This window comes from Pyrus communis, chromosome 4 (assembly GCF_963583255.1).
Source record: "Pyrus communis chromosome 4, drPyrComm1.1, whole genome shotgun sequence".
Taxonomy (NCBI): Eukaryota; Viridiplantae; Streptophyta; class Magnoliopsida; order Rosales; family Rosaceae; genus Pyrus; species Pyrus communis.
This window is the reverse complement of record NC_084806.1, coordinates 17,971,283-18,042,872: the sequence shown is the minus strand read 5'-3', so window position 1 is coordinate 18,042,872 and position 71,590 is coordinate 17,971,283. Positions and strand designations below refer to the sequence as shown.

General features: G+C 36.9%; 5 protein-coding genes and 1 long non-coding RNA gene across 8 annotated transcripts; 2 read left to right on the top strand and 4 right to left on the bottom strand.

Annotated features, from left to right (window-relative positions):
• Positions 1-5,777: 5,777 nt before the first annotated feature.
• On the top strand, positions 5,778-10,786 carry LOC137731080 (ethanolamine-phosphate cytidylyltransferase-like). Its single transcript, XM_068470154.1, has 10 exons — positions 5,778-5,958; positions 6,449-6,871; positions 7,274-7,509; positions 7,720-7,871; positions 8,363-8,434; positions 9,038-9,105; positions 9,212-9,329; positions 9,895-9,960; positions 10,059-10,181; positions 10,433-10,786. Exons 2-10 carry the CDS (start codon positions 6,519-6,521, stop codon positions 10,502-10,504), a joined length of 1,260 nt encoding a protein of 419 aa, XP_068326255.1. The 5' UTR covers positions 5,778-5,958; positions 6,449-6,518; the 3' UTR covers positions 10,505-10,786.
• Positions 10,787-11,419: 633 nt separating this feature from the next.
• On the bottom strand, positions 11,420-12,768 carry LOC137732496 (uncharacterized). The gene is made up of 3 exons (XM_068471813.1): positions 12,398-12,768; positions 12,086-12,278; positions 11,420-11,999 (listed from the first exon to the last, which is right to left on the bottom strand). The coding sequence occupies exons 1-3, from the start codon at positions 12,536-12,538 to the stop codon at positions 11,638-11,640; spliced, it is 696 nt and encodes a 231-aa protein (XP_068327914.1). The 5' UTR covers positions 12,539-12,768; the 3' UTR covers positions 11,420-11,637.
• Positions 12,769-26,887: 14,119 nt separating this feature from the next.
• Positions 26,888-32,085, bottom strand: LOC137731905 (isoamylase 1, chloroplastic-like). 3 transcript variants are annotated; one of them, XM_068471161.1, is made up of 9 exons: positions 32,008-32,085; positions 31,051-31,143; positions 30,723-30,878; positions 29,910-30,006; positions 29,039-29,098; positions 28,882-28,962; positions 28,704-28,786; positions 28,502-28,619; positions 26,888-27,387 (listed from the first exon to the last, which is right to left on the bottom strand). In XM_068471161.1, the coding sequence occupies exons 6-9, from the start codon at positions 28,951-28,953 to the stop codon at positions 27,124-27,126; spliced, it is 537 nt and encodes a 178-aa protein (XP_068327262.1). In that variant the 5' UTR covers positions 28,954-28,962; positions 29,039-29,098; positions 29,910-30,006; positions 30,723-30,878; positions 31,051-31,143; positions 32,008-32,085; the 3' UTR covers positions 26,888-27,123. The 3 variants fall into 3 exon arrangements, with proteins under 3 accessions (XP_068327262.1, XP_068327261.1, XP_068327260.1); XM_068471160.1 differs by having other exon boundaries at positions 28,882-29,098; XM_068471159.1 differs by lacking the exon at positions 29,039-29,098.
• Positions 32,086-32,871: 786 nt separating this feature from the next.
• On the bottom strand, positions 32,872-34,828 carry LOC137730700 (uncharacterized). Its single transcript, XR_011068205.1, has 3 exons — positions 33,861-34,828; positions 33,072-33,143; positions 32,872-32,986 (listed from the first exon to the last, which is right to left on the bottom strand). It is a non-coding gene; the product is annotated as an uncharacterized lncRNA (long non-coding RNA).
• Positions 34,829-55,597: 20,769 nt separating this feature from the next.
• Positions 55,598-56,570, bottom strand: LOC137730543 (protein SMALL AUXIN UP-REGULATED RNA 51-like). The gene has a single exon (XM_068469529.1). The coding sequence runs from the start codon at positions 56,488-56,490 to the stop codon at positions 55,996-55,998; it is 495 nt and encodes a 164-aa protein (XP_068325630.1). The 5' UTR covers positions 56,491-56,570; the 3' UTR covers positions 55,598-55,995.
• A 1,294-nt stretch (positions 56,571-57,864) lies between these two features.
• Positions 57,865-65,522, top strand: LOC137732410 (galacturonokinase-like). The gene is made up of 14 exons (XM_068471718.1): positions 57,865-58,085; positions 58,721-58,834; positions 59,103-59,174; positions 59,909-59,952; positions 60,686-60,815; positions 62,457-62,522; positions 62,609-62,688; positions 62,858-62,957; positions 63,750-63,925; positions 64,176-64,216; positions 64,311-64,339; positions 64,606-64,675; positions 64,797-64,886; positions 65,135-65,522. The coding sequence occupies exons 1-14, from the start codon at positions 58,053-58,055 to the stop codon at positions 65,377-65,379; spliced, it is 1,290 nt and encodes a 429-aa protein (XP_068327819.1). The 5' UTR covers positions 57,865-58,052; the 3' UTR covers positions 65,380-65,522.
• Positions 65,523-71,590: the final 6,068 nt, after the last annotated feature.

The following is a 71,590-nucleotide window of genomic DNA, read 5'->3' as shown; positions in this document are numbered from 1 at the left end:
ATGAGGAAGAGTTAGATATTTTTCAGTTCTGCCTGACCATGGAGGACAGAGGTTGACATATATATGGATTTCCCAATAGCAGGTAGTAGTGTTGTACCTTTACTCTTGTCAGCAACTGTGGTGTAATTAGAACAGTAAGATTCACGCATTTTCAACTTTATCAGAGATCTTTGACAAAGTTGCACGTGATATCCAAGAGCTGAGATTGCGTCTGAGAAATGTTGACAGATGTCATGTAGGGAAATCCGGCTTTTGAAATTCGAAAATCGATGTCTCTTCGATTTTTGAATAAGTGGTCTTGTTGCCCCTCCTTTTATAGAGATATCAATTTTGTTCAGAAACACTTAGAAAATTGTTGCCTGCAGAAATTTTCCTTTCTTACACTTCTGAGATTTTATCTGAATTCCTTCATCATTTCTGAAAATGGCTTGCCCATCTAACATTTGCTTAGATTTGAGTCTCAAGATTGATACAGACGAGCAGCGTCAGGATAACATATGGCGCCCGTCCTTTTCATCTTCTAATGGTCCTCTTACGGTTGGGGACTCTGTGATGAAGAATAACATAACTGCTACAGTGGTAGCTAGGAATCTTCTCAATCCAAAGGATAACAGAATCCTTTCAAACCGGTCTGATGAGGCAGCCGTTCAAGACTCATTGGCTTTCAGTGTTCAATGTGCGGGCTTTGTATCCAATATGGGCCAGCGCCTACTTGCTCAAACTCACCAAGTTGAATCATTAATGGCTGAGGTTGCAGGTCTTAAACAAGAGATTAGAGGGCTCAAGCATGAGAATAGAGTGTTACACATGCTTGCAAATAATTACTCTACGAGCATGAAAAGAAAGCTCGACCAGCTACTAGAATCCGAAGGTCGGACTCAAAATGACAATCGGGGGTTCGAGTGTTTATTTCAAAGACATCCATTGTCTTAGCTGTCTAGAGTTCCACCAAGTATTGAGACTCCAAATAATCAACTTCTGGTGTCTTCCCCTTCTGGGATACTTCCGAGTACTGAGGCTTCACATGAGCAACCTTTGTGAAGGTTCCCTCCTATTTGTTTGTTTTAACTCATGTGTATGTAATTTCTCGGAGATATTAATATATAAGCTTTATTTTATTCAGTGTATTGTGTTAAATACAATAAAGCATATATTTCACTAAGATGTGGTACTTCTGGACCAAATATCAATTTATCTTTACCCTCGCGAAGATAAATGATCATTCTTAGTGTCTAAATCATTTGAGTATTCAACTCATGATCTTCAATCCATATGATTCTTTAATATCATAAACATCATGGATAAGATTCGTGTTCGCATATTGTTCGATTCTGCAGTTCGAGACAATATTTCTCTCAACATTTTATAATCTTTCTTGACTCTTCAGGAGTCCCAATTTAATACCATCAACTCTTGCAAAAGATTTTATTATGTTGCAACAATACCATAATGAAAGTACTTACTAAGGCAATTTATATCATCCATTGGTATTGAGTACATATTTTATGCTTTACCCTTCCGGGGCTTTCTTCAAGCAATTTGAATCCTTCAGGGATTTTCTACATTTCATGACACATTTTCCTTTAGAATTTATACAGAGCAATTCACTTCCATGTATATTTGAGGGATTTACTTATGGAGATACGATGTGGGCGACTCATAACCCTTCGTATATAATTCTCCATTCATATAAACTCCTTTACAACCTTGTGTCATATTATGTGAGTGTATTTCACGGTATTACAAATGCCAATATGTAACCTTCTAGGTTCAACATCTTTTGGCTATTTGTATTGTATTCAAGTATATATTTTTCCACGTTCTTACAAAATTGTAATGGATTTGCCTTTATCCATTTTGGCCCATAATTTTGTTGATGGAAAAAGAACGGGACTCAATATCACCACAGCTCATTGATGAATTTAGTAGCTACTTGTAAAAACCAAAATTACCATTGGTTATCATCAATCTTTGATCCTATATTCTCATGTGCATGCGCATGCATAAAAGCTTTTCATTTCTTTTGGGATATCCATTGCCTCTTCAAGGGCATTACACTATCTCTTCTAGGATAGTCGTAATTTAGAGAATACGGATCATAACCTCCTTTTGAGCGTTAAGAGCTTGGATTTTAATCTCCACTTCGGGAGTTGAGTCATTGGAACCTATACATTTATCATGCTTCATGCATGAGACATCAATATTCCCATGTCCGCGGATTGACCTTTTCGGGACAAGTATCCTTACGGCAATTGCGGCAATTGTCATGCGTCTGGCATGCGACAGTTATGCAATAGTTCAGTAGTGCTATATTTTCATTTCTTTTGGGATATCCATTGCCTCTTCAAGGGCATTACACTATCTCTTACAGGATAGTCGTAATTTAGAGAATGCGGATCATAACCTCCTTTTGAGCGTTATAGAGCTTGGATTTTAATCTCCACTTCGGGAGTTGAGTCATTGGAACCTATACATTTATCATGCTTCATGCATGAGACATCAATATTCCCATGGCCGCGGATTGACCTTTTCGGGACAAGTATCCTTACGGCAATTGCGGCAATTGTCATGCGTCTGGCATGCGACAGTTATGCAATAGTTCAGTAGTGCTATATTCTTCTTCTTTCGAAGGACTAAACCTTTTGAGTTTGAGGGTCTGCCACGCTTCAGGCGTGTAACAGATAAATCATTTGCTGCTATATTATTTTGTCCAACAGGGACATTAATTCTTATAGGCACATTTGCAGCAAGTATATGTGATTTCATCACTTTCGTTGCATCATTAAATGCATCTGGCATTTGATTGGCAGATCGTTGCATCATTCAATTATTCCCACTTCGTTTGTATATTGATTGCTTCATGAATCAAAATAAGACAAATTCTATTCGTTCTTCTGGAACGGTTTTTTGTTTTTTTTTTTCTCATCATTATTCTGGAATGATATTTCCTCATCGTTCTTCTGGAACGAAATTATTTTCTCCCCCTAACGGCGGGAAAATTGTCTTATCAAAATGACAGTCCGCAAACCACGCGATAAATATATCCCCAGTCAAGGGTTTTAAATATTGAATGATAGATGATGTTCAATATCAATGCCTAATCCGCAATGATGCTTCATTTCAGTATGTTGTGGCAGTGCAATAGGCACATAGATAACACAACAAAAAACTCGTAAATGTATAATGTTTGGCTGGTTCCCAAACACGAGTTGTACTGAGAAGTATTGATGGTTATCAACAGGTCTCAACCAAATCAATAATGCATCATGTAAAATGACATGCCCCATGTAGAAAATTTGGCAATTTCATTTTCATCATCAGAACGCGGGTAATCAATTTCATCCGCTTAATAAATGCTTCTGCTAAATCATTTTTTAGTATGGACATAAGGAACTTTTGGTCCTTATTTAATAGTCTGCAGACTGAGACTTTTATGGCTTTTATTGCAATTAAGTTGAGGCACTACGGCACTTCAAACTTAAGGTACTTATCAAGGAACTTCATGTCCTGATCTTGAGGATCAAGGGACTTCATGCCCGATCTTTTTGTTTGATGGAACTTCAGGTTCAATCATTTTTATATGATGAGGATCAAGAAACTGTAGGTTCTGATCTGATCAAGGAACTTCGAGTCCAATATGTACTAATCGTAACAAAAGAACTATAATAAATAAATTAAAGCAATAGGCGGTAATTCCAGCCATAATGAATAAATTGCATTTAAGTAAATATAGCTTGTGACAAGGGCTTTAATTCAGCACCATTCACATAAATCAAAACTTAAAGCAGTAGGCGGTAAAACCGTCCATGATAAATAAATTGCTTTAAAATAAATAGAACTTGTGAAAGGGTTTTAAACCAACACCAATTCACATAAATAACAAGAAGTATCATACCTCCTTTTATTTATTATTTTTCTTTCTTTTGTCAGCACTTATTCAAACCTGATTATTATTACTTTTCTTATTCCTGCAGCATGGTGCCATGCACCAACAGAAACCATTTATATTATGTTGACCAAATGGTGTCATGTACCATTCAAATCCTTTTTATATATTTTTCTTAGGTTGCAGTCAACATCCTTTTTTTTTTTCTTCTTTACATGCCTTACCATTCCATCAATCCCCCTTTTCTATTATTTTTTTTCTTCTTCTCTGTCTCTGCCAGTCTCGAAACACAAGGCCAACTGGGTAGTTATGGAGGTTGCCCAAACTCAATTCAGAGACTGGAGTTGTTCTTGCATGACCCAGGGAACATGGCATCGTTAAGCAAGAACCTCCTTACAGAGACATAGATGACAGTGGGGTTGACGGAGGCACAAGAGAGGGAGGCCTGTGTGGATTCATTCTTGCCATCACCATCTCAAACAACCAAGTATTCATGGGAGTTCTCAAGATCCGTCGAAAACAACGTGATCTGGGTTTCCAAGTCTGATGAGATTCTTCTGGATCTCTGGAAACCAGTTGTCAAGTACGAGTTTTCTCATCTCGTGACGACTTCAGGTCGTAAATTTCAATTCTCACCGGAATTCGGTGGGGCGCTTCTGGCGCAGTGGGAGAGACGAAAAATGGACATACCTTTTATTCTGTGAGATTTTAGATGACGGAGGTGAGAGGTGAATAGTGCTTCATCGGATTTATGGCGTTGTGCTTTCCACTGACATGAGAGCTTTTCGTGCTGATAACGTGTTGTAAAATCGACGGTGTGTTGCAGTGGAATAAATAAAATAAGATACAAAATTTACGAGGTTCCTCTACAGTCAGTGTAATTGGAGTACGTCCTCGGGCAGCAGTGATGCTTTCATTATAATTTGGAATAATAGGAGTACAAAGATAACTCTATGTATTCTCTCCTCTCTTCTTCCTCTCTTTCTTTTTCTGCTCTCTCTTGAAAGCATACGGAGTGCTCTATTTATAGAGCAACTCCAAGCACACATCTTTGACAATATAACTTCATTCACCTCCTAAGTCAAGATTAATTTTATGGGCATTGAAAAACTACCTACTGTCTTCAGTTTCTATGTGGGCATTCAATACCCACTAGACTTTTCAACAACCTCGGTATTTGGTTGGTCAAATAAATTACCCATGGTTTAGTTGGTGAGAGAATGAATGAAAAGCTAGATTCAAATTTGAGCACAAATGAGTATTTTGATATGATATTTATTTTTGTTTAGATACGTACCAAGTTATTAATACGTTTTTATATTATCATAATTTTATTATGTAAAAAGCTAACGGGCAAGTTATTTGTAACTCTAAAATTATTTTGTACGTTTCAAGTCAATATGGGTACATTTCAATTTAGTAAGCACACATTGTAGTTTGGTATAAATACGTTTTAATTTAGCGTAGGTACGTTTCAATTTGAAAATAACTTGTGTAAGTACATGTCAATGTTTATTTTTAAAGAAGGACGGTACATTTCAATTCAATCATACTTGAATTTTTAGAAACAAAAATAAAGAATGAAAAATAAGCATTAACGACAATAACTACAGTAATGAAGAACAAAGCATGACACGACCCGTTAATTTTAATTTTCTCTTTAATTAAAGGGCCTTAACAGGTTTGGTTATTTTACTTGTTAATTTTAATGGGCAAAGTGACATGATTGATTAAAAACCCGTTAAGATAATGAGTAGGATACCACATCACCTCACCTATTAAGATAACAAATAATGGACCCGTCCCACAAGGTAGGCATTTCATTTGATTCGTTCAGTAATAGAAAAAGTGGGAACTTTGACCAAATAAAATGAAAAAGACGGAGAGAGAACCTTGTCGTCAGATAAAAAAAAAAAAAAAAAAAGAAAAAACTTGTGGGAAGGGGAAGGGGAAGGCTTGCTTGTCTTGTTTTCTTTGTTTCTTTCCCATTGCAATTTCTTCAAATCACCAAAAAAACCAGGAGGGAGAGAAAGCAAAAGAGGAGAGGAGACACAAAGCTCGATCACAAAAAGGTAAAAACTTTTCCAATTTTCTGGGTAAACAACCAGTTTTCTAGATCTGGGTCACCATGATTAATGCTCATTTCTTGAATTTTATCACTTTTTTTTTCTTCTGGAATTTTCAGTTCCATGCTTTTCTTCCCATTTTCTCTCTATCCGTTAATGCACAGCTATTTTTAACTTTTTGTATTCTTGGTGAATTTCAGGTGGGTTTCTGGTTTAGGTTCAGAAATAAATTTCGTAATTTGAATTTGCTCAATAATTCTATCGAATATTTGGCATCATTTTGCATCCCTACACAATTGACCTTTATTCCAGTTCCAAAAGTCTCTTTTAACATCTGAATTTTTTCTTACATTTTCGTGCAATTTGGTATTTTCAAGCTCTAGATTTGTTTAGTATTTTCATCCTTTTTTCTTTAGTTTTCGTGGTGTTTAAATCTAATTTAAGGTAATAAAAGCTATGTTGATTTCTGATTAGCTTTTTGCTATTGTGGCTTCAGGTTTTGTGTCTCCTCCTGCTAAGCAAAGAGATCAAAGGAGATTATAAGGCAAGAAGAAAAGGGTGCCACCATGGAATATGAAACTAACAACTGGATTTGGGATGGAATGTACAACCACCCACATGTATTTGGCGGTCTAATGCTCACGGCCGCCTTGCTCGGCTTGTCCACGAGCTATTTTGGTGGAATTACGGTGCCCCAGTTGCCGTATTTATGGTCTGATTCAGGGATCTTTCATAAGAAGAAATGTGATAGGAAGCACATTCGGGTTTACATGGATGGTTGCTTTGATCTCATGCATTATGGCCATGCCAACGCCTTGAGGCAAGCCAAGGCTTTGGGAGATGAGTTGGTGGTGGGCGTTGTTAGCGATGAGGAGATTATTGCCAATAAAGGTCCACCTGTTTTATCCATGGAAGAGAGGTTAGTGTTTATGAACATAATTAGTCATGTTAACATACTCATTTCTCAAGAACACGCTTTTATGTTTGAATGCCAAAACATTCTTATCTGAGTTCGAGTTGCATCTTTGTTACTTACATACCAACTTAAGTTATAGAATATGTTGTTATATCTTATACATGCATATAAAGTACGTTATTTGCATAGTTTGCAGAGTTAGCTTCCCTAATAGTGTTATTGGCAGTCCTTAGAATTAGAATGCACTGTTTGGTCCACTTGTACCTTTTATTGTTCCAATAGAATCTCTTGCAAACGTTGTATAATCTCCTGGTGCATACTTTATGTGGCCTTTGTTAAAATTTGATAAGATCAATGTATATTATGTACCTACTTATTTCTATCTAATTTGAAGTTTCTTTCTAGATTGGCTCTCGTGAGTGGTTTGAAGTGGGTGGATCAAGTCATAACGAATGCTCCTTATGAAATTACTGAGCAATTCATGGGCAAGCTCTTTAGTGAGCATAAGATTGACTATATCATACATGGTGATGATCCTTGCCTGCTGCCAGATGGAACTGATGCTTATGCCTTGGCGAAAAAAGCTGGCCGCTACAAGCAGATTAAACGCACTGAAGGTGTCTCCAGCACAGATATTGTAGGTACTATGATTCTCTTCATCTCCCTCAGAGGTTCCTCCTTTTGTTTAAAATGACTCGGTACTTATTATGCAATTCCACTTCGTGACTTTTTTTGTGGTCAAGCTTGCTAGAAGTGAAGAGATTTGATCAATGAGCTGCCTAGATAGTTAAAATGTTGTATACTGAAATTGTCTTCTTGTTTTCAATTGGTCTAATAATAATCATGTGTAGGGAGGATACTTTCTTCTTTAAAGGATACAAATGATGGTGAAAATCAAACTGAGACATCCTTGCATAAAACCCCAGAAAGTCAACCCAAGAGTGCCAGTTTATCTCAATTTCTACCAACATCCCGGCGTATTGTGCAATTCTCTAATGGAAAGGTGTGCCTCACTTGCTATATTGGCACTTTTAAATTTTACTTTTTGTATTTTTGTTCTTGTAAGTCATAAGTATTTCTTACATTCGACTAAACTCCTTTCTGGGATCTTGGCTCAAGTGCATCTAGTTACATGTGAGAATAAATATCTTTGGAAGTGAACAAATGGACCTGTTTTATGGTACATGTAAAGATCAAGAAGTCACAATGTGAAATAGTTATGACTCTGTTGAAATGACAAGAACGGAAAAAACAAAAGTAATCCGCATTTAGTGGATAACACAGTCCTTCATTGATTCTTTACTAATTTACATAAAGACCAAAGCATCGGCCAATCCGTGCGAGTGTGTGAGTAACTCAGTATTGAAGTTTCATTTATTTCATATCTATTTTAATGTGCAGCGACAACATATGGAGGTGGTGGAAATTTTGTTTTTTGTTTCTTTTTTATGCATATTGTTTTTTTATCCTCCATAACACGTTTCATATTCTCAGGGACCTGGACCAAATGCTCGTGTTGTTTACATTGATGGGGCATTTGATCTCTTTCATGCAGGACATGTTGAGGTATAATTATTATCGTTGAATTACTTCTGTAAACGTCTTAATTTTTATGATGGTTTAAGTTGGATCTTTGTTGTGCATTTACCTATTTTGTTTTACAAAGTTTGAGGTGCATCTAGAAATGGCAGTATTCTACATCTTCCTAGATGTTTTCTATCTTCAATATAAACTTGGAGTAATTTCTAAATAGCCTTCCATATAGCCCTTTATCATAATGCATTCCAGCATGACTCATTCGTATATTTAGTCTGGTATACTCACCACGAATCATGCGTTAGTTCCATCACTTTAAGAGTGAAATGGATCCTACCATTGCATTAATTTATGAAATGAAGTTGTGAATTGTGACAGTTCTCTGCTAACCATTAGTTGTTAGGCTATCTATGAAGCCTTGGGTTAAGGTTTGACCTTCTGGCAACACTTGAACAGTATGCTTATATGTAAACAACTGAATGTTGCCATGTTATGTTCACACCCCTCCCTTTTGGCAATTCTATGCTGTGGAGATTCAATGCAGCATCCCCCTTTCTGTATGAACAGTTATCAAATTTTTTCTCATCATTTTATCATATGAAAGCTGTTTCTCTTTTTTGGTTGCTTGCTCAGATTCTGAAGAATGCTAGGCAGCTCGGAGACTTTCTACTAGTGGGCATCCACAATGATGAGACTGTCAGGTAATTCCGTTTTCTTGATTTGAGATCAATTCATTCGTTGTTAGTCAACAAAAGTAAACTTGTAAACAGACCAAAAACTAAAATAATAAAATTTGGTTAAATGCAGTGAACACAGAGGGAAGTATCCAATTATGCATTTGCACGAACGTAGTCTTAGTGTGTTGGGTTGCCGTTATGTTGATGAAGTCATCATTGGTGCTCCCTGGGAAGTTACCGTGGACATGGTGAGTAAATGCATATATCTTTCTTTTGCTTTTTACACCAAATCATTGTATTTGTATGTACGAGCGACTGTTTTCATTCTTCAGAGGCCGCGTCTTCTCTTGGTTTTATGTACAGTTTCTTCAGTCAACATGTTCATGATGTTTCTTCCTGGCCTTGAATGGAATTATAATATGTAAATGTCATCATATTAGTTATGTTTCTACCTTGAACAATAAATTTTCCGACTTTATTGATGCTTGGGAATGTGCATAGATTCATGACATGCTTGCCACTTGTATTCATTAATTTAGATTAGCATACCGTACATGTGTGGTGGAGGCCATGGATCCAATACATGCTGGCATGTGTGTGATATATCAATAAGTTTTATCATACATACGTAAGTTAAGCAATTGGAAGAATGCCTGTTCCCAGATTAAAATGATTCAGACAGTAAATTGGACATTTTCTCATACACATCCTTGACTAACTTGAATTTGTTAAGAATAATGTAATCCTTCTGATGCAGTCTGAAATTAGATGTGTTGATCACTGTATCTGAGATCTATATTCTTGCATTGACAGATAACAACTTTCAACATTTCATCGGTTGTGCATGGGACAGTTTCCGAGTACAACTTCTCGTTAACTGTAAGTTGATGGATTTTTCTTCAAATTTGATCACTGTAAACTTTTGTCTATGCAAGCTGAGAATTGACTTATTGAATGGGATGATTTATACCGTGCAGGGCGAAAGCGATCCTTATTCTGTTCCCAAGAGCATGGGGATTTTCAAATTGCTTGAAAGCCCTAAAAGTATAACAACAACATCAGTATCCCAGAGGATAATTGCAAATCATGATGCTTACTTGGTAATTTTAAAATCCTTGTCTGCCTTTTGGCTTATGTGACTACCTTTTGGCTTATGTGCACTACCATTGTCAAGAGATTTGAAACCATATTTGATAACTCTTGTACAAGCATCCTTCGTTGAGCGATTCTTCCACATATTGCAACCATAATTTTCACATTGGATGTTCGTAAAACTAAATGAAGATATTGTAGCAAAATTTCTGCTGTTTAGAGTGCTGATAAAGTCATTCCTCTGTTGTCTTTGATGCAGAAACGCAATGCCAAAAAGAACGAGAGCGAAAAGAAATACTATGCACAGAAGACATATGTCTCGGGAGACTAGCCCTTATGGAATATATAGTAAAGTTGACCGGTGCTCATTGAAGAGCTGCGCGTTGTTGAGGCTATAGAAAAACGCCATTTTGCTAGGACAAGAAGAGAATTGAAGGGAAGGACATGGAAGGATACCCTCAACAGACTTGTGTAGAGCATTTCCTTTTCTTCTTTCTTTTTTTCCCATTTCAGTGTATCTCTGTTAGAATAGAGATGAGAATCTGAGTAATATTTTAACCTCGTCAAATCCCCTTGTGCATATTTATGATCAAAATTTATTTGGGTGTTTACACTTGCCCCCATTTATGCCCTTCTCATTGTTTTGATTCATTAGGTTATGCTGCATTACCTTTCTTCTTTACTACAACGCCCGTCCAACAAGTGAAAGACTGATTGTCGCTAGACCAAATACTCATTGACTTTTGTATCTTCCCTCTTGGTTTATTAATCCATCTTTCAGCTGGTTTAGTTGCCTAATTACAAAACCGTAAGCTGAATTGAACTGTTACTAAAGGAGATTGTTGTTAATGCTTTCGCTTAGGGTCCCGCGTTAGAATTCACTCTAATCCCAATAAGGAAGCGTCTACGCCTTCACCCAACCTCAACTCAATGAGCTCCTATGTTCGAATTCACCTTATCCCAACCACCCAGTAAGGTAGGTTTACGCCTTCACCCAAGGCCCCGTGCTCGAACTCACCCCACCCCAACAAGGGAGAATTTTCGCCCAAGGGCTTGTGTCCTCTCCGAACCGCAGGAGATGTTGCCCATCATACGGCTCACCAACTTGACTTGTCTCTATGAGAGGCTCAATCCGGGCGGATTCGGATCACTTACAATGCACGGCTCTCCGGTTAGGAACGTTTTCACTTGTATCAAATTGCGTTGATAGTGTCTTTAAGATTCTGAAGTGAAACGAAACTCCAAATCAAAATAATAACCTCTAGGAGTTGGATATCATTAAAATCATAATTAACATACAAATCATTCTTCGACAAATTCCCACACTGCTCTGCTGCTATTAACATTAACACGACTTTTTGCTTCTGCTCTTTCCAAATATATGATGCAACACAGTCGAAATGCTGAAAAAAGAACGAGGCACCACTCGATTTCCAACCCGAAAAACCCTACCGCCTTTTGGTCTCATCGGAACCAAGTGATGGGCATGGTGGTGTTTTGTGGAGGTTGTGGAATCATACAATGCTGCTGCTGCCACTGAGGAAACCCTTCATTACTCGTCCACATTCCTCCGCCGCACCCGTTAGCCATCCCTTGTCCTTCTCTGCTCTCTTCTTCAATCTCCATTGTTGCTGTTCCCATCTCCTCAGCCTCCATCAGCTCCTCCGGGGCCTCAGATTGCGAAACCTCCATCGATGGCCTAGGCCGAAGCTTACTATAAACCCATGGAACAACAGCTTTACATTGATTTTCGCTGTTTTGCACCGCCTCATCATCTCCCGCGGCTGATTGTCTCGGACCATAATGCCCGGAGCGCGGAAATTGGTCTGCAGAAAACCAATAAACCATCAAATTACAGAAATTTCGAGACGGAAATCGTCAGGAAATCCAAATGGGTAGTCGAAATGCGTACCCTTGAAGCCGCAGATCAATTCGGAAGGTAAAGAGAAAAAAGGAGGGGAAATGATGGGCTTGAAGAGCACAATGGCCTTCTCATTGTTTTCTGACGGCAATTCCTCAATAATTGGAGCAGTCGACTCCACCTGATTCGGAGCCGCCGCAAAATCAGCCTCCTCCTCCTCCATGATGGGCGGCAAATGCGCATCCTAAATTACCAAATTTTCACACATACCAACGCATTGAATCAGAAAATTTGAAAACTCAACAGATTTGGGTCGAAATTTAAAGAGAAGAAAGCGAAGAAAAAGATGGGGTTTTAGAATACCAGACGGCGAATCTTTCTGGCGGGAGAAGAGAGAGAGAAGTCGGAGAAGTATTCGTTGACTTGGTCAAGCTCCTCAACCTCCTTCCTCTTCTTCTTCATCGTTTTCATCAGCATTCCGTCTGAGACGAAGTAGTCCTCCATGTGAGAGATTTCTGCAACTCTGTTTTCAGATTCTGAGGAAACGGAGATTTGGGTTTTTGTTAAATTGTGCGATTGTTGAGGTTTTGATTGGATTTTTTTTATTTGATTTGCAAAGACAACCTGAAAGTCTGGAACTTCAAAGAGTCTCTGTAAAGGACAAGGATCGTCCTTGTCCCTCTGTAAAAAGAGGGGGGAGAGAGAGAGAGAGAGAGAGAGGTTTGTTACTTTCTGCAGTTGTCCAGATTTCTCCAGAAGACAAAATTGACAAGTGATCCATGTGCCTGTTAAAGTCCATTTCTTTCTATTGGCTCCTTATGTCCACCTGTGGTATGGCCCATGAGCTTTAAAGTAAATATCTATTATTTGTCAATAGCAAAAATTACAAATAAATAACAGTCGGTTTAGTAATATTTCCCTTTCACATGTAAATGAAAAATTTTAGGTCGATTTTTGTCAATGAAAAATTTGAACCAGATTATTATTAGCCCATTTTGAGGTTAAATTGACCCTCTCTAGTGTAGATAATATCATTTATAAAAATTACATACAAACAAAATTCTAATTATGTCATTAAATTTAAAATTGGGTAGGAAAATAGGTTATGGGGTAGGTGTGACGACCCGTTTCTAGTTTTCTATGTAATTTTTCCCAAGCGTGTAAATTGACATTTCTACCCTTATTGACAAAGTGACTTGGATGTATTATTCCACGTTTATTTTATGTTTCCTAGTAGCATAATTAAATATCATTCGTCATCACGAACACGTGAGTGCGATTTAGGCTCAAATAACGGAAAAGTTACATTATGTTAAAGTGTGTTAACAACAGGTAAATTTCTATACGCGTGCGTGTTAATTATTCAGTGTGGGAAACACTGTGTTTTGATAAGGGGATAGATTTTCTTAGTACTTTTACGGTGCAAATCTAAAAAACCCTATCCTCTCTTCTTTTAAATTGGACCTGCGTCCCCCATTTCACTCACAACCAATCCTTTTCCCTCATTTTACTCTTCACCAATCAACATATCTCCATAATTCCCTCACCAATCAAAGAACCCACTCCTCACACCTCTCCCCCAATCAAATACTGCTCTCTCACTCTCTATCTCTTCTCTTCCTCTCTCACCAAAACTCTCCCTTTCCTTGCAACCCTCTAGAACGATGTCACAACTTCACAAATCAAGCTCTAAATCACCTTCATCGTGTTCCTCTCATCATCACGAATCCAGCCATACAAACCGATCACGAAATGGACGAGTTTTGACCCGTCAACTTGGAAGGTCCGACTCAGTGAGTTTTCCTCCAACGAGTTACAAGGTTTTAGGACATGGGGAAGCTTCTACACAACTCCCTAGGGTCCCTAGACTAAGTTTGGAGTCGAGTTGACATCGAAGCAAGCGAGTTCGAGGAGTTGAGTTTTAGGCCAAGACTTTCGGGGGATTTTCAGGCCATTTCCGGTCTATTTTTGGACTTCCAAAAGGTATAGAATTGTTCTACTCCTCAAGAGCTTCAAATCCATATAAATTTTGTTAAAAATGGTTGAGAAATGAGCAAGTTTTAAAGATTTGAATTTTTCCCCAGAAACCGGCGAAGTCTTCTAGTTCCTGTCGAAAGCGGACAACGGCGACCGACGAAGGTCCATGGAGAAGACGACAAATATTCCGTCAAAGTTGACGGAATATTCTAACGATGTCAATTAACGCCGTTAAACTCTGTTAATTGTTTAGCGGAATATTCCGTCAAGACGGAATATTCCTGACGTCTGTTAGCCACTGACCTACGCGTAGGGGCACTTGAGGGAGCCTCTGACCACCGACATGTGAGTGGTTGACATATGCAGGTCGGTGTCGTCGTGTAGATCATTTTTCGTATATTCAAACCTTCCGTTTGAGCAAAGTATGGGAGATTTACCTAGCTTTTTTGAATATGTCCATTTAATTTATTAGTTTAGTTATTTCACATATATGGTGAAAATTATCCCGATGACATACGAGGTCAAGCGAGCCTAGGAGGCTATAATCCGACCACGTATCAGTGAGTGGGCATTTTGTTTCCTTATATATATATATATATATATATATATATATATATATGCGTGTGTGTGTGTGTGTATAAACTTTATAGTTACCACAAATGCTTTTGAATTGATTTATGTATATTATGCCACTGCTGTTTTTAGATTGATATTACGCCTATTATGCCATGATTAAACGTGTTATAAGAAATGTTATGTTGCTGTGAAATGCCAAAATAATCCTACAGGATGCACATGTATGTTTATTATGTTGACTAGAATTATTGAATGGTTATGGCATGTTTATATTTATGTATGTAGTTTGCTCATCATTGATGCACTCCGGTATTGGTGCTCGCCCGGGGCCAAAGCTAGTTTTTCACGTGTATGTTCACCTCTGCACCACACGCTCGCCTTAGAATCCAAGTAGGTGTCAGTCCTATTGTACAGGTTGCATTAGGCAACTCCGACTTGTAGGTGTCCACGATTATCGCTAGTCTTCACGCGATTGTAGCACTAAAACGTACTTATACATTACACGACAATCCTATTCATGTCAGAAACTATCTATGTGAACTCGTGTGCTAGCGTAGATTGATGAGCAACTTGTTTTCGTTATGCTATTGTTGTGATATTGTAGTTTGGCGTATTTCTAGCATCATTGTTATTTATAGTTGGTTTCATACTTATACGTAGTATGATTTTCAGCAAGGGGTTAGTAAATATGTTTTATGAACCTTTGTTTTTGTGCCCACTTACCCTTCTGTTTTTAGCCCCTCCATGTCTTAGATAGCTGAATTCTCTGTGGCATACGAGGAAACTCCGGCGGATTCTGACATATCTAAATAAATGTAGGGAGCCTTTCTTGGTTGTGTATTAAGCATTATAACTAGTTACAATTGCAATCTTTTCTTAGCTATACTCTGAATATTTGTATTTTATGGGTTTTACCCAATACTGCTCACTCATTTTATTTGTTTAAATAAGTTTTAGTTTCAGTTTTAATTTATTCACATTTTTACATCACTCACACTTTTGATTACGTCACCTTCGGATGACAGCCAGCATGCCTCGACTCCGGTCGGGGTGTGTCAATAGGTCCAGTAGCTTTCAAATAAATTCATATAATCATGAAAAAAAAAAATAACAATCTATCATGCAACACACATTATATGCAAGTCACATCACTCAAATTAATGAAAATTAAATAGAATAAAAAATAATTTATAAATCTAATTTCCACTCGGATAATAATTCAAGAACTAAATCCACATAGTACCCGATTTTTAATTACCACAATCCTTTAAAATGTTTTTGTTTATTTATGATTTCGATTACTCTTAGAAAATTAATTTAAGAAAAAAAAAATAAAAAAGTTAATGACATGTTTGACCTCATGTAATGACTTTTAAAGCCCTAATAGTTTTTACAGCCAAAAGAAAAAGAAAAATTAAAGAACGTTCATGGCTTTCTTCAATTTGGAAGAAGGCAAAACTAAAAAATTAGAATAAAAATAAGAAGAAAAGGGAAAAGCCCAACCATCCATTTCAGAAAACATTATTTCCTCTAAATCGTTTCCGACCAAAATTTCAAAATATCATTTTTGAACATCTTCTGTTTCGAATCCAAACGACACCGTTGAGATTTGTCAGGGAAAGTGTTTCAATGATCTAACAGATTCTTCGTCGATATCAATACTGATTGTGATGAAGAAGATTGGGATTATTTTTTCGTAGTCTCTTGCGCTAGTGAGGTGAACATGTTCTGGACACACCGTGAAAAGGGGTTGTTGTCAAATTGTGTTAGGTGATGTCACTGATTGGCCCATCAAAATGGAGGGAGGTCAGCTGACCCTCCGAGCTCCGATGAATTTTCTTGGATGACTTGAGTGATGTCCTTTTAAAGGTTGAAGTCACTCTTCATACATGCTCTAGAACTGCTTGATAAAATGCCTCAAAGAGTAGTTGTCCTTTTTTTTTTTTTTAATATCAACTTGGACATTACATTCTTGGTTGTCTTGCAAAAAAATGGTGGATACAAGGAAGAATAGAGTATAACCTTGTGTATTTGCTAATTGGCTTTGATTCTACCTGTTGCTACTACTTAAGTGGAGAGAACCTTTTCCTCTATGAATATTGTGAAAAGTCCATTGCGTTACAGATGAGAGATCAATAGTTGAGTCATAGCATGGTAGTTTATGTAGAGAGTTTTTTTTTCTTCTATTGACAATGAAGCTATAATGCAGTGCTTTCAAAATATGAAAACGTGTCATGGACAATTGAAATTTTTTTTATATTTGTTCTATAAATTAGGCTTTTTAGTCAAAATAGTCCTTGAGATTTGCATAACACATCACTTTGGTCTCTAAGATTTGAAATCAAAAGAAGTGGTTCTTGAAATTGTCTACCATCAATCAATTTAGTTATGTTAAATAAAGATCAAAATGATAAATATGCCCTCAATTTAATAAACAATATGCCAAAATGATTTGACAAAAACTAAGGGTATTTTGGTCATTCTATTCTTATTTAATGGAGATTTTTCAAGGAATGACCAAAGTGATTGATGGTTGACAAAATCAGGAACCAATTTTATTGATTTCAAATCTTAGGGACCAAAGTGAGGAGTTATGCAAATCTCAGGGACCATTTTGGATAAAAAGCCTATAAATTATGAATTATGGAACTATGGTTTAACTTATAAGGGTATTATTTGTCTGAGAAGTGTTTGTGAACTTTTACATGTGACCCTCCGAAATTTTTCTTGGATCCATGCCTAGGTGGTGTGGGGGTCGGGTGGGGTGGCTCTTATTTTCAGTTCTATGTTCAATTTTTTGAAAAATAGTTAAATTAATGCGAGGAACAAAAATATTGGTGGCACAAAGAGAGTTTTAAGGGTAAATTACACAAAACTACCTTAACTATTGGTCGAATAACAATCTCATACCTCATATTTTAAAAATTAAAAAAATCATACCTCGTCTTACAAATTTGTTACAATGTTAGACCTCCGTTAGTTTTTCTGTCAATTTCTCTGTTAAATACTGACTTGGCTTGAGGTGGAACCCACTTACTAGCCCAATTGGATTAAAAATTAATTAAATTTAAAAATTAAAAAAAAAATCATTTAAATATTTTTAATAAAAAAATAGGGAGCCCACCCTCGACAAACCCACCACCCTAAGTCCTAATTAAATTAATCACTGTAACCAAACACCCCACAATATCCATGCCAATTTCCTCCATGTTCATCCTCTACCACCGCACCATCATCCCACTACCACCACCGCCCTCCTAACCATCGCCAAACTCATCCCAAATCTCAATTCTCTAGTACGTCTCTGTCGCTAAAGGCTCGTATTTTTCTCAAACAGACACAGAGACTGAGGTGTAAACTTTATTCAAAAGGATCCAATCAACCAAGTTGCTAAAGTACATGAGCATCAAATTTGTAATGCATGCATGCACCCTAATGAGTTGCTGCATTAAGTGCTTAAACCCTCATAACAAGTAGATGTGTGTACTGACCAAAATTCGTAGCCATACTTCTTGTTATGGTGAAGTCTTATCTTCTCTTGTACTCAGTGCTATAATGTTTAGGATACACAATGGGGCTTATCCTTCTTAATGAACACAAAGATTATATACCAAGAAGAGGGACCAATCCACACCATTGATTTTAGTAATTGCCTCATCCCATTATCATGACAATTACCATGAGTTTTCGAATTACAAACCAACTGCCTTATGGCTTAATTAATATCATGTGGTTTGTATCATTTTCCCCTCCATTAAGTATTAAGTTTGTCCGGATACAAACTCTTATAAGTTCATGTGAGTTATAGCTCATTTCTAAGTTAACTTGATGTCCAAGTTTTGATGAACTCACTGGAATTCAAATGTGATGAAATCACATGAATTCCAACATTCTCCCACATGAGTGATGTCAAAACTCTTTACTTTATTGCAGCAACTTAGTAAATGTGATCACTGAGCTAATCTTGATTTAAGAACTTTCTAACTAAAACATTGTATTTGTAAAACCTAAGAGAAGCATAATACTAATTTATGTACTAGTTCTCCAAGATCAGTAAACAAATACAATATATTGTGAATGCTGACATTGAGGAACATTATTACTTGGGATCATAATAGTATACTAACACACTCCCACATTTTTTGTCCTAAGATGTTATGAACATCTCTTCTTCATTAACTTTGCAAAGATTCATTTTAAGTAAATAATATACTCAGTAATTTGTATTTTGCATTACAAGTGAAATTAATCAACTCAATACAATTCATCAACTTTATTAAACACAAAATAGCAAGATTTAGATCTATAATACCTTGCTCCCACATTACTTATGGTCCATTGAAGATTGCAATCCCATCTTCATCACATGCTTGTTAAATGTAGTGACATTCAGTGCTTTTGTCAATGGATCTGCCACCATTTCATGAGTACTAACATGCTCAATGTCTATAACCCCATCTCTAACTTGATCCTGCACTTTCAAGTACTTGATATCCATAAGTCTCGAGGCTTCTGATCTCTTGTTGTTCTTGGTAAAGAATACTACAGAAGTGTTGTCACAATATATATTTAGTGGTCTCTTAATGCTCCTCACTACCTTCATGTGATGTAGTAAAATTTTCAACCAATTTGACTGTCTCATTGCCTTAAAGCAACCAATGTATTCAGACTCCATTGTTGACACAACTCTTGTTTGTTGTTTCTTACTTCTTCATGACACCGCACCTCCAGCAAACATGAAAATATATCCACTAGTTGACATTCTGTCATCCACACGCCCTCCAAGATCTGCATCTGTCTAGCATACTAATTCCAAATTATCAACATTATTGTAGCATAATACATGACCTTGTATTCTTTTCAGATACCTAAGAACCTTATTTCTAGCATTCCAATGAGCCACACCAGGATTCGATTGAAACTTTTGTAAAACACTCAATGCAAATGCCAAATCAGGTATTGTGCACACTTGTGCTTACATGACACTGCCAACTAGAGATGCATAAGGTTTATCCTTCATTACTTGTATGTCATGATCAATAATGGGACACTGTTTTAAAGAAAGTCTGTCAGCTTTACCAATAGGTAATTCACCATCACCACAGTGCTCCATATTGAACATTTTTAACATTTTCTTAATGTAAGCCTTTTGTGCCATTCCTACAGTTCGTTGAGACCTGTTTCTAACAATTTCAATACCCAAGACATAATGAGATGATCCCATATCCTTCATATCAAAATGACTGAACAAAAAATTCTTGGTTTCATTCAATAAGTTAATACTGGTACTTGCAAGTAAAATATCATCACCATTCTCATGTAGATGCAATTGTCAATTTTGTTTTCTGCAAAACCAAAAGCTATCACAACTTGATCAAACTTTTTGTACCATTGTCTTGATGCTTGTTTGAAGCCATAAATAGACTTGTTCAATTTGTAGACCCATTGCTCATTCTCCCTTTCAATGAATCCAAATGGCTGCTTCATACAAATAGGTTCATCTAAATCACCATTCAGAAATGCTGTTTTTACATCCATTTGATGAATTCAAGATTAAAATGTGCAATCAATGCCATAATAACTCTGAAAGAGTCTTTAGTTAACACAGGTGAAAAAGTTTCATTATACTTTACTCATTTTCTCTAAGTTTATCATTGGCCACCAATCTAGCTTTGAATAGTTCCACATTTCCTTGTGAGTCACGTTTGGTTTTAAAAACCCACTTGCAGCCTATTGATTTCATATTTTCTGCATTTTCAACCAAGGTCCAGACATTGTTTCTGGACATGGATCTAACTCATCTTCCATTGCAGCATCCCACATACCAGAATTAGAGCTTTCCATGGCCTCTTTGTAGTTTGTTGGGTCATCCTCATCACCAATATCATACTTCATTTCTTGCAAATAGACCATATAGTCATCTGGTATGATTGATTTTCTAGCTCTAGTAGACTTTCTCATAACTGTGAAGGGTGATCCAAGCCTAATTATGGTTGGACAACTATTGATACTTGAGAAGTCAATGCAGCATCTGGAAGCACAGTTAATGGAGGCTAAATGCTTGTTAGAGCCTCTTGTAAAGTGCTGCAGATGCCACATTACCACTGTTAAGTGGTGTTGTGGTATTGTTGCTGGAAAATGAAGTTGCAGTGGTTCCTGTAGCTGCCAATGGTGACAAGGATTGATGTATCACATAACTATTGTTTAGTTATGCAATTTCTTCATTTCTCTCTTCAAAAACACTAGAGTGATTACTTGGAACACATGTTTCACCGACACTTTCAATGAACTTAGCATTATGACTTTCTACTATTCTGGTGTATGAATGAGGACAGTAAAATTTGTAACCTTTTGACTTTCTGTATAACCAATAAAATAACAACTAGTTGTCTTCAAATCCAATTTCTTTTCATTTGGATTGTATAATCTAGCCTCACATTGACACCCTCATGTGTGAAAATGGGATAAGCTTGGCATTCACCCTGTCCAAACTTCAAACGGAGTAACCTCAACAGCTTTTGTAGGCACTCTATTGAATATGTCATTGACAGTTTTGATTGCTTCCCCCCACAATAATTTAGGCAAATGTGATTGAGAAAACATACTTCTCACCATATCTTAGAGAGTCCTATTTTTTCTTTCTGCTACACCATTCTGAAATGGTGTTCCTGGGGTAGTGTACTATGATACAATACCATTTTGTTGTAGATATAAGGCAAAAGGACCCATGTGTTGTCCACTTTCAGTGTACTTACCATAAAACTCTCCTCCACGATCGGATCTTACAACCTTGTTATGTTTTCCCAATTGTCTTTCCACTTCAATTTTGAAAACTTTAAAACAATTTAAAACTTGAGATTTTTCTGAAATCAAATACAAATGTGTCTTGAGAAATCATCAATAAGGAGAACAATATATGAATTTGCACATATTGTTTTTGTTGGGAATGGACCACACACATCTGTATGAATGATCTCCAAGAGATCATTGCTTCATGTGGCTTTCTTTTTGTTACTTGTATTGGTAGTTTTGCCCTTATACCAGTCTATGCATTCCTTAAAGTCATCAAAATTGATATTTGACAATACGCCATTCTTAATTAGTCTCAACATTTTCTCTTTTGATATATGCCCTAGCCTTCTATGCCACAACATTGAAGATTTCTCATTAACAAGCATATGTTTCGAGATTGAATGTTCAAGATTGAGACATTCTTCATAATATGTGCATTGGATTTGCCAAAGATCTCCATTTGGGAATGCATAACCAATTGGATTGTCATGCTGGTTTTGAATAAAAAAACTGAATTTGATTAACATCACCAATATATGAAAAACCATCATTGACAAACTGAGTAACTAAAAACAAGTTCCTTCTTATTGAAGGAACATACAATACATTGTTCAAAATTAAAATAAAACCAGATGACAGTCTTAACATAATTCTGCTAATAACTTCAACTACCACTTTATTCCTATTTCCAACAAACACATTGTAGACCTCCTTACTTGTCCCATTCTGGTTTTGAAATCCCTGCAATGAATTCTTTATATGGATTGAACAACCAGTGTGAAACCACCATGAATTTTGAGGAATGAAAACCATGTTAGACTCTAATATGACAAAAACATTATTTCAGTGTTACCTTTCTTAACCAACCAAATTTTGAATGCATGACAGTTTTTCCTTAAATGCTAAGTGGATTGACAATGGAAACACTTTTAAGATGAACTTTATTAACTTGTAGACCTGTGGAGGAAGAGGCACCATCATGTTTGGCAGCAACTGAAGTGTTTTTGAAGAATTTCTTGGCACCAAAGTCTGCACCAGCTTGGTGTTTAAATCCTGATTGCTTTTTGCCTTTGTAATTCTCATTCTTGAATGTAGCAACCCCTATCTTTCCTTTACCCTTCCTAGAATTGACAAGATATGCCAATTCCATCTTTTCAACCTTGGACTTTTTCATTCTCTCCTCCTATTGACAACAAATAGAAATGAGTTCATTGATTGTCCAAGTCTCTTTCTGTGTGTTGTAATTCACCTTAATCTGATCATAATCACCAGATAAGGAGTATAGGGCTCTGTGCACTAGAAACTGATCTATTATCCCAATCTCCAATGCATTCAATTTGTTAGAGATGTTCACCAATTTCACAGATGTTCACGAACACTGCTCAACCCATCATGCTTGGTGTTAATCAGTGCAGTGAAATATGCACCTATCTCAGCTTTATCAGACCTTTTAAATTTCTCTTCAATCCTAGCCATGTAATCCTTGGCTAAGCCACATCACACCACCATGAATGTGCTATTCTATAACATTTTGCATAATGAGGAGAGACATTTGATTAGCTCTCTCTCTCCATCTTGCAAAAGTCTCACTATCTTGCACAGTGCTTGAATCAGTTAGTGCAGCAGGTTTAGGGGTCTTGAAAGCCACAGTGAGCTCTAACATTCCCAAGTTCATCTCTATTTGATGCTTCCAAGTGTTGAAGTTGTTACCATTCAACTTCTCAATATTCACCCAATTCAACATGTTAAAACCTACATATAACATGATTCTTTCATTTGTGAGTTCATATTATCTGTGATCAAGAACTCAACTTGATATTCTTGTCACACTTCATTACAGAATAAATGTCACCTTTAGGCAAGACACTATCCATGTACATAACATGAACTCCAAGAAATTTTGCATAGCCAAGGATAAAAAAAACGCATGAATACATGTAAAGTAACACCTTTAGGCAAGTTAACTTTACACAATTAACATAATCATCATCACTCACTATACAACAGTATATAAGCAATCCTAGCAATCAATTTCTTTGTAAACATTCTTACTTGTTAACCAAATAAACATAATACATCGACACTCAATACTTTATGTAACTCAATCTGCATAAATTTATCAGTTCATATGTTCATAGTCAAAATATTGATATATTAGTAGATCAATTTGTAGTAAAACACAGAAATTCATAATAAGTTGCAGGAAAAAGAATCAGATATAATAGTTATAACATGATAAGTTATAAAACTGATTATTGCAGAATTTTAAAACAACATAGATTGAGTTCACAAATCTCTCCATAATCATGAGTTTAGAACTTGAATCGACCGGCTCTGATACCACATGTAAACTTTATTCAAAAGTATTCAATCAACCAAGTTGCTAAAGTACATGAACGTCAAATTTGTAATGCGTGCATGCATCCTAATGAGTTGTTGCATTAAGTGCTTAAACCCTCATAACAAGTAGATGTGTGTACTTACCAGAATTCGTAGTCGTACTTCTTGTTATGGTGAAGTCTTCTCTTCTGTTGTACTCAGTGCTATAATGTTCAGGATACACAATGGGACTTATCTTTCTTAATGAACACAAAAATTATATACCGAGAAGAGGGACCAATCCACACCATTGATTTTGGTAACTGCCTCATCCCATTACCGTAACAGTTACCATCAGTTTTCGAATTACAAACCAACTACCTTATGGCTTAGTTAATATCATGTGGTTTGTATCATCTTTCGCTCCATTATGTATTAAGCTTGTCCGGATACAAACTCTTATAAGTTCACATGAGTTATAGCTCATTTCTAAGTTAACTTGCTGTCCAAATTTTGATGAACTCACTGGAATTCAAATGTGATGAAATCACATGAATTCCAACACGAGAAGAGAGGATGAAGGGTCAGCGGGCAGCTCTGTTTCAATGCCAGCGAATTGGCTGCAAAGCCATGTTTTTCGATGACGACAATCCCGAAGGTTCCTGTTAATATCATGATTCGGTCCTCTGCCGTTCTTACCGTGCTCTGGTTTGGATGTGAGAGAAGCAAAGAAGATTATCGCTTTCCCTTTGGTTCAATTTGAATAATTAAAATATCCCAACTGAAATTAGTCACAAAATTCTGTTATTTATTTATTTATTTTTTATTAATTCTTATTATTTGCTTGTAATTTGCTTTTTAGTTTAAACAGCACCAGAACCCTAGCAGGCGGTGGATATCAACCACACGCGGTCGCCTCCACCGATTCACGTCCATACAGTCCGCGGCCTCACTCTTCCTTTTTCTGGTGCTCACGCTGGCTCTGCTCCTTCCAAGCGGGCCCATCGATTCTTCCGTTACCCTCGGATCCGGTGTTCGGGCTAGCCATGACCCTTTTCTACCTGCAATCGCTGGTGTCCCGCGGGGGGGAGGTGGCGTCAGTGCAAATGTCCGATCTCAAATCTAAGGGACTCTCGTTTCTGGGTTTGCAGGTTGGTGGTGGTGGTAGTTTGGCTCCAACGGGAACGGCGGCAGACGCCGTCATTGATTTTCTGCTTTTGCAGAAATGAGCGGGACAAGAGAGTTGGGAGAGAGGGAGAGGTAGAGGGACAGAGATGAGAGGGGGAGTAAAAAGAGTGTAATGAATAAAAAATTAATAATTTATTAATAATTAATAATTTTTTATTTTAGTTAACGAATGAGTGGACCCGTTTTTGTCATATCATCATTTAACAGCTAAATTAATAGAAAATTTGACGTAGGTATGATATTAAAACGAATTTATAAATTGATATATAACATTGCAATATTTAAAATATGAGCTGTGAGATTATGGTTCGATCCATAGTTAAAGTAATTTTGTGTAATTTATCATGTAATTTTTTAAACTTCTTATCAGGGGTGAATATAAGATGGCATGGGAAATAGGGTTGTGGAGTGGGTTTAGTAGCTCTTTTTATTTTATTTTTTTTGGAACAAAGAGTGTATGAAGTTAATAAACTAGAAATTAGATTTGCAACAAACATGCAACGTTGAAGACTTATAGGTGAAAAAATAACGGTATTATCTTTTCAAGTGTACCACGTGTAAATCACTTGATTTAAATTGAGGAAAAATTGAATTTAATAGTTTTTAATATAATAGTATGAATGAAATTGGTAGTTTTTTTTTTAATGAATATAAAAATTTATTTTACCAAAAATATAATTTAAAGATTTAATTTTCACTCGGGAGGAGATAGAGAGAATCGACAATTCACCTACTATCATCCAAAAAAATTATGTAAGTGGACCGAAATAAGGACGACATTCTCCTTCACTTACAAGCAGGAAATTAAGCCTACAGGAACATCTGCATTAAATGAGGTAGACATGGCCTCTATTGGATTTGCATGTTAAACACGCATGACATGACCGAACGGCCACCAAACTCAACAGAATTACCGCACCTCATGGAAAGTGATCCTCTTTGAATTCTGTCTATCTAATTCTTATGATCCATAAATTCATATATTTGAAATTTGATCAAACGATTAAAAATATTATAACTTCTAATAAAACTTTTTATTTGTAACTGTTAAATCAAATTTTAAAAATTCAAATTTGTAGATCATAAGGTTTAGGTTAAAGGAATCCGAAAAGGATTCCTTTCCGAACCTCATAAGGCTTTGCAAAGCCCAAAGCTACAATCGAGACTTAGCAAGAATGGACAACGAATGATCGCACAAGATTCGTGACGAGATAGCAATTTTTATAATCATCACCTGTCATAGGCCATGATCTCCCATATCGTTCAGAGCCTTATTAAATATGAGATTCTTAATAAAGCCACTTATCATGTCTTCTCAAATCAAAAGAGATATTGATTTGATGCGCAACCATTATCATCAATAGTATTTCTTTTTATTTTTATAAGTAAGAGTTTTAAAATTTAATTTTTATTAAAAATAAATTTAAACCACATTATTACTTATTTATTATGAAACTATGTCCATCCTCTTTCCTGTAAATAATATCGTTAGTTTGAAAAATTAAAAAAATGATTTGATGCGCAAAATAATGAATCTCAAACCAATTTATAATAGACGAGTAAGAGCTAGTGTTTGCAACCAACCAACAAGCTTATGGTCATCATGACTTAATATTATCAGGTAATATGCTTAATTTATGCAATTTATGTGCGTTTTCTTTAACATGGCCAACCATAACAATTTGATATAGAACTCGACGTCTATAAGAGTCTTAATTTTAAAACTTCACTCTTACAAATAAAAAAAAAATACTATTCCATTGTAGTACCAAGCAGATACATGTGTTTAATACGAGCATCACAACATAAGAATTCGTTCAAGGTGAAAACCATCAATAGAAAGTTTCCGATGACCCAAAATTCTGATCTAGTAAAAATGTTAATGCAAGTCATTCACCACACTCATAGTTACTAACCAACTTCTCCAATAACTTTATTCACAAGGAAAATACAATCAAAACATTATACATTTGCTTAAAATTTATACGTGTGGTGGATTTATTCATCTTTAAATTATTTATTTATTTATTATTTTGTTGTGGGTTATCAGAAACTTCAACATGATTTCTCTCCAAACTATTTGCACAGAATCTCTACTACTTGCAACTTTACCATTTACTTCCATTCTATAATTTGTTCCGGACTCCGAGTTGATAATGCAAGGATTTGAACAAGCCACCAGTTTCTTTCGTCGTAAAATCTGTAAATACAGATTCTGCACTGGTGCTTTTATTAAGCTATGGATCTTCGACGGGAGAAAGTAAAAGGATGACTGAAGAATAACTTAGCATGGGATATAAATTGGTGTCGAGAAAGTGAGCATACTGTTTAACTGCGGTATCTCTTTCTGGAAGGTCGCTAGTAAGGAAGTCAAATGGTGCAGGCTTGCTGGTGTCGACCAAGGGCTCCCATCTGTATCCAGGCCTCTCTGGCAGAGAAATGATCACAGCTAAGTGGGTGGCATTGAAAGCGATATACAGCTCTCTCTTCACGGAGTCCATCTGGATTAACATGTAGAGTCACAGACCAGTTAAATAGCAGAAGTTTACAACCAAAACAACACAATAAGAGCTAGGACAAACACTTTTCTTCATCCAACCTATGTAATAGCTAGTGTTCTTAGACTGTCAACCTCAACCGTTCATCTTATTTGCCAAGCTATGTATCTAAGGCCATCTAATGAAGACCAAGACAACCCAATAAGATCCAAAAGAGAATCTATTAACCACAAGAATAACAAAAAAAATATGCTACTCCTATGATGACCCTGCTGCTAAATGTGGCACATTCTAAGAGGTGTGCATGCTAGGACAAACACTTTCTTCATCCAACCTATGTAATAGTTTTCTTAGACTGTGAACCTCGACCGACATTCAAACAAGAATTCATCTTATCTGCCAAGCTATGTATCCATGGCCAACCAACGAAGACTTAAGTTGAGGACCAAATTGTTGATTTATTAGATTGCCACACTATATATCCAACCTGCACATTGGGTGTAGTCTGGCATAAGTACATGAAAACAATGACAAAATTTACAAAAGAAATTAAAAAAAATTACTTATCATTGTACTTTTGTTACTTTTATATTTCTATACAAACTTTTTCATCGTAATTCGTGTAACCCTGCTATGACCTGTCATACTTTTACACAAGCATCACATGGGACACTAGTGTGCATTTGTCATATAAACAATGGAATGCACCTTTAGGTTTAAGTCTGTTCTAAAAATGGATAGAGTTAAATCTCCAAATTATAAGGCAAAGAACTCGTGTTCAAATTCAAACACCCTGCGCAGTCAAGGTTGATGGCTTCTTAATCTAGAGACCTACAAAAAGGTGTGCCAAGGCTCCTTTTAGGGCTCAAGCGTTGATTTGTAAATGTCGGAAAATGGGCAGGCCAGTTGGGAGCATTCAGAAGAACCCAGGATATACCATTTTCATGATACGTCTGATGGGGTACTTCCATGCAAGTTAAGACTTTTTTGTAACACAAGGGCATAAGGTCACTGTGGAAGTTGGAACATGGTAATCTTCCGCTTATCCCCATTTCAATAAGCAAGATACGATAATTAAAACTTGATTTTAAACTGCATCAGTCAAGGTGGTCAATACCAGAGTAAAGGCAACAAAGCGGCTTGTGTCAGACCAGTCTGGCACCCCAGGAGCATGACCATGCCACTGCAGCCTCTCTGCCGTTGGGAAGTCATTTAACCCAAGTGACTCGCATTCCCTGCATAATTTGCAGTGAAGAGATACAAAATATCAATAAAAAAGCACAGTATAATTACCTCCAACCAGTAATATAGATACATACTGGCGGAATTTGGTCATGAGGCAGCAAAATCTGAAAAAGTCCGATGAGGACTCTTCTTTCTTATCCCATCGAAAGTAATTAATCTACAGGACAGCAACAACCATAAAAATGAATAAAATAAAATAAAATAAAAAGAGGGTACGACAGAAAGTGTATTGACAAAGGTGTAGAGAAAAACATAATTATCATGGCAATATGTGTTGTTGTTTCCCCCTTTTGTATGGCCATATTCATCACCCATACACAGCATCGGGACACCCTGATACATAGAAAATTTTGGAATATGTAGTCAGTAAGTAGACAAAAAAGTATGCAACATCGTCAGCACAATCTACCTAGAAAGTGCTGCATTTAAACAATATCTACAGGGCAATGTAGAGTTCTGCTCCAAAAAACTACAAGATGCAAAATCAAGTTAATGTACAAATTCAGGCTCTTCTGTTATCTTTAGAATGAAAATTCAGCAGGATCCATTCTAAACTGGTGGGGTAGTACAAAAGAATCCATGAAACCCTTCTTAATTTAACAGGACAAAGATCAACACCATTCAGTGGTTAACCAATTTAGCAGAAGCACTCGTTTTCTATTTCTCCTTTATTTCCTTGCAGTGAAAACACACCAATGAAGAAATTGAGGTTTCACCATAAAACCAATTGGCAATATGAGAAGTAGCCCAACTTACTTATAAACTCATGCAAGGTCCCTCCTCCCATCAATGTAGGATCCATTCTCAACACGTCCCCTCACGTGTGGCGAATTTTCAAGTCTAATACGTGGACAACACAACGGGGTGACGTGGAGGGCGTGTAGCCATTTGGATTCACAGGTGAGACAACCTGCTCTGATACCACGAAGAAGTTGAGGTACCACCATAAAACCACTTGGCAATATGGGAAGTAACCCAACTTACTTATAAGTCCATGCAAAGTCCTTCCTCCCATCAATGAGGGATCCATTCACAACAACCAATTCTCATGCCCTACTATTTTGGTGTCCATGAACTTCAAAGATGCACATGCCCCTTCTCAGTTAATTGAAAATTTTTAATAAAAAATAAAATTCAGACTTGCATTACAAGAAATCAAGACCGACGTAGAAATGCTAAAATAAGGACGAGTCATAGTAGTCCTAATTAAGAGTCATAGTATAAGATGCACTATAACTGAACCTCAATTCGATAAAATAGCGATAAGAACAGCTTCTTACTTGGGAAACCATGAGGCAGACAAAAAAATTTCGCATTTATCATTTCCTCAGTTTCTTCACTGAAATGCTTGCGAACTCTCCCTCCTAAATAACAGTACTTTATAAAAAATAAAAAAAAAATACCCTGACATCATTAAGATTTATAACAAAAACACTTCAAGAGCTTAATTGGACGGAAAAAAAAAACTCATCTATCCAATTGTCATGCTCTACTTGCTTCTTAATTGTGAAATTCATTTGGTGTTACAAACTAAGTTGGGTTTTTCTCTAAAGTATAAGGTTTGAAGTGTTTTTCTATAGATTGTGATGTTATGGGAGGCTTATATGCGAAAAGCCCCTAAATGAAACACAACCATGGAGTACAAATCTAAGATACACGCACAAAAGGAGTCCATTTCCTGTAGGGCTGGCCAAGGGTCTAATTTATAAGATAACCCTTTTAATTGTTTCATGGGATAAGACAGAAAAAAACACCACAGAAGTGATGCGGAGTTTCTGTCCCATAAACACATGAAAAACATATTTCCCTTCTTCATGGGTAATCAACCTTCTAAAAGCAAGAAAAATCGATTCCTGGCCTAACAGATTAACGAGAAAATCAAACAGGGAAAAGAGGTCGAGTATGAGTGGAAACTATAAGACATAAGTGCAGAATATATATCATCATAAAGCCAGATGAGACATTTTAGACCTTAAGACTTTTAGCATGCCTGATCATAAGGATTACAGATGTGGTAACCTTATCACACAGACTACCATCAGCATCAAAGGCTATATCCAACCATCAGAGAATACATATTTATCAATATTCACCTGTCCACAGTTCCAGCTATTATTATGACGTTCTCCATCATTGTTGTCTTCTCCATTTGCCAGGTTATGTTTGGTGTTATAGGTTACTAAATCAGCTAAAGTAAAACCATCGTGTGTACCAACAAAATTGATACTATTCCATGGCCTCCCCCCTTCCTGGTCCAAAGAAATAATGAGTGTTAGAGAGAGAGAGAGAGAGAGAGAGAGAGAGAAGAAGAAGAAGAATAAGTGGAAGAAGCGCATACACAATGTTCCACATTCCAGGAGAGGATTCTCAAAGTGCAGAATATTAGTCATTGTCAAAAGAGACGGGAAAAACTTGAATTACCTGATATAAATTAGGGCTCCCACAAAGGCATTCAGCCAAAGCCCCAGAAAAGCCATCTGTACCCTTGATAAACTGCCGCACTGTGTCATGATACTGAAAGTTACAGGAATTTACGAACTGTATCAAACTAAAATATCAAGGTAAAACACAATCATTGCCTAACTGGCTTTGTGACTAACCTATAAAGTATACCACAAAGTCCACTTAGCAGGTTTCAGGACTCAAAAATGCTGGGGAATAAGGTCATGATTTATAACACCAGACGACAAAAAAGGTTTTAAGTAAACCCAAATGTTTCTGTCTCAAACATATTATTGCACTTTAATGGTTGGTTAGATTTTAGTGAGATAGATCAACTGGCCAAAAGTATGGGATGCCAATGGTCCAAAAAATAGAATAATTAGACTTGGTTATGTTGAACAAGATGCATTGGTAGATTGTTTAAGAGTCATTTGCATGAACTAATTCCAGATCAATGAATTAATAGGTTTAGGATACAGAAAGAGTTACCCCCCAATCACAACACCTGAAGAGGTGCCAACCCAACAACAAGAGAAGGAACTCTAATCTATTCTGATCATCTGATGTATGAAGCTCTCCAAAATCTAAAACACATGTAGGAAGAATCTCCTATTTCTGATTTAACTGATTAGCAAGCCCAATTTGTACTTGTCAGAAGGTTTCTCAACGATTAAACATTTGGACTGGATGGCCAGAAAATACTCTTCATGGATGTATGCTACAACTTAAGTTTGAATGTTTATTGTTTAATGGCACAGCCTTCCCAGATCCTTGTTCAGCCGGTACTATAATAGTGTGGAAAAGAAGATCGGGTCAATTAGGACTTGTCTTACCTGAAGAACATGTGGATGTCTTTTCTTCTGTTATTATGTTTTTTTTATCTCAGTCAGTATGGGTTAATTGAAATGACTACAAAACTATAATGTCTAAACATACCTTCCCATTCCATTCTGACCAACTACCCCAGTGAGGAAACATGCCAACTTGGTACAGGCCTCCTGCATCCCATGCTTCCTATAAGCTGTTTGGGAAAAGAAAAAAAACATAGATAGGTCGATCACTTATCCTTTAAATACTAGCACACTAGTAATAGTAATTTCCAATAAGCTGTAGAAATAAACAAAAGCTAAATTCATATGCAGGGCCAAATCATGGAAACCAGTAAGATAAATTCTCGTGCAGGATCATTAGGCTCAGCAAAATTCTAGAAGCAAGAATACCAAAAAAAAAAAAAAAGGCAAGGAAAATTATTATGGAAAATTCGAAACAACTTCAGAAAAACAAAGGAAATGGGACACTCGAGGAAGCACGAAGATAACATGAAATATGTTTTATGATTTAAAAGAGCATCACCTTGCTATGGTGTGGCGATGTCAAGGTAGTCCATGTTTCTAATCTATAAGCATCTCTCACTTGACTTAAACATGTCTATTAACTATTTTATGTCAGATTGATGATTAATAAGAACAAAATTAAGTATACCCCTTTCGATTTACTATTAAATTTCAATTCATAGAATGAAGATACGAACTTGATGAAATAACTATTCCGGACTGATTAAGTAGTACAGAATGAATTAGATGGGCTTTGAAAATTGACCAAGGTGAGTTGAGTCTCATATTTCTTCTTAATCCAACTGTATCAATAATCTTAGAAATACTGATAAATATGTGTAATTCAATAATCTATGTTCTAGAATGTAGACATAGGGATGCTGATAAATATGTGTAATTCAAATGACCCTTCAAAATCTTAGAAATACTGATAAAAAGGTTTAATGTAAGAACTTTCACTCCATGAAGTATTGGGTCATTACTTATCATGTCAACCCAATGGTGGGGTAACAAGAGGGGTTCCAGTTGTCAAAAAGTCACCTTCTATTGCACTCCCATATACATTAATTGCATCCCAGAGACTGGACAAAGAAGTGAAGATAAAACGACTGAAATAACACCAGTGTCCAGTATAAACTGATTCATAATACAGCATCTGGCAGAGACCTGCTACCCCTGGTCATAATAGAAGCAAGATCAAAGCAGAACGCATCCACATGCATCTCTGTTACCCAATATCTGTTGCGCAGAAAACGAAAACAATGACCTTTCTACCATTTGGGGTATATAAGTAGCAGATGATGGTTACGGAAAAAAAAATTCAATAGTTAAACACAACCACACTTCAAAATCATAGACATAACATCAAAATTATCAAAAAGTGATAAACAACACAGGATAGAGTTGCAATTTTTCAGACAAATGATGGAAGAGAGGATAGATAGCAGACAACAAGAAAAAGTGAGTGAGATTCATTCAGATATAGCAGTGGCAGGGCATCTTATCAAAGCACTTGCCAATGTAGGAGTACATAAGCCAACTAGCATATGAGTTGTCAACTATAAACAATTTTTTTTCTCTTCCAGAGACATGGAGTGAGTGAGCTTACAAGAACATTAATTTGCTAGTTCCTTGCCACAATAATTACAGAGGGAGAATGTCATATAGAGACAATCTGACAATGACATGATTCAAAAGCACAATTGGGTTCTGAACTGGCACTATTACATGACTATGCACAACATTAGGTCTCAGAGTCACAATGCGAGAAGTTAAAGTTGTCAATGCCTGCATGACCAAATAATATATGAAGCATGACACAGCCTTGGCTTCCATAATGTAGATTATCTCCGGGAACTATAAATAATTTCCACATATCAAATTCACCAATGCAAATTTCAATTGATAGGAAATTCTATCGGATAAAAGCAAGACTGAAGATTCGGGAAATTCTACCTCAAGCAGTCTACAATAAACTGGCGCACAACAGGATAGTTGCAATTGAATGTGTTACCGCATCCCGAATAATTATAGAACTCTCCCTGTCAAGAATAAAGGGACAACAGATTGAGTTCACAATGTATGAATGAAGAGACACCAAATAAAAAACGATGGCACCAGAAAAATGAAAAATGTCACATATTTTTCAGTTTAGGACACAAATGGATTCTAGGTCTGGGGCATACAACGCAAACCTGACCTTGGTATGGTCTTCCAATTCAATATGCATATAAGTTATATGTTCAACGATCAATATCAATCGACCTGCTTTAGTAGATATTTGAAATATGATTACAAACAAAACATAACAGCATATACTTTTCTGCTGCTCCATTTCAGATTGACCATTTATCAGCTATGTAATTCATGAAAATTCTCCTCATAAAAAAGAACTCTCCGGAGTAAAAAACTGAAAAAGGGGATAAGTATGATACTGATAAAACTGAATGAGCTACTATTGACAGAGAGATACCAAATTGGCCCACCACATGACCGCGAGACTTGTAAATCACTTGTGTTTTAAACAAATTTACCACAAGCAGTAGGGTACACATCATTCCCTTAGGAAAAACTATATCTTACTGTTTTTCCCCCTCAGTTTGCGCTGCTTTTATTTGGATAGAATAAATACAAACTTAATTTTATTTATTGAATATGAAAGAAAATCTATGAAAACGGACATAAACTTACTTTCTTTTTGCTGAATATGGTTGATGCTTGATAGACAGACATTAGAGGACAAGACTTAAATCTACTACCAAATTCACTTCGAATTAGAAAACTTCACTTGGAGAGAAAGCAGCTAATTGCATCATATAAAAGCATGCTCTTCTTCAACAAAACAAACCACAGAATAGAAGCTTATGAGATTAAAGCAAACATCCAATTACATGGAACAACATAAATAGCAATAGCAAATAAACCCACCATGTTAAACGCATTAAAATTGTCCTCAACTAGATTCAGGGACCATAAACATTTAAAGTATTGAACAAGATCAACAAAGGAGAAAACCAATAAATATGAGAAGCACATGATTTCCTCAGGAAAATAAGGTTTGAAAGAGTAAAACATAGTATGAAGTCATAGCACACAAAAAAGTTAATAATTTCAGAGCTATACCTTAGGCGCAAGCATGTAATAGACACTATTATAAGCAACTCTAAAAGGTTGAAATTTTCAGCCCATTTTTGGAGTTCTTTTCAACAAGGTGCATATACTCTTATGGTAGACAGCACCCATGAATCGATTCTACTCTAGAAAGTTAGCGTCTACAGATTTTGATTTTAGAAGATTTGTTTCGAGTTACAATCTAGATTGTTGTCTTGCATACACATAAAGAAAACAATGTGTTGGGTTGTCCAGCCCATGATCAGTTTCCTAAACTTAATAGAACTAATCATCTATGAGGATATGAATCCTGCTCCCAAATGTGTTGCTTTCCCAATTGAAGAAGGTTGGACATACTTGGTAATGAGATTCTAATTAGGATTAGATTTCTTAATTGATGAAGCCACTACCGTAGCTATATAAGAAGGCACTGCGCTCATTTACCTGTAACAGTAAGTAACAGAACAATGTTCAGCACACCATTCAAAGAGTTTGAATGAGAGAATGTTGTAGGGCAAGGTGTGTGAAAGAGAGAGGAAAAGAGATGAGAATGCTCTTTTTTTTATCCTGTTCTTTTTATTTGTTCGTCGAGCCTTGAACCTAGATGCTTGATAAGATGTTTGGTTGTTGATACGAGCATTATACGCATACAAATTAAACCCTATTTGTGACAATTGTAGTAATGATGTAAGTAGGGATCGTTCTAACCGGGGATTAACTAGGGATGCTAAACACTTGACTTAAATAAATAAAACTAACTTTTAAAACACTAAGACAAACTTAAAAGACTCAAAACAAGTTCAAAAGACTCCAAATACTTTAAAAACATAAAATAAGACAAATCAAATGATTAAGACTTAACAAAATAAGGGGGGGGAAGTTTGATTTGACGAAAATTGAAATAACAAAACAAGTTAATAAACTAAGCAAATTGTAAAACGAATAAACGTAAATATGAATGTGATGAAAATATGGATGATGGAATAGCCAAGGGGTTCTTCTCCACACATGTTACACTTGCAATACAAGATTGATTTTCGGTTGGTCTTTCGATAAATTATGAAACTCAATGCTCCAAGTTAATTAGGTTCGCTTAAATTAACTTTCAGATTTCCCTAGATTCATTGGATTGAATGGAATACGCATTACAACCAAATTATTCTTAATCAAAGTCCCTAACTATGGAATACGCATGATAGAGACATTCAACAAAGATCATTAAGTCCAACGGAAATCATAAACATTGACGAGGCATTCGTTACTATGGAATACGCATGAAACTTATGCCAAGAATTCGTTTAACGCGATTGTTTATAAGCGTCATATTCATGCATGAAAATTAAGCTTGCAATCTCAATGAACATACATAAATACGTTATCAATCAAACAGTTAAACGAATTGAATCCACAACTTATGAAATTCCAACCAAAAGTAATCAATTCATATTGCAAATATAAACATAGTTTCGAATCACCCCCTAGCTAAAGGGGGTTTAGTTCCTCATAAGTTTGAAATCAAAGAAACCCCTAAACATTCCAACAACTCAAACGTGAATTGTATGAACGTTTAGGCACTCTTCTCTTCCACTCTTATACGTACAAAACAAAGAGAATTAAATTTAAACTTTGAAATCAAAGAAACACCTAAACATTCCAACAACTCAAACTTGAATTGTATGAACGTTTAGGCACTCTTTTCTTCCTCGTTGTTGTAGCACAAGGTCTAAGGTGAGGTTTGGGGGATTATGGAAATGGATGAGGAGTGGTTTGGAAAATGGATGAGGAAAGATAGAAAATGGAAAGAAACTCACGGCTAGGGAAGGAATGGAAGTGTTTGTGGTGTGTTGTGTATGAAATGAGATGCCCATTGAATGAATGAATGCAAGGGTATTTATAGGAGTGGTGGAGGGAACATATGGCTGTTTGTTTAAGATGCAAGTGGCTAATTAATGATGGAAAATCAATTAGGAAAACATGTGAAAACTGGAATTGCATGTGAAGGTGTTGGAATGTGCTGAAAATGCAAAGGGGATACACGGCTTTGAGAAGCTTTCTTGCTCATTTTCTGAATGCAATGATGAAGAGTTTAATAATTAATGCATGTAGGTGGCTGAAATGATGAAGAATGAGTGGTGGAAATGAAAGGGAAAGCTAGAAAGACATGTGAAGATGCTGGAATTGTGAGTAGGCCACGGCAATGTTTGTGGAATTGCATGTGAATGCTGTTTTGGTGCTGAAAATGGAATGGGAAAGCCACGGCATTGAGTTTGGAAATGAATGATTAAATGTGCATGGCTTGAATGATGAAGAATAAAGGGTGCATGAGTGAATGATTGAATGTGCATGTGGGTGAATGTGAAGGGAATGCATGTGAGGATGCTGGAAATGCAATGGAACTCACGGCACAAGGGTTCTTTGGTGATGAATGTGGTTGATTTAATGGAGGAACAAGTGCATGTGTTGAATTGGTGGTGCATGTGATTAAAGATGGAGAAGGTGGTGTAATGATGAAGTGGAATGGCTGAAAATGCAAGGGGGAGTGAAGGCCACGGCAAAGGTGTTTTGGTGCATGTGTTGGCTGTTTTGTTTGTTGGTTAAAGCTTGTGTTTGCATGTGAATGTTGTTTGTGTGAAGTGTGTGAATGTGCATGTGTTTTTAAAGAATGAATGGTGGTATAATGATGAAGTGTGATGAGTGATAAGTGTATGATATGTTGAGTGATATGTTGAGTGGTAAGATAAGCGGTTATTGATATGTAGATGAATGAATGATATGATAAGTAATAAATATATGATATGTGGTGATGATAAGATAAGTGTATGATATGATAAGTGGTGAATGAAGGAGTGGAATGTTGGAATGTTATGCACGACTAAGGATATATGAAAGGTTTAAAAATCCTAAAACTAAAGGGAACAAGGTTACAACACTTTGGTCTTCAATTAGGTTTTCAATTTCGTCCAACACTTTGGCTCCAAGCATAAGTTTTCCATCCTTAGCCCAAAAGTGCTCCAAAAGTCTCCAAAATGCATCTTTTTGCTCCTTTAGCCCTTTCGACCTACAAACACACGAAAATAGCTTAAAGCACTAAAATAACTAAAGAAACATAACGTAAATGCACGAGAACAAGCCATTTAAGTCGCATGAAAATGCTCCTATCAGTTGTACCCATTATTTATATAGTTGGGATTTTTTGTTGCTGCCCCGTGTTTGTAAGCACATAGCCAAACCATATTCATTTTATATTATGGCTTACTTTCTTGCGTTTGTTTGTTCTTCCCATTCTTAAACAATTTCAAGACACAACGTACATAGAAGACAGAAGTATTGCACTTGCAGTCACCCAAGACAGAATTGTAGCTGAAGTACTCCAACTCATTGAACTCATGACATGGCATTAACTCTAAACAATTGATCCCGAGCTCCTACAAAACAAACAAAACCTAATAAGAACATCCACATGCTAACTCTAAACTGTTGATCATATTATTTGTGGTAGATAAGCACTTAAAACACTTTACGTAATAAAGAATATTATTCCTCTTCCATGCATGAAATGATGATTCTTCTTTATTTGGGAATACACTACAAAGTCGTTAAAGAGATACTATCATGTAACTTCATTCCAGTAAACACCAAAATCGGCGAGGACTTTGGTACAACAGAAAGTGTCAAGTTTGTGACCTTCGCTAGGTTGCTCTGGTCATTAGTGTGGATAAGTATGTAAATGAATAGAGACAGGGAAGCAAATAACACAAGATGTACGTGGTTCACCCAGACTGGCTACGTCCACGGAGTAGACGAGTTCTCATTAGTTGTGAAGGGTTTACACAAATACATAGGTTCAAGCTTTCTTTTAGTGAGTTCTAGTGAATAGTTTAGTACAAATGACATTAGGGATTATTGTGGGAGAATGATCCCCTTTCATAGAAGAGAGTTTCTAGTTTTGTTCTGACATTGACACGTGTCGTGTTGTGATTGGCCTCTGATATCGACATGTGTCGCGCTGTGATTGGTTTCTGATACCGACATGTGTCGTGTTGTGATTGGCCTCCTGGTTGGAGGAAAAGTCTTGTGGGTCCTTGACGGTATGTTGTTGACCGGTGCTTATTAGTTTCAGGATTGGTCAAGTATGGTACAAACAGTGCTCCCTTAAGTTCCCAAGTGAGGGAAGCTCCTCGGTTAGGGACTTGCAAGATCCAAGCCATTGAGTAATCACGAAACTTCCAAGTACCGAAGTGTGGTGTCGCCTTCACTTGCCTTCTCTGTCCTGTAAGTAGATGTGGCATTTTCTCTTGGAAGTACTTTTCCTTCATCCAGGAGTGGTATCTTTAGTTGGTGTTGACGCACAAGGTAATGTATCATTTTCATTTAAAGCTTACTTGTAGTTTCGGGTTTGGTCAAGTGCGATACAAACCATATAGTAGGAGTCCCTTAAGTCTCTAAGCAGGGAGATCTACCGAAGGAGGTGACAGACAAGGTAAGCAATCAAGGTTCCAAGCAATCAGTCTCAAATCGGTAAGTTGATCTTGGGTTCCGGCTGATTGTACTCATTCTCCCTATTTCTCATTCAGCAACAAGGATAAAGAGAAGAAACAGGGAGAAGAGATGATATGAGGTATTCTTGTTTTTGGAGAAGACGGACGAATCGGCATGTGCTTTGTTGTACTTGACTTTCCATAGGTGTATTCTTGAACTGGGCTGGAGGATTTTCTGGTTTCCTCTAAAGAAGCGAGCCGACTCCAGAATTTGAGGGTCAAAACAAGTCCGTCAAACCTGGAGTATGTTCGATCCTGATGATATGAGATATTTTTGCTGTTTGACAAAGTAGTAGATGTGGTATGGCGAAGCTTTGTTCTTCGACAACGGTGTTGGCAAATGGCTGTTGAGGCTTCTCGATCTCTTCAATTAGAGCAATGATGCCGAGCCTGGATTTTTTATTTTGTTGAAGTTTGCATGTTGAAACTTCGTGGGTGGACCCTGTACGTTGAAGCAGTGCTCCCTTAATTTCTTGAGTGAGGAAAACTTCTCGATTGGGGACTTGAAAAATCCAAGGCACTGAGTAGTCACGAAATTTCTAAGTACCAAGGTGTAGTGGTATATGGTAGAAGTCCCCCAAGTCTCCGGTCGAGAGAGTTGACGAGGGAGGTGTCTTGCTAGTAGGCAATTTTCCAAACAAAATTTCACCATTTTCCTTTCTAAGTGGTTGCCCAAAATTCCTCCTTCATATATATTTGGTATGAAAGTAGTTAGGTCCAAAGAAAGGGAGGCCTGGGCTTATTTCTTTCTTTCTTTCTTTCATTTTTTTTTTTAATGGGTGAAGTTTTGTAGGTGAAGCTTTTGTATTGAAGTTTTTGTATTGAAGCTTTTGTGTTGAAGCTTTTGTATTGAAGTTTTTGTATTGAAGTTTTTGTATTGAAGCTTTTGTGTTGAAGCTTTTGTATTGAAACTTTATGGGTGAAGCTTTGGTGTTGAAGCTTTTGTGTTGAAGCTTGTAGGTGAAGCTTTTGTATTGAGGTTTTGTAGGTGAAGCTTTTGTGTTGAAGCTTTTGTGTTGAAGCTTTTGTATTGAAGCTTTGTTGGGCACCATAACTTGATTTTGCTTCACACTATCTTGATCAAGAGTGTGAAGCTTTTGAGAATTGTAGTTGCTCTCCATTAATGAAGCTTTGTAGGTGAAGCTTTTGTGTTGAGGCTTTGTAGGTAAAACTTTTGTGTTGAAGCTTTGTAGGTGAAGCTTTTATGTTGAGGCTTTGTAGGTGAAGCTTTTGTATTGAAGCTTTGTAGGTGAAGCTATGGTGTTGAAACTTTGTAGGTGGAGCTTTTGTGTTGAAGCTTTGTAGGTGAAGCTTTTGTATTGAAACTTTGTAGGTGAAGCTCGTGTTGAAACTTTGTAGGTGAAGCTTTTGTGTTGAAGCTTTGTTGGGCACCATAAATTGATTTTGCTTCACACTATCTTGATCAAGAGTGTGTGAAGCTTTTGAGAATTGTAGTTGCTCTCCATTGATGAAGCTTTGTTGTTAAAACTTTGTTTGATGTTGAAACTTTGTAGGTGAACCTTTTGTGTTGAAGCTTTGTTGGGCACCATAAATTGATTTTGTTTCACACTATCTTTATCAAGAGTGTGTGAAGCTTTTGAGAATTGTTGTTGCCCTTCACTTGTTGAAGCTTTTGTTGGCACCATAAATTGATTTTGCTTCACACTATCTTGATCAAGAGTGTGTGAGGCTTTTAACATTTGTTGTTGCCCTCCATTTGTTGAAGCTCTTGTGGTGAAGCTTTTGTATTGAAGTTTTGTAGGTGAAGCTCTTGTGTTGAAACTTTGTAGGTGAAGCTTTTGTGTTGAAACTTTGTTGGGCACCATAAATTGATTTTGCTTCACACTATCTTGATCAAGAGTGTGTGAGGTTTTTGACATTTGTTGTTGCCCTCCATTTGTTGAAGCTCTTGTGGTGAAGCTTTTGTGTTGAAACTTTGTGGGTGAAGCTTTGAGGTTGAAGCTTTGTTGGGCACCATGAATTGATTTTGCTTCATACTATCTTGATCAAGAGTGTGTGAGGCTTTTGACATTTGTTGTTGCCAGATTTGTTAAAGCTCTTGTGGTGAAGCTTTTGTGTTGAAGCTTTGTAGGTGAAGCTTTGAGGTTGAAGCTTTGTTGGGCACTATGAATTGATTTTGCTTCACACTATCTTGATCAAGAGCGTGTGAAGCTTTTGAGAATTGTAGTTACCCTCCATTTGTTGAAGTTGTTGAATTTCCCAATTTCCTTTTTTTTTTTTTTTTTTTTTTGGGGTGGGGGAAATTAGAAATTTGAAAATGTGGGAGAGACAACATATACAAATTTTGTGGAAGAGAGACAACATATACAAATTTTGCTTCCACACTGTTGAGCAAGAGATTGTGATGCAAGCTATACCTTGTAGTAGTCGAAGGTTTGGATGAACCATATAAATTGAATTTGCTTCGAACAGTCTTGATCAAGAGTGTGTGAAGCTTTCTACGAGCTGTAGTGTTTGCATTGTTACAGAGGAGAAATGTCTGAAGCAGATGTAAGAGGGCTGATGAGCTTGATCTTCGTATACCATGCACTGAAGCCATTGTTGGCTTGCAATAAGACTTTGTTGGTGACTATACTCTTGTTAGGCATAAGTGCTCCCCTAGTTGAGTTGTAAAGCTTGAGGGTTTTTGATTATTTATGAATGTTAGGAGTTCACATGTACAAGTTGTACCACTCGTCTTCTGGTTGGTGGAATGAATGGTGAGTTGCTTTCATCACTTGGTTAGTGGTACGAATGTGAGTTCCTTTATCACCTTTCATCACATTTCACCACCTGGTTGGTGGCACGAAGATGAGTTCCTTCTTCATTTAGTTGATGGTATGAGTGACAAGTTGCCAAATGATGTTAGAGTACTGGTTGTACATTTCATCACCTAGTTGGTAGCACGAAGATGAGTTCCTTCTTCACTTGGTTGGTGGCATGAGTGATAAGTTGCCAAATGATATTAGAGTACGGATTGTACATTTCATCACCTGGTTGGTGGCATGAAGTTGAGTACGAGTTGTACATTTCATCACCTGTTTTGTGGCATGAAAATAAGTTCCTTCTTCATCTGGTTGGTGGCATGAGTGACAAGTTGTCAAATGATATTAGAGTCCAGGTTGTACATTTTATCACCTGGTTGGTGGCATGAAGGAAAGTACAAGTTGTACATTTCATCACCTCGTTGGTGACATGAAGATGAGTTCTTTCTTCACATTTCATCACTTGGTTGGTGAGAATAAGGACGAGGTGTCGAGACACATTGTAGCAAGTGTCGAATGACAAAAAGTATGTTGAACCCTTTCGAAGCACAGTTGGCTTATGTATAGATGTGTTGAAATGTATGATGTTTATGTATGAATGTGTTGGAATGTATAATATTCATGTTTATTGACATGAGTGATGCTTATGAATGTTTTGCTATGCATGAAGGGATCCATACTTTTGATATGTGAACCATGTTGGTTGTAACACTTAGTATCACGTACTTTGTGTCAAAGTACGCATGTTGAAGCTCTGAGTTGGAGTATAGGGGTAGGTCAGTGCAGACCAAGTGTTCTAGTGCTAGGAATGCAAAAGACTCAGAAAAAGTTGTCTGAATTCCCTCTTCTTTAAACATTTGCCGAATGACTTGTGTGACAAAAGATCTCAAGTGGTTGAGAGTCAAAACATTTGTAATGTGTATGCCTTCTTATAATAGCATTTCCTTCAGTACCTAATCCTCCACTTTGAAAAAGTGAGGCTTGGCCTTATAGTCATAATAGTCAACGGTATGTTCATCCCTGGTTGTCTTAATACGAACTTTTATCCCTCTTGTTGTAATAGGCTTGGTGAGAGTAAAAATTCTTCCTCTTACCAAGAGACAAATACGTTTGGTGACTTAGCGAGTAGCTAAATGAGGCAGGAGATGATGCAATAGGGGTCTGAATGGCCAAGATCTCCTCACTTAGTAGAATTTGACTTCTACTTCCTACTTGTTGATAGGGGTTAACCATATGGGGGTTCCCTTGGTATGTCCTTGCTTCGGCGGAGGCATGGTTGTAAATCTGTGTCATCACCCCAGAGTAAGTCTTCCAAGTGTTGGCATTGATCATGTACTTGAAGAAACAATCACATAGGCCTGCCGTGAAGGCTTTAATGGCGGTCTTGTCATCTACCTCAGCGCAGTGAGAATACTTATGGCTAAAACGGCCTGCATACTTTCATAGTGACTCGTTTGGCTTCTGGCTAATAGTGTACAAGTCATCTGCGGAATGTAAGCGATCTGTCTGGAAGATGTGTTGAGAGATAAACAGTTTCCTCAGTTCCTCAAATGAGTCTACTGTCTCAGGTGGAAGACGACAATACCAATTCAGAGCTCCACCAGAGAAGGTAGAGGGGAAGAGAAGACATCGTTCTTTGTTGGTGTGCATCCGATATGCCATGGTGGACTCAAAGAGGTTAAGGTGTTCAATCGGGTCCTCCCTTCCAGTGTAGAGTTGTAAGCCAAGCTTCTGCTTTGTCTTTGCTTGGACGGGGTGTCGAGGATCCTCCTTGTAAGAGGGTCAGGCCTAGGTTGGTTCCAGTCAAGTATTTCGGCCTGACGTTCGGCCTTCAACTTGTTTACTTCCTCAAGGAGTTGTAGGACAAAGGGTCCTGAGTGGAGTCAGGTACTGCTGGATTTTTCTTCCGTAAGTCTCCATCTCCTCTTGGAAGTAGGAAAGCTTGATCAAGGGCATGAGATTTTTCTTTGGACTCACCATACTGACTTCCAGGGCGAGCTTGTCGAAACGCCCCCGAGTCTCATGTACCTTCATATTCCTGTAGGACATGTCGCTCATTCCCTAGATTGGCAGTTGGCTTGGGGCATGAGAGATGACTGAATCTTTCAGAAACCCTTGAGTTATTGACCTTCGAGCTTATGTGGATAGGGTTATCTCGACGTTGCCTCAGGAAGTCCCGACAGTTGGGATAAACGACTTTTGATCCTTCTACTCTTTCTGCAAGAAAGTGCCTTCCTCCACTTCTCCTGCTTCGGGTCAAAGCAGCTGGGTCGAGAGAGGTTTCATGTTGATCAACACCTTGATGAGTAACTCGCTCCTCATTAGGGATATCCATGTTGAAGACATGTGATCCCTCGTGTTGGGGGACACCCAGGTGGTGGTTGACTTCCTCAGGGACAATGAGTTCGTGTGTTTGAGTATGCCTAGCTTCATGGAGCATCCTGAAAAGCTTCTCATACTGCTCCTGGAGGATCTCATTCTTTATCGCTATCTTGTTGTTCTGAGCCTCTAGCTCATCGACTTTAGCCTGAAGAGCACACTTCTTTCGTTCCTTCTTTCGTTGCTTTGCACTAAGTGCGAGGGGGATGTCGTTTTGCGTGCTGTGGCTCCCTTCACTCCCCATGTTGGAGAGGGGTGCCTAGTCGAAAGAATGTGTATGAATGGTGGAAACCAGCTTGACAAAGCTGGAGATAGTAGGAATAAGTTCGATTCCCACAGACGACGCCAAATGTTGATGCACAAAATCGGTGAGGACTTTGGTACAACAGAAAGTGTCAAGTTTGTGACCTTCGCTAGGTTGCTTTGGTCATTAGTGTGGATAAATATGTAAATGAATAGAGACAGGGAAGCAAATAACACAAGATGTACGTGGTTCACCCAGACTGGCTACGTCCACGGAGTAGAGTTCTCATTAGTTGTGAAGGGTTTACACAAATACATAAGTTCAAGCTCTCTTTTAGTGAGTTCTAGTGAATAGTTTAGTACAAATGACATTAGGGATTATTGTGGGAGAATGATCCCCTTTTATAGAAGAGAGTTTCTAGCTTTGTTCTGACATTGACACGTGTCGTGTTGTGATTGGCCTCTGATATCGACATGTGTCGCGCTGTGATTGGCTTTTGATACTGACATGTGTCGTGTTGTGATTGGCCTCCTGGTTGGAGGAAAAGTCTTGTGGGTCATTGACGGTATGCTGTTGACCGGTGCTTAGTAGTTTCAGAATTGGTCAAGTATGGTACAAACAGTATATAAATAAAATCATATTTTGTCCCTCATCTATAACAGAAAAGTGAACCTTTTTGTTTGGTTGATGGCTCGTGGGAAAGTGAATACTAGTGACATGCTCCAAATAACACAACCTTTAACCTTATATTAGTAATTAACAATGGCATATTTTGCATAAAGGGACTGAGAAGAGTTCTGATCATCTTGCACTGCCCCAATCTCAACACAAATCTAAGTTAGGTTGATAGGTGCCAACAAAAAGGCAATGGCTTCAACATGACCTAAGTCCCCAACTCCGGTTGTGCATATCATATGTCCAATGGGCTTCCAATGCACCATGCACGCTCAAACAACCCAAGATTGTTTTACAGTATTAATTTGAAATAAAAATATATACCACCCTACCTAGCGAAACAAACCTCCCTATGAAGCAGTTTTCAGAATTTTTCCAGAATTTCTTTGAACCACTGACCTTTAAATGATCAAATTTCTCCACCAAACCAAGGTATGTACCAGGAAAGTCAGTCACGCTCGATTCATGCCTTGTGAACCCTCGCACATGCATTTCATATATGATAAGATCTTTTAGTGGATATTTAAGTGGTAAATCTCCTTCCCAGTCAAACTGAAATCAAAAGGAAGAACCAGTGTTGGAAAATATTCCAGATCATATAAGACAAATGCAAAATGATTTATTTGCAAATTTAGCGTTGTCCAAAATAATTCTGTTGAACTGTTTCCTAAAAAGATTTCCATGGGAGTGAAAATACAAGTTATAGGTTTACGTTGACATTGTTATTTAAATATTGTGAAATAAAAGATTAGAGAAACCAAAAACGGAGGCCAGTTATAGGTTCCTCTCAGGCTAAAAACAATCATGGGATGATATTTCAAACTTATAACTTTGACCTGAAAGCAACAAACTTTGAAAAGGAAAAGTTTGGTATTTTTTTTTCCCTTTTTCTGTTACATCACAAGGGTATCAAGCTAAGAAAGCAGTATGCAATTTAAACTTATTCAACATAAATCTAGCTTGTAGTCTCCTCCTCCCATCTCCAACCTACAAAAACAGAAATGGAAACTTGAACATAATTTCCAGGCATCAAAGACCTATGACAAGGCAGGTATAGAGGCTCCCCATGTAGTTAAATTACCCTATACTTGAGAAATGACCAAGAATTATTTAGATTGAGATGAATTCATTAATTTACTTGATTTCCAATGAATTCGCTTTAGAATAAAAGTTTTAAAGTCATGGAATTCATTTGGTAAATGATCCATTAGCCATCCCCCTATTAGACACCCAAATGAATTCCACAAAACTTAAACTATAAACTTTTTGTGAGGATTTCCAAATGAAATGAACTGAATTCGACAGTTACTGCCCTGTTCCAACTCAAATGAACTGAATTTAGACTTTAAAGTGCTCAAAACACACTATCACAGTTTGAAATCCTAGACTGATAGCGATGATAGGTGGATATGCAACCTTAACGACACAGGAGAACAAGAGAAAGTACAGAGATAAAAGAGATGCTTTATTTCTCTTTGTCTCATCCTGTTCAAATTGTTTTGCTAATGAAACCAAAACTACTAAGTTCTTCAAAAAGAACAAAGGAAAATCAATTCCTAGTCAAAAGGTGGAAAATCTGAAGCAAAGAGATAACATCTGAAAGCAGGTGTGATAAGTTGTTACCAAATTTAAAACTAAAACAGAAGAATTTGTGGATAAAGTACCTAATCATCAAAAGAAGGTACTGTTCCAGCTATTTGAGGCCAGCAATTACCATGAGGACCTAGCTTGCGGAATTCTCCTCTACGAATAACTGCCTAAACAAATAGAAGATGTTTTGCCATTCATCGAGGTCAATAACCTTTGCATAAGGATCCAACACAATTCTCGGTGTCCCTCTTCAGGCGAAAACTTCCCATCAAATTTGTATCCATAAAGGATATCTTTGAAATCTCCCTTGAGAAGTACATGCCACACATTTCCGGTAAGGAAACCCTTGTTTTCACGTCGAACTCAAGATCCCCGATTTGATCACTATTCATGCACACGTAAATTCATGTGTTTTTGGGAATTTTAGGCTTGTAGGAAGCTTGGTGAGGTCCTTAGGAGTCTCGGGATGGTTCGTTTGAAGGTTTTGGACGTCGGGATCGTGAGTTGCAGGTTTGGCCAGATTTGGTGGAGTTTTTCCTGTGAAATTCCATTGGTTTTAGTGCTTGAAAGTGGTAAGGATTTGTTCATCTAGTTGTAAGCTTCAATTTGGTACCAATTTCATGAAATTTGGGTGAAAAACGAATGAGATATGAAGTTTAGAAAACTTCCCGGTTTTCCGGCGACAGCGATGACGCCGGAGGTTGGCTGGAGAAGACGACAGAATATTCTGTCAGTTTGGACGAAATATTCCTAACGGCGTTAATTAACTTTAACGGAATCTGTCAAATATAACAAAATATTCCTGACAGCGTTAACTGACGCCGTCAGTGTGCCAGGCACGTGCCTGCGCGTGGGCGGCGAGTGTGGCCGTGCCTTGGCCGGCACGTGGGGGCGCGTGCGGTGTCGGAAAATTATTTTAAAAATATGAGGATGTTCGTGAGGTTGAGTAGATCACGTTGGTGTATTTATACACCCTATTTGAGCATTGTATGAGAAGTTATTACCTAGTTTGGGTTATATGCATTAAATTAAATTTTTTATAGTTGTTTCGCATATATATGTGAGACCTATCCCGAGGACGAGCGCAGTCACTCGAGGCAAGGGGGTTACGACCCTTCTACATACCAGTGAGTGGGCTTTTGGTTTTCCATAAATACCTATATACTTTTGATTTTTCCAGAAAATGAAATGAAACGTTTATATGTTTTAAATGCCATGCTTTGCGTTTGCCTAATTAATTATGCATTAGTAGTTGCATATATATATATATATATATATATATATATATATATGTTTGGTGCTGCGGACGCACAAGTAAGTGCTAGGTAAGTTGTGATTTATGTTTATATTTAGTAGTGAATTGGGATGCATAGAGAGCTCATAACCTGCACCCCCGGTGTTAGTGCTCCCGCCCAGAGTAGGGCACAATCCTTCATGTGATGTTCATGATAGGAGCATATTTAGGCGACTTAGTTAGCTTGTTTTCATACATTTATGTTCTTAGTTCATAGTTATTTTAGTAGTTTAACCTATTTTTGTGTGTTTTTAGGTTCATATGGCTAAGGAAGCAAAAAGGTGCATTTTGGAGCATTGTGGAGCAAAATTGGACTTGGAATGGATAACATATGTTTGGAGCAAAAGGAATGGACGAAATTGAAGACCTAAAGGTGTTAGGATTCCTAATCACAAGAGGATTCCTAATCACAAGAGGATTCCTAATCAAAAGAGGAATCCTAGTCAAAGAAGGTTTCCTACTTGAAGTAGGAAAGTTAAGCCAATGTTTCCTATTTTGGTTTAACCTTTCCTAATCCTAAAAGACCTCATGTTTTAGCAACATTGAAGACTCTTATGCATTTTAGGACACAAACCAAGCCTTCCTTGCAACCTAACAATCCTTGCCGTGCACCCCGTATACTTTCCTTTCCTTGCCGTGCAAGGGAGGTCCTTGTTTCCTATTCTATGTCATAAAACCACATTCCTTTTCACCCCAATCTCAGCCGCACCTTACATACATTTTCTATCTCAAATCCTTGCCTAATTTCAACATTGAATCACTTTCCCTTTTCATACAATTTGTGCCGCAAGTTTCCTTCCCCTTTCCCTTTGATTTCTAATTTTTATATATCCTTTTCCTTATGGATTTGGGGTTGAATCCTTTCCAAAACTATGTAATAAACCTTAGGATTCTTTCTCTCAAATAAATACCAAAGCCGCACCCCTTATTCTACCCTAATCATTCACCCAAACAATCTGCCATCCTTCATCCTTTCTCCAACCCTTTGCCGCAGCCTTCCAACCCTTCTTCCACCATTCATACACTTCCATACCTTCACCCAAACACCCATACACCATTCCCAACCTTTGCTGCACCACCCTACCAACCTAAATCCATTCATGACCCAAAAATCCATCCAAAATCACCCAAGAACTCTTGTGCCGCAACCTTGCAAGGAAGAAGAAGAGAAGAAGAAGCCTTGAACGTTTGTGCATTCAAGTTGGAGTGTTGAAAACATTTTTAGGTGTAATCTATCTTTTGTTTTCAATGTTTAATTCAATTTTCCATTGTTTTGTTGTGAACATGAGAGACTAAACTTGTTTTAGCTAGGGGAGGCTTTGAAACCATGATTACGTTTATAATATGAGTTGATTAATTCCAGTTGTGATTTCATAAATTGTGAATGCAATTTACTTAACCGTTTGATGGATAACTTATTCTTGTATGTTGATTAGGGAGGTCTACTTAATTTGCATGCTTGAATTTGGTGCTAGAATATAAGAGAGTTTCACATAATCGTCACAAACTTATATTCACAAGTAGTTAAGGTTGTTTTCACAATCATGTTAAGTAAATTCCTAGCATGAGTATCATGATGTCATAGTTACAAGTGCTTTGTCAATACTTATGATTTTCATTGAACGTAATGATCTTTGATTGTATCTCTATTATGATGTCATGTAGGGAACTTTTGAAGAATGCTTTGGGTTGTCGTATGATGTCATCCAATCCAATAACTTAAGGAAAATCTGAGGGTTAATTAGTGATGTCACGGTTAATCTGGGGTGTTGAGGTTCATTGTTTATCGGAAAAGCAACTGGAAATCAATTTATGTTTGAATATATCATGTGTGGAAAAGTATCCTCTAGCTATCTAATCATCCATTGGTTTTCCCAAATTTGTCCAAATCTCTTCTAAGTCTTTTAGTTACTTGTTTTTTTCTCTTAAATTCGTCCAAAACCCAATCCCCTTTACTTGTTTCAAATCTGTCCTAAAGAGTGCTTTTGAGTCTTTTGAGTCAAAATCAATTCTATTTTCGTCCAAATTAAGTCCTAGAGTATAAATTGAGTCTTTTTGATTGTTTTGAGTCTTTTAAGTTTGTTTTGAGTCATATAAGTTTAGTCAAGAGTCTTTGAGTTTGTTTAAGTGTTTTTAAGCATATTTTTGTATCTTTGAGTCAGTTTTCATTAGATTAGCAATCCCTCCTAATCCCCGGCCTAGAACGATCCCTACTTATATCTATACTACAATTGTCAAAAAGAGGGTTTAAACGCTCATCTTGGATCCAAGTTAGGTGCACAGTCCTGTCGTATAGACCACTTTAGGTGGTTCTGACTCATAGGTGACCCGTGATTATTAGCCCAGTCTTCGCGTGATCGTAGCACTTGAGCGTATTTATTTACACCCAGTCTTGTCGTACAGACCACTTTAGGTGGTTCCGACTCATGTGCAGGTATAGTTAGTGAGTTGTGGATTTAAGCTCTAGATTCAGCCGTACAGGTCATGTTAGGTGACTCCGGCTGACAGATTATATGACATTGATTGACATTACCTGAGTACTTGCATTTTGTTCAAAGGCATTCGGCATGGCATATTTTATGAGCATGTTATATATATGTATGTATGTATATTCTATTTTCTGGGAAACTATACAGGTTTTACGGCGAGGGGTTAGAACTATTGTTAGTGAAATGATTTTGAAAAGCTTTGTTTTTGCCCACTCACGCTTTCTGTTTTGCGCCCCTCCAGGTTCTAGTTTGGATAGCTCATTTGGTGGCTCTCAAGGGATTCATGGCATATCTGACAGATTATCACCAGTGTAGGACGACCTCTGGGTGTGTTTATTTAGCGTTTATTCCCTGGACTGCACTAGGTGTTCTGTGCTCTGAATATTGTTTTTCACACTTACGCTTGCACTTGTATGTTATCTACTTAGTGTATAGCTTGGTTTTTATTTATTCGTACTTTTATTATTATTTTTAGCTTCCGTATTGTGTACATGGTTACGTCACATTCACGTGACGGCCAACATACTCTGATCTCGGTCGGGGTGTGTCAATTTTAGTAATCACATTAAATTTCATTCCGATTTATGTGAATTAGTAAATAGTTTATATAAATCAATATTATTCATACTCTGATTCCAGCCAATTTTAGTAAACATTTTTAACAGGAATTTGATTCTGATTCCACCTCATTCCAATTCCTCCTCAATCCAATTCCTTATCAATTCAATTCCTCTCAATCTGATTACGGATTAGTAAACGAGCCTCAAATTGTTCCCATCATACTTCTCTAATAGTTGATATATACCTATCATTTAAAAATGACCTAAGTATCGTTTATATCCTCGAAGGCAAGTTCAACAATTTTCTAGCAAGTAGTTTGTAGTATCGTTGAAAGCCAAAGCAATAATATATACTCTATGCATAATTCGCTGGAAGAACGTGATTTTCGTATATCCGTTTTATTTTTCCGCACACTTGTTTATTTAAGTTTATTTGTTCTTTAAATGTTGGATATAATTCATGGAACCTAACTGAGTTCTTTTCATGGATGTATTGGAATCAGTTGCCTTGTACGTATAACAATAAAAACGGCCAAACTGACGAGTCAGCACTGGAATCTCAGTTCTTAGGTGCAGTCTGAAGGAGATAGATTCTCTGCCCTCCCACTTCCCATGCCCTCTTGTTTTGTGTGGTCACGGTTAAGCCACGTTAAAATTTTATATTGTTTTTTTTTATATATAGAAATAATAAGACAAAAATGAATAGTAATATAAAATGTTGACGTAACTTAACCGTAACCACATAAACAGAATGACACGGGAAGCGGGAAGGCAGAGAATCTGCCTTCCGAGTCTGAAACGGCATCTTTTCCTCTTGAAAATAGAGGACTGTAGCAACAGAACACTAATAATTACGGGGTATTTCTCAAATTTGTCAAGTATTATCCATTTACCAAAACAATATTTTATTTTTGAGGTGAATACAATATTCAACTATAAGTTAGAGAAAATCACGGGTTGTTTTTCAAATGATCCTAATTCCCCATTCCCATGTGCACGTTTGGTGGCTTGTTTTTCATTTGATTACCATAAATTAAATACCATTATAATATTGGAGATTTTGAATTTCATTTCAACCCAATGTGGTCAAACTTTGTTTGGTAGTTCTATTTAGTTTTAAGGGGTTAAGTTTGTTGAGGATGGGATGATCATCTAATTGGCTAACCGTTTCAGTTTTAGGGCTCTGTTCTGTAAAATTATTTTAGTTGTTTAAAACTATTATACGAGCCATTAGTTGTTGGAGAAAGCTGTGAATTCAAATTTCAAAAATAATTATTGATAAAAATAATTACGAAGATGAGATTGTTTACATGGCAACTTGTATCATGTGATTTGTAGTCTAAATTATTAAGGGACTATTTGATTTTTTTTTTTTTTTGTTCTTTTTAAAAAGCGGGACAATTGGTGGTAATTTAAGGTTATTCACCATTTTCGAACCCAGAGAGGCTATAAGGAGTTTCACCTTACCTGCGGTCACAATAAAGGAAACTCACCAACTCGGAGTATCAAATCGAGAGAGAAAATTTTATAAACCGATTTACATACATTCTTTTGTTTGAACTTAAGCCGTAACAAGTAATTTTAACTTTTAGTATTGTGGAGTGGGTGTGATAGAATAAAGCCGTAGGAGATAAAACTAAAAAGCGATGAGTGGGGGGTTATTTTATTTATTTTTATTTATATTATATTTTTTTGGGGTGGTGGTGCCCAAAAATTTGTCGTACGATTCGAAAGGTTTGGAAATTTTGCTTTCAGACTTTTAGTTATGAAAAGTCTGTCCGTAGCACGTCTCCGTAGCCACTGACTCCATGTGCAGTTTTCAGTAAAAAAATCATATCCTCGTCCTCTGCAACTCTTTCACAACAAAAAATTAATAAATTCATCGCTCTAATTACCATTTCAAAACGGCATTTTTAATTTTATTTTTAGTAGTCCTACATCACTATTTTTTTGTTGCATCTGTTAAATTGAATGTTTATGTAAGTAAGAGGTCTAGTAATAATATTTTTTACTTATAAGTGAGAGTTTTTAAATTTAATTCTCATCAAATGAAAATTTGAACCACATTGTTGCTAGTTCATTATGAGATTAAGCCCACTCCTTCTCTTTATTAAAAATAATTTCGTATGTTAAAAAAAAAAAAAGCAGTTCATATCATGTTTCCTTGCAATTAAGTCATCTTTAAAATTTAATCTCGCCTCCTAATTTTAAGGTAAAACTCTATTTTACTTGAATTTTTAACACAATGATGGTTGTCTTACTTTTTTTATTTATTTATGTTTCTAAAGAAATTATTTTTTATTGAAATTTCGTAGTCTTAACTGTGGTCTACTTGACTTTTTAACACAGTAACGGTTTTTGCACACTTCTGTTTTTGCTTTTGTATCTGCCCTTGATTTAGGGTCATATTCAAAAGAAATTATGTTTAACCGAATTTCGTATATGTTGCATGTATGGTGAATCACTAACTTTTGCGTGAAGTCCTCGTGACCAGTATGATTAAACTTTATCGCTATTCAAACGGAGATTTTTTTTATTGATAAAAGGGATATTTTTCTTTTTATCTTTATATTCAATTGGAAATTCTTGTAATGAGAGTTATTTATCCTTATCTAGTCTTGTTTTTCGAGAGTCTCATGACGAGAGAGAGAGAGAGAGAGAGAGAGAGAGAGAGAGAGAGAGAGAGAGAGAGAGAGAGAGAGAGAGAGAGAGAGAGAGAGAGAGAGAGAGAGTTACATGAGCTACTCCCTAACTGATGAGGAGAAAAATGTTCCATGCAGGTAGTTTTTTTCTGGGTCGAAATGTTACATGCACGTATAAGAAGCACATCCAAACACATCCATCCAGTCAACTATAATTAGTGGATAACATGTCACAGGACTTCTAAACTTTTGACCCGTAAAAACGACTCGATTAAATGCAAGCACAGCTTAGTAAGAAAATGAACATAAAATTTTTCAAAGTGCTGTAGAATGTAAAAAAATTATTCAGTATTCAGAATCAAATCAATAATCATGCATATTGTTTATTAAAATGTGTGATTTTAATTCTACGTAAAATGAATGCTATAAATTTTTATTTTCATTGTCATTTTTATAAAATGTTAATCGTTAAATTTGATTTTTACAAGTATTAAAATTTTTATTTTCAATCGCAATAATTCATTTATCCTACCAACTTACTTACAATTAAATGGAGATCAAAATTTTGGAAACCCATGAGAATCCATTGTCATGGTGCACAATTTTCTGTTTCCTTTAAAAAAAATTTCAAAAGCACAAGTCCTTCATCCAAAAATGTAATATAATTATAAATGCAAGGAAAGTTATTAGCAACTAAAAAAGATATCTTCAAACTCTTTCATTTTTCATTTTTAACCAACAAAAGTGTGTTATAACTTTTTCGGACTAACAATAAACAACTCCTTAAACAAAACTCTCGTCATTTTCAACAAAACCCTCATCAGCACCTCCAAAAAATCATACCAACTAGACACAGCTAAAAACATTGGGATTATTGATATTAAATATATGCTTAGCTAAAGCCAATGGGATTATTGATATTATATATATGCTTGCTTGCATTTAGAGTATACAATATTTTCAGAATCTTTCAACAATCAGTTGCAGAGACGTTTAATCCTACATGCTACATGGGTTATGGTTGGAATTTTGAGACCTACAAGGGGCCTACTTCCTTGGCAAACTCCATCTCCACCAAAATTTAATAAATTTAATTAAGAAAAGAAATTAACTCCAAACATGATAACTATGCTCTTAATGACTTATTTACTAATCCGTAATTGAATTGAAACGAATTGAATTGAGATGGCGTTAATCATATGCTTAGTAAAATTTATGAAGTTGGCTACACTCGAATTCGAATCTTGAATTCTTGTAACTCGTACATTTAGATTAGAATATCTCCGAGTAAAAACAACTGCAAAATTGTAAACAAAAATAAAGTAGTCAATGTCAAACGAAATAACATTGGAGCTTTTTAATTAAAAATGTAATCTTCGAATAATCGTAAGTCGAAAGCACGTACGGAACATTAATGTTAAAAAATCCATTAATTGCCAAGAAATTTCAAATCCATCCATTGCTAAACATACTCCTAACATTTCATCATCATCAACTAACAGCATCATTACAACTTATGCCTAGAAAAAAAGAAACCCAAAAGAAAAACGGAGTTCAACAACTACATCTCGTTGAAATCCCACCAAAGCAATTTTCAGAGATGGGTTTTCAAGGATGGCTCTGAACCAAAAATCCCTACCAAAAAAGTTAAAAAAAAAAAAAACCCAATCAAAATCCATGAGCGCTCCTGCCAATCTGCATTTACAATCCCCTAATCACTAAAATCCTTTTCCCAAAAACACCAAAGGCATTAGAGACATTCAAATTTAGCTTCTAATGACATCCAGAAAAAAACTTTACTCCATCAGCCACTCGCTCTCTGCAGCAGAGGAGTGAAGGCATGGCAACCCGAATTCTTCGCGGCAGCATTTTTCGCCGAGTCCTTGCACGAATCGACGAAACCTACCTCAGATACCACCTTCCAGAACTCCTCCAATCCCAGCCGTCCAAACCTGCTCTCATCCCTCTCGAGAAGCATCAAGATCTCTTTGAAAAAGACAACTTCGCAGGGCAAGACCAGGCCTCCGTTGCACTGGAATCCAAACTCCTCCTCGGCCTTGTTCAGCAATCCGACGAAAACTGGGAGGTTCACAAACCGGGCCGGGATCACGAATCGGATTCGCTCCGACCCCACGTAGACCGCCAAGAATCCGGAGGGAATGCGCCGGTTTGAGCCGTCGGAGTCGTTGTTGGAGAGCACGGAGCGGCGGCGGAGACTCGTGAGTTTCCAGCGCATCACAAGCTGCTTGAGGCGCACTATTTGGCGGATCTTCTCGACCTTCTTCATGGCAGTCGCCATTGTTGCAGAGCGAAGGAGAGAGGAAGAGGCAGAGAGAATGAGAGCCTGTGTGATGGTTTGGGAGAGGGAGGAAGTGGAAAGAAATTGAATAAGTTTTTAAGTGTGGAAATGGAGTCCGTGATTTGGAATTGGAATGATTGTGTTTTTGTTTTTTCGAATTGACCAATTTGCCCTTTTGGATTATCTTCATTAATTTGCCCTTTTGTGTTTTTGGTAGAGAAATCGGTGGTGTTTTTGCTGATGTGCTTTGTTTGGAGGCTTGGCTAAATAATTCTAAAGCCCAATGGACTCTTATTTTAGTTCACCTCTCCAATGAATTTGTTGACTTGTTTAGTTATTTATGGAAAGAATTTCGTTTCTTTAAAATAGGATTAGTTAGTGATTTCGTTATGCTAGTTTATTTTTTGGAGAGCCGAGAAGAGTTACAAACCCATTTCAGCATCTTTCTGGCCATCATTGTGTGATTCACTAACGTCAGGAATCGAATTCAGAACGTGCCGTGTGGTGTGCACGATTAATTTACTTTATATAACAAAGTTCAAAAGGACAAAGTATGCTAACAATAAGAAAAGTTGTCTGAAGTATTTTTCGAAAGTTTTGTAAGGGACGTTTTATATTAAATGATTCATATACCTAATAATGATATGATTATTTAAGCGTCATCACGTTAAAAAAAACCTATTACTTTATAAGTAAACCCCAAATCAATTTTAACATGTATCCTAAAATTATTATTTTTCAATGTCTTAAAGTCACTCCCACCCTCGGTTCGTGACATCAAATCATATGGATGCGACTTAGCTGGGCACTCAAATTCTAATTCCATATCTACCGTTAATAAAAATCTTGCATACATGTTTCTGATTGACTCCAATATTAACATCAAACAACTACAAAATCAAATGTAGCATCTTGGGATACAAAAGGAGAACCAACATTGCACCCCCGACTTCCAGTTTGTTGGCGTAGCAATCTTGTCGTTAATACGGTTTTTATGAAAGTGCTTCGTGCAAAAACACTTTTAATAAAATAAAACCGCTAATAGGCAAAAATGGTGTCTTACAAAACAAATAGGTACTTAGCTTGGGTTTACAACTTTTTTGTTGAGTACATCGATATTTTTACACTAAAGAGAGGGGAAGTTTGGTTAAGCCATATAATGGACAGTTTAATTTGGTATCGAATTCGTCGTTAACGAGTTTAGAACTTAAAACTTCTCATTTCTAAATGAAACAGGAATATCACCAGACCGTTGGGTTTACAACTTTACACCAAAAAGAAAAGAAAAAAAAAACAGGTAGCTGAAAACGGATACGTGTAAATAACCGGAAAACAGTTGATATGACGTTTTAACCGCGCATATGGCCGCTAGGCTGGCCCACCTGACTGCCCAACAACGATTTTCCTTGAATTTCACATCATCTCTTCTCTCTCCCGCCCTGAGATCCAACCATCTCTTATGCTAAATCTACAGCATAAAACGCTCCTGCATTTGCATTATTAGGCTCGATTGCATTTTGGATTGGATTGGATTGCTCAATTCTGGCAGAGCATTTGGGAAGATGGCTGGATCGTCTTGGCCTTCTGAAGCTCAGGTACTCTTTGATCCTCTAAGATTTCATTAGGGTTCATGCAATTTTTCATCCACATTCGGGTTTATTGGAAGGAAGCAGCCTGCATAGTTATCAGTTTTCAGGGAAAACCACAATGGTTACTATCAAAACTTAAAAGCCGACAGCTTTGCGCAAGTTGTGGATTGCCCTGGTGGATTGGGCATTCCTCTTCACTCCAATGTGTTCCGGATTCACAACCCTCCCCCCTCCCCCCTCCCCCCTCCCCCCTTCGCCTTAGTATATAGCTTATAGTAGTAATCGCTCGTAGTAAGGGAAAAAAAAAGCTGCCCGCTTTGGTTAACTCATAAGATTGGAGCAATTGTTTTATTGAATTTAAGTCACTTGTTTAATTGTATTTCAATATTAACAAACCACTGCTAAGCTGAAATATTCTAGCTTTTCGAAGCAAGAATTGGGTTGGCATTGGTTATATAAAAGCAGGAATAAATTTTTGAATGCTAATTAAACTTTGCCTTTGGAATTGTTCTTCACTGTGGGTGGAATTCTTTGGACCCTATCTTCGGAGACTGTATTATCATTTTCCAATATTGTCGTGATCATAAATGTTATTTTGTATGGTAAAACTATTTATGTAGATGTTCTTTTGTATGCTACAGCTAAATGGAATTAGACAGATAGTTTCAGAAATGGCTGGGACAGGTAGTGAAGAAGTTCGTGTCGTAGTTTCTCCTTATCGAATTTGTCCATTGGGAGCTCATATTGATCATCAGGTTAGTCTTATGTAGCTCGTTTTTATCATTTGATGATATGCTCATGTCGACCTCCTGATGATCTCATTTCAGTAGATTATTAAACTTGATTTGTCCAAGTCTCTGTTCATAGAATTCTATGTAACAAAAACCTATGCATGTTAGTTGATTGCTTAATTTTATCAAGCTTTCTGTGAGATACCACACTATATTGTTTTCATTACATTTACTTTTTTTGGGTAATACGAAAAAAGTATATTCATTATTCATTTATTTTAAATGGTTGCAGGGCGGGACTGTATCAGCTATGACAATTAACAAGGGAATACTTTTAGGTTTTGTTCCTTCTGGTGACACCCAGGTAAATATAGAAACACTATTTTAACCTTTCAAAGCATGGATCCCTTTTCAGTGGTTTTTCTCTTCACTGTTTTAGAAAAACCAAGGATAAAGAAATTTCTAAGAAGACATGTAATCTCTAGGAATGTAATGTAACTAAGATGTAGTTACCGGAAAAACTATAATCTTAAAATATTGGGAAAGATGGACAAATAGAACCTTTTACAAATTTTCAATAAAGAGATGGAACTTTATCAAGAAAGGGACACTAATAAAGATTTGTAAAAGGTTCTATTTGTGCATGCTTCTCTAAAGCTTTTAGAATGCTTTGGGACTATGAATGATTCATAGAGTATGAGCTCGTTTGAGAAGTGCTTTTAAATGACTAAAAGTGCTTTAGAGAAAATGTTTTTGGGTTCCAAAAGCACTTGAAGTGCTTTTCCAGAATTATCTTGCATTTTTACTAAGGATTGGTTTCAAAAACATTTTCTCTTAAAGCACTTTCCAAACAAGCTGTATCTCATCATCGTGTGCATGAATTGGTTTACTCAGACCTGAAGCTGAACATTGTTTGTCATGTAGAACAAAAGGTCTCAAAATTCTGTGAATGCTTTGGATACATGAGGCATTGAACAAAAACTTATACCAGAGAAACTTATAAACTAAACCATGAAAGTTAAACATTAAAGTTAGTTTCCTCATAATTGGTCTTGATTGTATTTATCTGCATGCTGAGCCATTGAACTCTTGCTGTAGGTTATACTGCGTTCAGGACAGTTTAAGGGTGAATGTCGGTTCAGGTGTGGGGTCTTTTCTCATGGTATTTCTATATTTTATGCATTCTTTCATCAATTTATTTTAAATACATGCTTACCGAGTTCCCAAAGTTTTATCAAAATTAGAAAAAATCTACACCTGTTAGAAAATAACAGATTTTATGGGTGTACTAAAGAATAGCCAAATATTAGGTGTTACAGCCTTTGTTTTGGTGCCTAGGCCTTCGGTTTGCGGTGTCCTATGCGCTCAGTTTTGGCTATCTTCAGAATTTTTGGCAAAAACTGTTATTCCTTACTGGCGATACTGGGTGTCTTATGACATGGTTATGCATAATAAAGATATTGAATTATCGTTGCCTTGATAAGGTTTGGTCGAGCAAAAGTTTATCTGCATGACGAACATGTTGTAACTGTTGGCACCAAGGCCTTGTCAAAAACTTAGCGAGGGATTAAGTTGAGGAGCCTGTAGTTTTACAAATGTGGAGAAGCTTGAACCCTTAAGTAGGCTTTGGTCTGCGTGAAAAGGGTGACCACTATTACACTAATGAGTTGAGTCATAGTTTGGTAGACAATTTTTCATTTTTATTGAATTTTTAACTTGACTGAAGTTAACAGGAATCTACTTCAGTAAGATAGAAACATATATACTGATCTTATGTCTGTTATCATGTCGCATTTACTGAAGTTGAGTATTCCTATTTTCTGTATGAATCATGTGACATTCGGTGAATTTGATTATTCACTATTGGTTTTATAGAGTTGATGAAGTTCAGTGCCCTTGGAAGTATGCAGCTGATGCTTCCAAAATAGATGAAGAAAGTGATTGGGGAAGTTATGCGAGAGGAGCCTTATATGCATTACAGAGTAGGCAGAACTCCCTTGCCCAGGTTAGAGATATTTCTCTAATGACCTCCTTTTTTCTGATTAGTTGAATAATAATAATAATTATTATTATTGTTATTTTAATTTAGGGAGTTGTTATTAGCACTCCAAAAATCTCATTTGGCACTCCAAACTTTCTATAATTAGAAAGAAAAATACACTTATGAGGAATTTAGAATGAGATTTTTGGAGTGCTAATAACAGTCCCCTTAATATATTGAACATATTATTTCTTTGCACTTCTTAATTGACCCATGGTAGCATTTTTTCACCATTGTTTTGGTTTATTATACTAAAAGCATAACTGTGGCAGAACTCCATAGTTTGCATTCAGTTGTCTAAAATTGAATGATACTCAAGTAGGCTACCTGGGTATCAAGGCACTGGCAATACTATATGTGGAAGATTCTTTCCGGTTACATTAATTTGATTTGCTCCAGATTTACGATTATTTGCCCTATCTTTTCTAAAGCAAGTATATCAAGCCTGCTCGTTCTAACACCTAACTGTCACGCTACTTCAGATTGCCTAACTCTCCCTTGAAGCTACTGTTGGTGTTCCTTTCTTAAGACACACCCCTCTGTTTGATTTACCTTTCTACCCTTGCACGTTAAAATCTCTCAGTTGGATATAAGCAGAATTAGACAAAGGTTCCTCAGTATAAATTTGGTCACATTTATCTTTTTCTGGGCTCGACATGGTATACATTTTCAGGAATTTACAAAGTCACAAGATTAATATTACTTGGACATGCAGGCATTTCTGAGCACTTTTGCACACAGTTTAGAACTATGGCCAAATTCCGTAGCTTGCATTCAGTGGTATGAATTGAGTGATGGTGTTATATTCAAGTAAGCCATTTGGTACCAAGGCACTGGGAATCTCATAAATGGAAGATTGCTTCCGTTACATTCATTTGATTTGTTCCAGATTTATGATTTATGGTCCTATCTTTTTTATATCTTGGATTAGTTAGTTGTGGAGATTTCATCCATTTGAAAAACATGTTTAGAAATGAATAGCAAGTATGTAAGAGATCTCTAGAGGATGCTGGCTCGTTTTGACACCTAACTGTTTGCTACTTGGGGTTGCCTAAGCTACCTTTTGCTATTCCTTTCCTAACTTCTTGAGACATACCTCTTTGTTTGATTTGCCGTTCTACCATTGCCTGTTAAAGTCACTTGGTTGGATATAAACAATGACCAAACTTGGACAAAGGGCCCCCAACATGGTAGCTTTTATCTCCTTCTGGGCTTTACAATCTGTACATTTTCAGGCATGGTCTACCTTAAAGAATCACGATTAAATTTACGGTATCTTAGGCAGGACCATGTCCTGGACAAATAAGGACCTTTATCTGGTACCCGATATTGCATCAAGCATTGAATTGTGATTGGCTGCGATCAAAATTTATTCAGGTCCACCATCCACAGAAGTTTCTTCCATTTTTATATCCATGAGTCCAGTTTATTACATTCTGCGATGCTTGTTAGGTAGCTACCATCCATCTTGAAGATTTGTGTGCAAAGTCTTGGTACACACCATTTTATGGGCATTTTTCTTTGCATATGATGCCTTGTCTAATGATTCTATACAATCTTTAATTAAATAGTTATACACAAGGTTATTTGTTTCACGTGTTGTAGGGTATCATTGGATATATAATTGGTCCTGAAGGTATGGACAGTTCAGGCCTTAGCTCTTCTGCTGCTGTAAGTTTGTCTTCCTTGTTGATCAATGACAAGAAAAGATTGTATTGAAAATATTCCTGTTAATCTTACATTTACATGTTTGACAGGTCGGTGTAGCTTACCTATTGGCTTTGGAAACTGCAAATAATCTAACAGTGTCCCCTGAAGAAAATATTGAGTATGATCGGTAGGTTTCTTTAGCATTTGAGGGTCCAACACTTGGACCAACAATTAGTTTATACTTTGACACACAAACCTCCCTACCGGAAGTCCTCTCACCAGCGCTAGAGGGTCCAACAAGTGTAACTCACATATATTGCTATATCAAACCTTTTAACGAATTTTGGTTGTTGTAGGTTGATTGAAAATGAATTTTGGGGCCTGCGAAATGGTATATTGGATCAATCAGCCATATTGCTTTCGAGCTATGGTTGTCTATTGTGCATGAACTGCAAGGTAGTGCACAATTTGTCTTATGTTTTAATAAGTAAATTTATATATAGTGGTTTCATTTCAAGTGCCGTCTTATTCTATTCCTGATATGTTGGTCTTGTTTTTCAGTTTTGATGCTTTTTAACGTAGATGCACTCTGTATATTTGTTACGTTACATTGACTTGAATGATCCAGTCATCATCTTGATTCCCTTTACTGAATCTTTTAGCACTTTGAATTGTATGGATGAATTCTTATAGAAGTTACATTCTGGCTGCTGCTTTGTAATGATCTGTCTAGAAAGATCTGCTTGTGCCTGAATCAGATTACATCGTAACTCTTATAGATTTCAGCAACTGATGTTTTGTATTACATAAAAGGGCTACGTATATGATTTCAGTTACATGTTTAATTTGTGATTATAAATGGATGGAATCACAAAATGATATAATCTGCCTAATTCCTCAATACTAAAGGTGTACCAAATAAAGCTGTAAATTTATAAATATAGCTTCAACCATACTAACATTGAAACAAACTAGCATTTGAGCTTAGACTTAAATTACTAATAAAGTAGAATTTTGTCTGCACCTCAAAGCATAATACTGTTCTAATCGGTACAGTGCTTTTATTTTGTTGCAATCTTATTTTATTTTATTTTTTTGTAAGTTTTCGCTTTTGCTATACTACAGATTGTAGTCTGATATGTCTTATTCATTTTCTTGATCTTTTTCCTTTTATAACCACATATCAGATTCTGTTCTAATTTTGAGTAGTAGCAACACGGCGTCTCATAATGTAGATTGCATGTGCAGACTAAAGAACATAATCTTATACACCCACCAAAACTGGGAGTGAACCACGAGACTGAGTGGCAGGAAGCATACAAAATATTATTGGCATTTTCAGGCTTGAAGCATAATTTGACTGTCCATCCTGGATATAATCATCGAGTTGTAGAGTGTCGAGAAGCTGCAACAGTTCTTTTGAAGTAAGATCCATTTCCCTTGTAAACGATAATAAATTTACCCCTTTCTTGATTTTAATTAAGTATTTAGACCATGATGTTTTTCTTCTAGTCGTTTTTGGTTGGTGGTGGTTTGCGTTGAATCCATATGCCATCATCCATTTATTTTTCACACGACTCCATCTTATTGTTGAATGCTATACCAAACTCCATATTTGTCTTCCTGTTTAGACTATTGATCCCTGGCTGACATACGTTTTTCTCCTTTTACCAGTGCATCCGGAGGTGGTGCAGCAGAGCCGCTCCTATCCAATGGCTAGTACCTTTACCTCACCTTGTCAAGTTTAATATGCATTCCTATTTTTTGAATAATGATATTGATTGACTGCCTTTTTCCATCTACAAACAGTTGACCCAGAAGTTTATCAGACTCACAAGGTAAGAAATTTTGTCTAGAACACCTGACCATTTGTCATTGTATGTAGTTTTGAAAGGCTGGTATTAGGAAAATGGTTGGCTGCCCAGTAACAAGCACAAATCGTAGATATCGTTTAATGAAAGAAAAATGAACAATGAATAAACATAGAATAATATTCGTGATGCACACGTTATTGATAAATTTAAAGTGTTTGTTACATTAACATTGCAATGGTCGGCATCTAAATACGAGGGTGTGATGACTTATCAATAACTCTCTCTTGCAGCACATATTAGAACCTAATCTATCCAAGAGAGCGGAGCATTATTTCTCAGAGAATATGCGGGTTAGCAAAGGTATTACCGAATCTGCATGGTCACTAATCTAAATTTCAAAAGTATTATGTCATTCTAGTTTCTATGTTATTCTTTGCTTTATTGATTTATAACTACTTAAAATACTGTGTTTCTTTTCCAGGACTCGAAGCTTGGGCTTCGGGCAGGTTCAAAGATTTTGGAATGCTCATTTCAGAATCTGGCCTAAGTTCTATTCAGAACTATGAATGCGGTATTATTTACTCTCCTTTGTTCTTAGCTACTGCTTTGTTTTCTTAAGCATCCTCCACAATATTCGTAATCACGGTGCATGGAAAATGATAAATATATTCAATTGAAATGATTAAAAGAATGAAGTCGTGTTTGGGCAGCACGGGGACTTTATTGAATTACCCTTATTATTTGAATGATGTTTCCTCTTGTCTGCCCCTGGAAGCAAAGGATCAATTGGGTTTTAACTTGATGTCGTAATTGTTTAAGGTTCTGAACCGCTGATACAACTGCGCGAGATCCTTCTAAGGGCTCCTGGTGTCTATGGAGCACGGTTCAGTGGTGCTGGATTTAGAGGTTGCTGCGTTGCATTAGTGGATACTGGTCATGCCGATGAAGCTGCATCATTTGTCAGGGAAGAGTATGACAAGGTCCAACCTGAGTTGGCAAGTCAGTTAAACCATGATACAGCGGTTATGATATGCGAGGCTGGTGATTGTGCCCGTGTTATTTGAGACCGTCTATCAATCTCAATTATTTGTTCAAAATTTTAATCATTTCATTCATTGCATTGAACTTTGACGTGAGCCTTGATTAGAACTAGCAAATACGAATGTAGGATATTGGGTATTGAAAAGAAAGCTTCTATATAAATATCTACAACATATGACACTGATATCTATCCATTTTTTCTTGTGGTGGTTTAACAAATTTGATCTTTAATCATTTTAACCAACTCCGCCACTATTTTTTTTTTAATTCATTTATACTTTGGACCAACGTAATCGTGATCCATTCTTTTCAATTATTACATAACAAAACAAAACTTGGGGAGGAATATACCTAAATCCCCTACTAGTCTTGGTTACTAAATCAATCAATCTTGAAACATCCGTATAAAACAAGATAGTAAACATATATGCACTACAACTGGCTTCATAACATAACATGAATACTTTGGGGTGTATTCAATTGAGAATTTAGAGTATTGTAAAGGTGTTTTAAATTTAGGTATTCATTAAGGTGTATATAGTTAGAATTTTATGGGTTTATGAAAGTAAAACTTACATGGAACAGGTATATTGCCGCATAATGGCCCCTCCAATAATGTATTGCGTGTGTAAATTTTTCCCCACATACCAATGCACTATTGGACCAGGATGCTATAATGAGGGTAAACTCATTACATGTAAATTGGTCTCTTATAAAATTCTAATAGTATTAGGAAAAATCTTTTATTTTAAACGATTTTAAAGAAGGATTTTACAATGTATTTTAAGCCAACATAAACTTCACATCTCCCTCAAAGATTTTGATATATTTTTCTTTTAATTTTCGCATAATATAATAAACCACTTTTGTTACCACTACCACTTCCACAACCCCACCATTGTATCACCACCATCGCCACCATCATGCTATCGGCACACCCATATCTACCAAGTCATTGCTGACATTACCATCATTGCCACCACTACCACTACTATCACCAGCCTCCCCATTACCGTAACAACATTTCCACTACCATCCTCTCCACCACCATAACTATGGAGCCTAAAATAATCCCAAAAATTCTAGAGGCGACACGTGGACTTTTGCTCAAGAAAGACAAGATTGCCCTTATTAAATGGGCAAGCACCTTAGATACTCCCACGCAACTCAGCATCCTTGAAGGTCCATGTAATTGAATATGACTGCCCACAACTCACCTACCCTTGGCAAGGAAAAATCAAAGCATTAAAGATAAGGATTAATTATCCAAATCCTATTTTTAATACATTCCCAATTGAAGATTGACTTCATTCAAGTAAGTAATCCCTATTTAAATCAATTAGGGATATTTACTCCATAATCTCAAGATATTATTTCCTATTTAATATCTTGAGAATATTTCCCCATAAACCTTGGCCAATAGGATGCTGCCATGTCTAGGGTAAAACCCTAACACCATGGCCGGCCACTCCCTATAAATACCTCTATCTCTACCAAATTTTGGTAAACTTTTGCTACCCCTAAAAAGCTCTAAACACTTACTCTTTTTTCAGAGAAACTAAGTTAGGCATCGAAGATCCATTGGCCTAAACTTCTGCCCCCTCCCCCCCCACCTCGTGGCCGAGTGAGGCTTAGGTCTTTGATCAAAGGTGTTGATTGTTTTGTAGTTGCATTTTTATCAAAGCTAGAGATGGCGGAAAATTGAATCGATAAATTGATGCTTTCAATGAGAGCTGATTCAAAGACTCGAAGAAGACTATCGCCTTTGGTTTCTTGAATTTTCTGTTACATTGAATTTCTCACATGTGGTATAAATTAATTTTTCCTAGAAAACTTTATTGATCAATCCTTGGAGAAAGGATACATTGGTAGGAAATTTAGAAACCACGACGAATAGAAGGATTTGGATCGAAGAGTGGAGATGAGGACGTAGTCACCATGACAGAGATCTTTAAGGCGCAATGCAACGGCGGAAGGAGCCGAACCGCCACGGAGTTGTACCATCATCGCCACCACAATACAGTAACCACGGCAAGGCCACCAAGCCACGTCCCAAGTTCTTGCACCGTTGCCTTTGCAGCGCATGGACCACCAAAACCTTGGGCATGAGGCCTAGTTCATCCACCAGCTCATAGGTAGGAGGCCCAGCCCACAAAGAAGCAGGTAGAGCCCAAAAGGCCCAGACCACTGCAGACCAAGTCGCAGCAGCTGGAGCCCAGACTTAGTTCGCTATAGAGGTAGCTCGAGCCCATTTGGCTACCAGCCAAGCCTAAGCCCGCTAGGAGCTAGTGCTTGCCCAATGCTAGTTGCCACACGCGCGAGCCCATCGCGCCCACATGCATGGCCCAGCCACCCAGGTGGGTTGGCTTGCCCCGTGACTCGATCTGACGACCCGGATCGCAACTAATTCCAATCTGAGGTCACCTTTGGCGATTTTGATCCCAACCACTGGCCCTGTGATCGACCCAGGGTTATTTTCATTCCACTTTTCGGTAGGATTGCCTGCTCTGGGCCCGAGTTTCTTACCTGTAGTCCACTACATTTCCATTACACATGAAGACGTCTATCACCCATGTCACGCCCCGGCCCTGAAATATTTATTTTCGGGAAATAGTTCCAATGATAGGCCCAATTCAATTTTACTGTTTGATTTATTAAACGTTCACACAATTTATAACTAGAATTTAAATATACAAAACATAAGATTTCCTTTTATAATAAAATTCCAAACTCCTTACTTAGTTCAATTTCTCAATCAAAGCTTTGTCTCGTTTATTTAATCTCACTTATTGTATGGCTGCATCTAACGTCTCATTAGACTGCCTACGTACCCTAAATAGGGATCAAGCCATTCGTAGTTCACATTTCCAAAAATTCAAACCAAAACCAAATATATTCATTTAATCCAACATATACCACAATCATATTAATATTCAAACCACATCAGTTAGGTCTCAAAAGCATAATTAGAATAACGAAATTTGCATAAAAACACAATGTTAGCTCCCTGGTTGTGCGTCGCCTCACCCACCGCCGCCCAAGGCAGCCGGCTGCCCCGGCTCGCCGGAAAATTCAACTATTTCTAAAAATTCCCAAATTTTACAGAAATGAAGATCTCAAAGAGTAGAGAAAACTTTATACTTGCGGCCAAGTCCAATTTGGCCTAGAAAGCTCCAATTTGCCTCAAACCCGTCGGAAACCCTTATAAATGGGTGGCCTCGATTCGTCACCTCTGGTGCTCCGCCGCCCTTACAATTGTTTGGGCTTTGTTCCAGACCTCTAAGGGAGTCTATTAGTGATAGTAATTTGATGGAATTGTTTCAGAATTGGGGAATCAAGGACACGGACCCATCGCACCCATCGATGCGGGTTACACTAAATCGAAGCCAATTCCCCAATATTTTAAGTTGAAATTGGAAGAAGGAGAGTAATTGAGTCGAGTGAAGGAGGTGGCGATGTGCAACTCACCAGAAAAACACTGGAATTGGCGTTGGAGCTTGGTATCTCGGACTAGGTCACGCGGGTCAAAGAGGAGACCTTGTTTCCTTTTCTCCTTCTCCCCTTCCTCCTTTCCCTCATTTCCTTCTTTTTTGATTGGGCCGTGCCCAATTCCTTCTCTCACAGCCCGCCACGTGGCCCCACTCCTCTTTGCTCCAAAAGATCTGGAGTCTTCCAGAACTTGGTCAAATGACCATTTCACCTTTTTCTTTGCTCGTTTATATCTTCTTTGTTATAACTTCGTTTCACGAACGGTTTGCGCCCACGTGTTCGTGAGGTCGAGCTCTATTCAAAAATGTAAATTGTGACCTCAAAAGGTGTATGTACTTTAAATAATTAATGTCTAAACTTTAAACCTCGTAACTAGTTTAATTTAAAACTATTATGAATTAATATAAATTCTCAATTCTTTTCACATATTCATAATTATGAATATCCAATTCATATATTTAAATTTTCCGGGGTATTACATTCACACACCACACCCCCCCCCCCCCCCCCCCCCCGCCCGCGCCCGGTTAAAATAAATCTCATCCCTGAGATTTCAACCATCGAGTGACGAAAAGGATTTAGAGCAAATTCCACCATTCCATTTATAGTGAATAAAATTATAATGATTTGCACTATACGCTCATATTCTTAGCAACATTTACTAGCAAGAAAAATATCCAAAATTTTAGCCATACACATTGGCAAAAATTAAATATCAATCATCAAGCCACAACCCATTATTAGCTAAATAATTACTAGCATAATGACCACAATATAATAAATTTCAGCCATAACCCTTTTCAGCCAATTTAAACATTAGAATTTCAAGCCAAAATCATCGGCGGCTAAGTAATTATCAAAATTTCAAACCAACCCAATAGAATTGACAAATCACATATCAAGAATTCCAAACAAAACATGGAAATTTCCCATCACACCCACCTGGTAATGGAAATAAGTTCAAAACCAAATCCGCAGTACCGTTAACAAGGAACAAAATCAAAATCTCATTCTATGATTTTCTTTATTTCCACAATTAATTAAGTTATTCATAGTAAATTTAAAGCCTTTTAAATCTTTTTTTTTTACCATTTCACTTTTCCATTGATTCTGAATGCAGCTACAAATGACATAAATTAACGACTCACACTTCTAGTGCACCACTCACATTCTATTAACCCAAGAAGATAATTTATATAATTTATATATCACAACTCAATTGGCCAACCCAACTAAACCTTATTAATCGCATAACCATAAGAATATGTGTTCCTCAGTGATTCAGTTCATGATATCGAAATCAACAATGACGACTCTTGAATATGGCAACCCAAGCAATAATTTTTGTAATTACAACCTTTCCTCTTCCATTCTTTTCATTGAACCCTAAAATACAGTTGGGCAAACGTCAATACTAAACAAACTCAAAATTTCATTTCATAATTTTACTCATATCCATCAATAATAAATGAAGAAAACTTTATGGTCTTTCCACTATTTTAAATTATAATAACCAAATCATAACCTCAGTTTATGATTCCATTCTCACTCGATGAATTTTCATACAAAATTCCATTCATTGCTATTTGGAAATTTACCTCGTAATTATTGGTAATTCCGCTTCCCATTACTTTTGGCAACACAAATACCAAAAATTTTGGCCATAAACGATATTGTCACAATCAAATATCAAATTTCAAGCCATAACTATCGTGGCTAACCAAGTACTAGAATTTTCACGCCATAATTCATTAATGGCAAACCAAACCAATCAAATTTGAAATTTATAAACCTTGCACGTCAATTCTCCTCATCAAGCACAAAAACTCACTGGAAAACGTTTATATTAAATGAACTTAAGATCTCATCCCATATTTTCATTCATGTTTATCCGTAACCACAACATATACTTTTTATTTTCATTCGATAAATTGTCATGACTTTAATGAATACCAAAATTTCAACCACAATTATCATTTGCTAAACATTTAAAATTTCTAGCCACACTTACCATTGTCAACACAATGATTCCACCACCATTTTCTTTTATCTCCAACAGTGACTAGTAGGCTGGAAAAGATTGTAATATACCTGGCCAATTGACATCACACTTCCTTTTTCTTTTCCTTTTTTTTTTCTCTTCCAATTCCACATCCACGGACCTTTTTCGCCCAATTTCACATTCACAACATTTTTCACACAATTTCACATTCACGACATTTTTCACCCAATTTCACATTCACGAGCCTTTTTCGCCCGATTCACATATCCACGGGTCTTTTGCCTAATTCACATTCATGGGTCTTTTTCGCCCAATTTCACATCCACGGGCCTTTTCGCCCAATTCACATATCCACGGGTCTTTTGCCCAATTCACATTCACGGGTCTTTTTCGCCCAATTTCACATCCATGGGCCTTTTCGCCCAATTCACATATCCATGGGCCTTTTGCCCAATTCACATATCCACCCTTATATCCACGGGCTTTGTTTTGCCAAATTCAATTTCTCAAGTGCCAGGTATAATACAAATTCTCCATCTACTTATCACCACCGCCCAATCACCTTAACATTCAACATTATCATAATGCATAGCATAATATCGATTCCATTCAAGATTAATCCAAAACTTTAATCAAATGCTCATCTTCAAAGCTATAACATGAATATCCTATTTTAAAAATTTCCTACTCCCATTCAATTCAATTCAAAGCATTATAATTCGCAATATATGCATTCCACATAA

Excerpts from the sequence above, each read along its gene's own strand:
- LOC137732496 (XM_068471813.1), bottom strand. The coding sequence starts at position 12,538 with ATGGAGGACTACTTCGTCTCAGACGGAATGCTGATGAAAACGATGAAG. Across the intron at positions 12,279-12,397 it reads CCAGAAAGATTCGCCGTCTG|GATGCGCATTTGCCGCCCAT; the intron begins GTATTCTAAAAC and ends TTGGTAATTTAG. Across the intron at positions 12,000-12,085 it reads ATTGATCTGCGGCTTCAAGG|ACCAATTTCCGCGCTCCGGG; the intron begins GTACGCATTTCG and ends GGTTTTCTGCAG.
- LOC137731905 (XM_068471159.1), bottom strand. The coding sequence starts at position 29,945 with ATGCGAAATTTTTTTGTCTGCCTCATGGTTTCCCAA. Across the intron at positions 28,963-29,909 it reads TCTGCCTCATGGTTTCCCAA|GGTGTCCCGATGCTGTGTAT; the intron begins GTAAGAAGCTGT and ends TCTATGTATCAG. Across the intron at positions 28,620-28,703 it reads CTCATGACCAAATTCCGCCA|GGAATGCGAGTCACTTGGGT; the intron begins GTATGTATCTAT and ends CAAATTATGCAG.
- LOC137731080 (XM_068470154.1), top strand. The coding sequence starts at position 6,519 with ATGGAATATGAAACTAACAACTGGATTTGGGATGGAATGTACAACCAC. Across the intron at positions 6,872-7,273 it reads GTTTTATCCATGGAAGAGAG|ATTGGCTCTCGTGAGTGGTT; the intron begins GTTAGTGTTTAT and ends GTTTCTTTCTAG. Across the intron at positions 9,106-9,211 it reads CACAATGATGAGACTGTCAG|TGAACACAGAGGGAAGTATC; the intron begins GTAATTCCGTTT and ends GGTTAAATGCAG.
- LOC137732410 (XM_068471718.1), top strand. The coding sequence starts at position 58,053 with ATGGCTGGATCGTCTTGGCCTTCTGAAGCTCAG. Across the intron at positions 58,086-58,720 it reads CTTGGCCTTCTGAAGCTCAG|CTAAATGGAATTAGACAGAT; the intron begins GTACTCTTTGAT and ends TGTATGCTACAG. Across the intron at positions 64,340-64,605 it reads AAGTTTATCAGACTCACAAG|CACATATTAGAACCTAATCT; the intron begins GTAAGAAATTTT and ends TCTCTCTTGCAG.
- LOC137730543 (XM_068469529.1), bottom strand. The coding sequence starts at position 56,490 with ATGGCGACTGCCATGAAGAAGGTCGAGAAGATCCGCCAAATAGTGCGC.